This window comes from Zingiber officinale, chromosome 3B (genome assembly GCF_018446385.1).
Source record: "Zingiber officinale cultivar Zhangliang chromosome 3B, Zo_v1.1, whole genome shotgun sequence".
NCBI lineage: Eukaryota > Viridiplantae > Streptophyta > Magnoliopsida > Zingiberales > Zingiberaceae > Zingiber > Zingiber officinale.
Genome location: NC_055991.1, coordinates 23067096 through 23139184, shown reverse-complemented (window position 1 = coordinate 23139184; position 72089 = coordinate 23067096). Strand labels below are relative to the sequence as shown.

The 72089-nt window shown below is 38.7% G+C and overlaps 1 protein-coding gene and 3 long non-coding RNA genes across 5 annotated transcripts; 3 read left to right on the top strand and 1 right to left on the bottom strand.

The window, feature by feature from the left end:
• Positions 1-6680: 6680 nt before the first annotated feature.
• LOC121968140 lies at positions 6681-7274 on the top strand. Its single transcript, XR_006107955.1, has 3 exons — positions 6681-6807; positions 6896-6976; positions 7233-7274. It is a non-coding gene; the product is annotated as an uncharacterized LOC121968140 (long non-coding RNA).
• Positions 7275-15444: 8170 nt separating this feature from the next.
• LOC121968139 lies at positions 15445-15967 on the top strand. The gene is made up of 3 exons (XR_006107954.1): positions 15445-15500; positions 15589-15669; positions 15926-15967. It is a non-coding gene; the product is annotated as an uncharacterized LOC121968139 (long non-coding RNA).
• Positions 15968-28122: 12155 nt separating this feature from the next.
• On the bottom strand, positions 28123-30698 carry LOC121968138. Of its 2 annotated transcripts, none has more exons than XR_006107953.1 (3): positions 29863-30698; positions 29448-29513; positions 28123-28395 (listed from the first exon to the last, which is right to left on the bottom strand). It is a non-coding gene; the product is annotated as an uncharacterized LOC121968138 (long non-coding RNA). The 2 variants fall into 2 exon arrangements; XR_006107952.1 differs by having other exon boundaries at positions 30014-30698.
• A 6085-nt stretch (positions 30699-36783) lies between these two features.
• LOC122056186 (protein DETOXIFICATION 45, chloroplastic-like) lies at positions 36784-56864 on the top strand. Its single transcript, XM_042618020.1, has 15 exons — positions 36784-36905; positions 37577-37925; positions 41742-41884; positions 43736-43861; positions 43967-44145; positions 44347-44482; positions 45986-46082; positions 47187-47287; positions 50363-50526; positions 52777-52848; positions 53033-53149; positions 53219-53314; positions 53391-53512; positions 54516-54573; positions 56157-56864. Exons 2-15 carry the CDS (start codon positions 37597-37599, stop codon positions 56232-56234), a joined length of 1818 nt encoding a protein of 605 aa, XP_042473954.1. The 5' UTR covers positions 36784-36905; positions 37577-37596; the 3' UTR covers positions 56235-56864.
• Positions 56865-72089: the final 15225 nt, after the last annotated feature.

The window sequence follows — 72089 nt, the reverse complement described above, 5'->3', positions numbered from 1 at the left end:
CATGGAAGCTGAGTATGTGGCAACCTCTGAGGCAGCCAAGAAGCTGTATGGATCAGAAACTTTTTGATGGACTTAGATGTGATTCCTGGTTTGCCCAAAATTATCATAATTTATTGTGATAATAGCGGTACAGTAGCAAATTTTAAGGAACCACGAGCCCATAAGTCGAGTAAACACATTGAGCGTAAGTACCACCTGATACGAGACATCGTAAAGCGAGGAGAAGTTGTTGTCGCCAAGATTGCATCAGCAGATAACCTGGCAGATCCTTTCACTAAGGCCCTTCCAGCGAAAGCTATTGATCGGCATGTTGAGGGGATGAGAATTAGATGTATGGCAGCGTTTATGGCAGCATAGTCTTTTAGTATAAGTGGGAGATTGTTAGAGTGTATACTAAATGTCTAGCTTTTTGTATAAACATTTATTTTAAAATAAGAATCACATTAGTCAAATGTCTACATTTATGCTAAGTGTAGTTTTCCATTTAATTTATATTATAGATAACATGGTGTGAGGTGACACATAGAAGATGATGTTATCAGTTCCTTATAAATTATAAATAGTAGCTCACAACCAAGATGGAATGGAACAAACCATTGGAATAGTTGTAGTGTAATTTGGTATTAGTTTATCTTGACTATAAAATTACACTAGTACACTATGAGTGTATTGAGTAGGACCATTTGAGGTAGTTTCTTTTTATACTGACTACATAAAAGAACAAAACCTCTTTTATTATGGAAGTGCAAACACGTATACTTAATACTTATTTCTTTAATTTATCAAAGGATGTGATTTAGTTCGTTAAATCAATAGGCCCGATAAGTTAGGAAATGATATTATTTATATGGTGTGTTGTTGATAATAGAATGAAACTGTGTCCTAATAATCTAGGTTGATGATGTCCCCTTGAGAAGCTCATAAGGATTGTCATGTAAACCCTACAGGTGGACTTAGTCCGACATGACAATAAGGTTGAGTGGTACTACTCTTGGAGCTAGATATTAATTGAGTTGTCAGTAACTCATTGAATTAGTGGGCATTCAATATCTTAAACACAGGGAGACTAAAGCACCCATGATAAGAAGGAGCCTATATTATAATATGAGATTTGTGTAGTAGTGCAATAATAACTCTTTAGTGGTATGAGTTATTATTGATGAACTTGAGTTGGGTGTTCGGGGCGAACATGGGAAGCTCAAGCTCATTGGGAGATCAAAATCAATTCCTCCTCTCGGTCCCTGTTGTAGCCTCTTATTTATAAAGCCTTATATTCACTTAAAGGCAAGCTTCTTACTCATCTTGTTGTGGCCGGCCAAGCCAAGCTTGGAGCCCAAGCTATGGCCGGCCATGCCAAAGATTGGAGCCAAGTTTATGGCCAGCCAAGCTTGGAGCCTAAGCTAGGTTCCTGACCACATTAAAATAAAAGGGTATTTTAAATTTTAAAAATCTTCCCTTTTGTGGAAGTCATGGTTTTAAAAGAGAGTTTTTAAATTTTAAAATTTTTCCTTTTATAGCTTTCTACAAAGGATTAAGAGAGAGGTTTGATATCTTTCCTTATTTGTAGTTAAAAGGAAGATTTTAATTTTTGATAAAACTTTCCTTTTTTGTAACCATCCACATGTTTTAAAAGAGAGATTTTAATTTATAAAATTTTCCTTTTATAACCAACAAGGGATTTAAAAGAGAAATTTTTTATTAAAATTTCTTACCGGAAACAAATAAGGAAGTTTTAATTTTGTGTTTAAAACTTTCCTTGTTTGGATCACAAGTATAGGGCCGACCATGACAAGCTTTAAAGGAAGTTTTAATTTTTTGTTTTAAAACTTTCCTTTTTAGTCATTGGCAAGGAATATAAGGAAGTTTTAATTATATTTAAAACTTTTCTTTTTTTTCCAAGACCAAGGATTATAAAAGAGACGGAGGGGTGCCTCATGAGATAACACATCTTCTATTCTTCTCTTCCAATCCTTGGTGGCCGACCCTCTTCCTTTTCTCTTCTCCTTTTGTTTTCTTCCTTGGAGGTCGGTGGCATCTAGTGTGGTGATCTCTTGGTGGCTGGTTGCTTGAAGGAGAAGAAGAAGAGAAGGAAGCTCTCTTGTCTAACATCCCTGTAGGTTAGTTGGTGGCCGGATCTAGGAAGCAAAGGAAGAAGCTTGGGTGGATTTCATCTTGGAAGATTGTCGCTCACACGACGTCCAAGAGAAGGAGAGGAATACAACAGAAGATCAAGAGGTCTATAAGCTACAAAAGGTATAACTGTTAGGATCGATGATCGCGGCTAGAGAGGGGGGTGTGAATAGCCGCCCCTAATTCTTCGCGTTTCTTCCTACGATTAGGGTTAGCGCAGCGGAAATAAAAACAATAGAAACGAAACGAAGATGATCAAACCTTAGACGCAGCGATGTAACGAGGTTCGGAGATGATACTCCTACTCCTCGGCGTGTCCGTAAGGTGGACGAAGCCTATCAATCCGTCGGTGGATGAGTCCCCGGAGAACCGGCTAATATAAACTCCTTGTGGGTGGAGAAACCTCACCACAATCTTTGCAACAACAATAAGGAGATACAAAGAAGAGCAAGAACAAAATATACAATGAATGTACAAATACTAGCTTGCCTTCTCGTCGACTGAAGTCCCGGATGAAGCACCAACTTCACGGACGAATGCCAACAAGCAACTCAGTCAAAGAGGCTCCCCCGAAGCTTCGGAGCTCAGCAAAGCTCAAGCACAGCTTTCAGAAGAACAGCAGCTCAAGGAGGAAGAAGAAGAAGAAGCTGTACAGGCCCTCGAACTCCTTTTATAACCTACGAAGAAGACACAGCAGAAACTAGCCGTTGCAACGCAACGGCTAGGATGTGGACCGATCAGGCTTCATCCTGATCGGTCCACAAGGGTCCTGATCGGTCACAAGACCGATCAGTGGATCTTCACGATCGGATCAGTGAGGCCGTACACAAGATCTAAGCTTCCTCGCCTCAAGTGGCCTCCTGACCTCCATCACCTCTTTGTCAACGCGATTCAGAGGCTTGGAGGCCAAGACAGTACACATCGTTCCCGTCTCTCGGTCAGTTCAATCATCAAACAATATCTCTTCTTCTTACTCCTCTCAATTCTCAACCCTTGTTGTTTTTCCTCTTAGCACAGAGGCCACTCCTAAGCTTGTGCTTCAGTTGAACGATGTCAGAGGCCTCTCTATATCTCACGGAAAGTCCCCTCTCCGAGCTACGAGCTCCGAGCACGAGCTACCGAGCCCTCTCTGACCTAGTCCGGAGAACGAGCTACCGAGCCCTCTCCGACTCCATCCGGTCCAGAGAACGAGCTACTTAGCCCTCTCTGACCTAGTCCGGAGAACGAGCTACCGAGCCCTCTCCGACTTCGCATGCCAAGCTTCCATACTTGGACTTTTCCCGTGCCAAGCTCCCTGCTTGGACTTTTCCGTGCCAAGTCTCCATACTTGGACTTTTCACCAGATGTCTGGTCAACCTTGACCCATCTGGATTCCCCTTGCCTGGCTTCACTCACCAGAACTTCCAAACTGCCTAGCTTCACTCATTAGGTCTTTCCCCTGCCTGGCTTCACTCACCAGGTCTTTCCCAATTGCCTAGCTTCACTCACCTGGACTTTCTCCAACTGCCTGGCTTCACTCACCAGGACTTTCACTTTCACCTAGCTTCACTCACTAGGGTTTTCACCTGGCTTCACTCACCAGGATTTCCCGTCTGCCTGACTTCACTCACCAGGACTTTCCGAACTGCCTGGTTTCACTCACCAGGACTTTCCGAACTGCCTGGTTTCACTCACTAGGACTTTCCGAACTGCCTAACATCCCAGTTAGGACTTCCCAGTCAAGTATCCGGTCAACCTTGACCTACTTGACTCTTCTTCATCCAACCTGATCAGACCCTGATCAGTATCTCTCCGCATGGACAACTGCACCTGCATTGTCCATGTCTACATATCTTTCTGTATTGTCAAACATCGAAACCATGACCAAGGTTTACGCTTGGTCAACTAGGTCAACCTTGACCTACTGGAAATTGCACCAACAATCTCCCCCTTTTTGATGTTTGACAATACCTTTAAGTTAGGCTAATCCAATAGCCTCAACTCTCTTCATGCCACTAGGTAATGAAGCATAAGTTACAACCTTACATTCTCCTTCTAAGAAGGCAACCTCCTTCTTAGATAATGAAGGCCTAACTTAAACCCTCCATTCTCCCCCTATTGGCACACATCAACAAACTCTCCCCCTGAAGAGTAAGTTATTGTTGTTCACAACTTCACTCGTTGTGATCAACAAACTCTCCCACTAACTCCAATGTTCTTCCTTGAACATTCTCTAGACATTCTTCATTCTCTCCCTTTTTGACACACATCAAAAAGAGTGAATCAAGGCCAAGAGTTTCTTCCTAATGAAAGTCTCATACCTTTCATTAAAACCCTTAATTTCCCCCTTGATACTAAGGTCAACAATCAACTTAGTGATACTCCCATATCACTCAAGTCTTTAGGAGTAAAAACTCCCCCTAAAAGTCAACTCCTCCTTGACTAATAGGTAAAACTCCCCCTAAAGGTCAACTCCCCCTTGACCAATAGGTAAAACTCCCCCTAAAGGTCAACTCCCCCTTGACCATTGCATCAACAATGTCTTGGAGAGTTTCAAACCTTTAGAAATTCAAAACACCAACTCCCAGCTGAAATTTCAGACAATCAGTCGAAATTCAACAGGTTGGCACGCCCTGATCGGTCACCAGACCGATCAGGCTCTCTCTGGATCGGTCACAATGACCGATCCAGGCTCCCCTGGACCGATCAGAAACCCTTCTGATCGGTCCACAAACCTGATAAAGGTCTGATAAGTTCTGATTTCTCTCCACGAAATTCAGAAACCTCTAGAAAATTACAGAAAATTCCAAAAATTGTGAAATTTTGAGGATACATTCCTCATAACATATACTATCATGGAAAAATAGTTTTCTATGAAAATAACTTCCATTTTTCAATCTTGATACAAAGTTCAAAAGTCTTTGAAATAGCTCAAAGTTAACTTATCTTTGTATCAACTTGTTCAATGATGAATGCTATCACTAGAAAGGCTTCATCAAGGTTTTTCAAATCAATTTTGAAATGATTTTAAACCATTTAATTTAGGACCACAATCTTTGGGCTAAATGTACATGACTTGTACATAAGCTTTCCCTATGATCCCCAATTTCGAATTAGGCTCATCTAGGTACAAGAACTATGCACCTTGATCCTAACTCATCATCCTAATATCTCACACACATCTAAGGTGTATCAAAAACACATCCAAGTCAATTTTGATGTGAGATATGGGTTTAGGTTATCTTAGGCTAAGGTCTCATGCATTTTCTAAACATCAATTTGATCTCCATATCAAATTGTGTTTTTAACCTTAAATCAATTTCATTGATTATAAATGCAAGAAATGATGACATGACATAAAATGATATCATACATAATAACATGTGCCAATGTCATGATGTCATGGCATAAAGTATGAAACTTAAATAGAGCATGACATTTAACTAACCTAAGCATTATCATGGCATTTTAAATGATCATAAAATAAATATGATGTCATGACATCGCATATGGCAAACAAGATATGGCAAATAGCACATAAAGGTATAGAAAATACCTAATTCTAGCCTTAGTTGCCATTTTTGATAATTTTGATCATTTTACCATAAATTCTATATTCCTAAGTGTGATAGACCTAAAATCATATGCTAAGGATTTTTAGATCACTATGTGCCAATTAGATTGACCCTAGAAAACTCTTCAATTGTGATTGGCACATCCTAAACACCTTAGGAATACTTTTCCATTTCATTTCCAAGGCTTGATTATACCTTGAAAATTCCTAAAGTACCACCTTTTGCCATGATTAGGTTAACTACCTATGTAAAATACCGAAAATAGGCGAATATTAATAAGGGAATTTTCCGAAATTTTTGGAAATTTTTCGGAGCTCGTATGGACGAGTTTACGGGGATAAAAACGGGGCCCGGAAAAGCCTGTTTAGGCTACCCATTTAAGTGAGGAAAAGTTATTTTTTTTCTTTTCCTTTTTATTTTCTTTTTATTTTCTTTTATTCTTATTTCTCTTTTCTCCGTTTCTTTCTCCCCCCCACGCCTTCTTCTCTCCCGAGTTCCCCCGACACTATGCCCTAACTGCTCTTCCCCAAAATCGACGCCGTCGCCGCCAAGGTTCCTCCTCATCCCCGAGTACAAGCCCCGATCCTCTTCTCTTCTCCCTCGTGCGCACGCCCGCACCTTGTGCTGCCAGCGACGAGAGCCGGTTCCTCTCATCTGGCCGACGCGCTGCCGCCACCCCTGCCGACGCCGTGCCCTAGCCGAGCCACCGGCGCCTGTGCCCTAGCACCGACCGCGACTTCTTCGGCCTGAGCGCCACTCGGGAGTCTCCTTCCAGAACAACGCCGGTGTGGCGTTGTCTTCCCCGTGCCCTAGCGCCGGCAACCATTTTCCCTCTGCTCTAGTTCCGACTCACGGTCGCCGGTGCAAACCTTCGACCAAGGGCCGAGCCGTGCCCTAGATCTGTCCTTGTGTACCACTGCCGACCGCCGGATCGGGCTGTTCCAGCCTCTCCACGCCGAGCCCTAGTTTCTCGGCGCCACTCCGATCGTTCTCTGCCCTAGCACTGGTCTGCCAGCCGTCCAGTGCCAGCCGCCAGCTTGTTATCGACCTGAGTCTCTGGTATTAAGGTTTCCAGCAGCAGCTTCGTCGGGTTCTTGGTCATCGCAGGCGATTAGAGGAAGAGGTAAGGTGCTCAGGTTGTTCTGGGAATTTGGTTGTTGTTTGGATGTCGATTTCTTGAGCTTCATTTTGATCTAGACAGTGCATTGCAGGGCGTTTCTTGATTTCCAATAGCTACCTCTGTTCCGACAGCAAGTTGTCTTTGCTATGGATTTGTTGGGCTGTGGATTAAGGTATGAAGTAGGGAAATTGATTCATGTTGTTGATGAATTAGGTATGTATTGAATTAGGGCTAAATCAAGTAAGATACTATGATTGGTTATTTTATTGCAAGCCCTAATTCGAATGAATTAATTAGAATTGATTGAGGAGTTAAATGATCCAATTAGGGTTTATAATTGGATTTGAAATTATGTTAGTTTCTCGAGGATTTGATTTAGCTAATTAATGGGTATTTAATTAGCTAAATCTGTATACTATGTACTACAGGACTGTGACGCGAGATGAGCAACTCGACGTTGGATTTGGATCGGATACGACCCTTTCTATTGGAGGCGGGTACCTCTTGACTTATCTTTTATGATATTGTCATTGGATATGTATAGTATTTTATAACTACATGCAATGAACATGTTTGCCTTTGGTATGTCACTGTTTGATATCCATAGCATGTTAGGTTTGTCACCTGTGATGTATCCGTGATTATATCTCGTGATTTGTTGCCATGATTATCTTGTTACCATGAGTATCTTAGTTTCTAGAGTGACATACCATGCTTACTGAGGTTAGGACTAGGATTTGGATTGTTGTTTCTGGCCTGTGTATCTAGATTATCTGATACTTAGGTTTTTGTGCCATATCAGATTTGTGTACCTCTATTTGTATATCATATATGATTCGGGTGTTTAGACCCTGATTCTTTGATCTGTGTATATTGTTGGTACATATGCTATGGAAGAGGGATATGATTTGGGTCTAGGTTGTTATACCTTAGAGGACTTGTATACCCTAGATCCGTGGATTTGGCTTACTGATACTGTGGTACCCATATTATGTATATATGGATTTTTCTATGCTGATCAGGATATTCCATACTTATTATGTTCAGGACATAGAGTTTTTGATATTCTATCTGACCTGTGTACTCTAGATCTTGGTATGTGACCATCGCTTTTACAGTACCCATTTTGTATGTATGGATATGGTTATGTTGATCAGTTTTTGCTATGCATAGTGACATGCATCATGATTGCATGCTGTGCGATAGTCGACTCCATTGTTGTTGAGCACATCGCTAGTTACATGGATCTGTACACACCACCACTCATGGGTTAGTGGTCGATTCAGGCAGTGTGTGTTGCAGCAGGGACTTTGTTTGGCTACGTTGGTCCGCTCATGGGTAGTGTGACACAACGTGTTAGCCGGCAGGATTCCATCCACTAGGTCACTCATCAGGAGCAGTGACGACAGAGTGCACGGTTGTCACAGCATCCCGTCCACTCGGTCACTCATCAGGAGCAGTGACGACAGAGTGCACGGTTGTCACAGCCCTACCCACTCGGTCTCACCATTTGTGTGTGAGAGGACTGACTGGCGTCAGGGGTGACCAGGACGCATCATTAGCATCATATGCATTGATGTATTTATATTATTGTGATTGTGTTTACTGCATTTGGTTGCTGCATTTTGGTTGGATGCATTTGTTTGACATGCATACAGGAGACATACTGCGTATCGGTTTGATGACCCTTTTTGTCTGGATAGGAGTTCCTGGTGAGTACAGCTTCCTTAGTTGCCTTTCAGTTTTGCATATCAATTGTACCTGCTGAGTGTTGGACTCACCCCGCCTCCATTGTTGTTATTTTCAGGTTGATGCTGTCAGGAGGGAGTTCCAGTCGCTAGTCCCCACTGCACGTAGTGCTACTCCTCTGCTGGTTTTTGAGTTGTTGTTTCATTCTAGCTTTTCTCTATCAGACTTTGTGTTAGTTTTGTTTTGGACTTACATATGGATATTGTATGGAATCTTTCCGTTGGATGGACTTTTAATATGATTTGGATTTACTCTACTACATGCCTGCCTGGACGGCAGAAGAGGTAAGAAAAATCGGATTTGGGCTTTACGAGTGTAGTTGAGTAGGGTTGATTTCGAGTCAGAGTATTACTATGTTGTTTATTTTTATTAACTGCGTGGTTGTGACAGCCAGAGGCTGAATACATATATAAACTGCGTGGTGATTGATTTTATTTACTATTGTTATTCCAGCCGCCTGTGGCTGAGGTATTTGTGAGATGTAGAAAAGTTTCAGATTGTCCACCGTACAGGGGAGATGCTGCCGAAATTTTCTCGGACAGGGACTCCTCTGGGGCGTGACAATTTAGTGGTATCAGAGCGAGGTTTTACGATCTTTTGTTTCGTATTTTGGATTTTTGAGATTTATCTGATACCAATTTAGTGGTATCAGAGCGAGGTTATGATACCTGCTTTTGGTTTTCTGGAGATTTATCGGATACCGGTTGTTGGTCTTCAGGATATTTGGGTTAGCCAGGTTTGCGAGTCAAACTGGGCATTATCGGATTTTCGATATGGTTATGTTTCGGATTTCCGTTTCGGATTTATTGGATTTCCGGCGATATTCTCGTTCGGAATTTTGAGATCAAATTGGGGACTGGACAGCGACGGAACATCTCCAGACGACAAATAGGTATGTTATTATTTTATGTTTGTTATATTGGTATTGATATCTGTAATTTAATTTAACAGATATGAGACGATCTACTCGTATTGCTGCGAGACGTGGTGCTGGATGACCACGTGCGAGGACCACGGGATCTCTGGATATGCCAGAGATGCCTGTCAGTCAGGGACAGACTCAGGATGCAGCGGGAGCATCGGGCTCTCAAATTCGATAGCTCCTGTAGAGATACCTACTTTGGCCACACCGACAGTATCCACGCCTACCCTATTTACCGTACCATCGGGGTACCATTGGTGTACCCGACATCTGCTCTAGCGCAGCCTACAGCGTATTCAGTACCACCGCCACTTGGATCTACATGTACCCTACAGGTGCTTTGTACCGAGTTCCTGATGCTTGCACCATATCCGTACCATTACCTCAGTACCTCCAGTGCCACCACCTTTGTTCCCAGGCGGTACCACCAACGGCTTATGCTCGATATACTGAACAGGAGTTCCTCCTCCGGTTTATTCCAGGTACCACAGTAGTATCGGCTCCGGTGTTTCCTTCTGCGGTCCGACCATCGATATTGTCATTGCGAGCTAGGATTCCAAAGGCCTTGAGTCGATGAAGACTCGTTTCACTCTTTTCGTGGAGATCTCGATCCGAGTATGGCTCTGTCATGGATAGAGACTATGGGCAGACTTTCTTCTATGGCTTGCTCAGTGGGAGAAAGCAGTGGCCGCTTACCATTTGGATGAAGCTAATGCCGTGGGTTACTCATTCTATTATTGGTGAGCGTCACATGGACCCGAGTTGGAGAGGCTTTTGAGGCCGTTTCTTTCCTTGTCTATCGGATGGCTCGCGACGAGTTTTATGAGTCGAGGTAGAATAATCGCTCGGTGATCGAGTATATCAATTCCTCCGGTTGGCTCGATTTTGTCGAGTTAGTTGCGGAGGCGTAACTCGCATGATGCGATTTATCTGATTGGATGGGTATCTGCATGTACAGCTTGCCGGATTAGGGATTACATCTTACTCTGATGCATTGAATCGAGCTTTGATGATAGAGTTAGCTCGGCAGACAGCATATCCGGACAGGAAAAGAAAGCATACGGGTCAGACATCAGGGCAGGTCCAGCAGACACAGGCGACAGGACAGCATCAAAGTAGTTACAGACGGTCAGGTCAGAGTTCTTCTGGGGTATCTCGTAGGCCTCAGAAGTCAGGGCGGTTTTCTTCAGGACGTTCCCGGTTTTCTCAGCAAAACCGGCAACCACCTCCTAGTGATACTCATTGTTTCAGATGTGGATCCAGAGATCACCTCACCCCAGCTTGCTCTCTGGGACAGTCAGTTTGCTTTTATTGCAAACTGCCGGGGCACCAGAGCCGAGATTGTCAGCTGAAGGCTCAGCACACGGCTTCCGGAGGGTCAGGTCAGAGGGGACAGTCTAGTCGATCGAGGCATATCGAGGAGGCGGCCCAATCTTCACACGAGGCAGCTCCTCCGGCGGCATTTGGCATGCTTGGACAAGAGTACTCCAGTGCTTCCATAGCACCCAGTTTTGCTCCGGGACCTTATTATCCGACTCAAGGGCAGTCGTCGTCGGTCGGCCCACCGACGATCAATCCTCTCAGTCTTATCTGGCACATAGTCCAGCAGCGCCTCAGTGGCAGGCTTCTGCCCAGCCGCAGCAGCCGCTGGCAGTGTTACCACCTCCTCCTCCGCCAAAGACTGGTCGTGTTCATGCGATTACCAGAGAGGATGCTTAGCGGGCCGACGGATCCGTTTTCCGCGGTACGATTTCCATTTATGCATTTACTGCTGATATTTTAATTGATACTGGTAGTTCGCACTCTTTTGTATCCCGTACCTTTATGCGGGAGATTGGTAGATTACCTACTGTTAGACTGCAGCGGTTGGCCGTCTCCCGACCGTCCGGTGATACTTTAGATGTCACCCAGGAGATCAGAGGTTGCCCGTTAGACTTTGGCAACATGATACTTACGGTAGATCTTCTAGTATTGGAGATGGTCGAGTTTGATATCATTCTTGGCATGGATTGGCTGTCAGTATATCATGCTACTGTTGATTGCCAGACGAGGGTGGTCACCTTCCGGCCTCCGAACCAACCCTCGTGGAGTTTCACTGGCATCAGAGATGACGACATCTCGATTATTTCGGCGATTCAGGCGCAGAAGCTGCTGTCTCACGGCTGTCATGGTTTTCTGTTATCTTTGATTAGTACAGACGACAGCAGCAGTTCGCAGCTCTCCGACATTTCTGTAGTCCGAGAGTATCCAGATGTATTCCCTGAGGAGCTTCCTGGTTTGCCTCCTAGAAGGCCAGTGGAGTTCACTATTGAGCTGATTCCGGGAACCTCACCGACATCGAAGGCTCCGTATCGTATGGCACCGAAAGAGTTGAACGAGCTGAAGGTTCAACTCCAGGAGCTTTTGGATAGGGGATTCATTCGCCCTAGTGTTTCACCATGGGGTTCTCCAGTTCTATTTGTCAAGAAGAAAGACGGCACCATGAGGTTATGTATTGATTACAGGCAGCTGAATTCAGTGACCGTTAGAAATAAATATCCATTACCACGGATTGAGGATTTGTTTGATCAGCTCAGAGGTACATTAGTGTATTCTAAGATTGATCTGCAATCCGGATACCATCAGCTGAGAGTCAGAGACTTAGATATTCAAAAGACAGCTTTCCGTACCAGATACGGTCATTATGAGTTTTTGGTAATGCCATTTGGGCTTACCAATGCTCCAGCGGTGTTTATGGACTTGATGAACCGTATTTTTCTTGAGTATCTGGATCAGTTTGTTATCGTTTTCATTGATGACATATTGGTCTACTCGCATTCCGAGGAGGAGCATGCACAGCATCTTCGTATAGTCTTGGAGATTCTTAGACGACATCAGCTGTACGCGAAGTTCAGCAAGTGTGCATTCTGGCTATCTTCAGTCGATTTTCTGGGACACGTGGTCTCTAGCAGAGGTATTTCAGTTGATCCTCAGAAGATCGAGGCTGTCACCGGTTGGGAGCAGCCGAAGTCAGTTCAGGAGATCCGCAGTTTTCTGGGATTGGCCGGATATTACCGACGTTTTGTCGAGGGCTTCTCGCGTATTGCTATGCCGCTGACACGTCTTACCAGGAAAGGCGTGAAGTTCATATGGTCCGAGGATTGCGAGACCAGCTTTCAGGAGCTGAAGCGGAGATTAGTGTCGGCACCGGTTTGGTTTACCTTACGGAGAGGACGGTTTGTACTTTACACCGTCGTCTCTTGAGGTTTGGGCGCTACGATGCGACGGCGAGTAGTCTCTTATGCTTCGTCGGTGAAGGAGCATGAGAAGAATTACCCATTCATGACGGAGTTAGTTGCCATCATCTTTGCTCTGAAGCTATGGCGACATCATTTATATGGTATCACATTTGAGATTCTCACCGATCATAAGAGTCTCAAATATATTTTCACTCGGAAGGAGCTTAATCTTGACGGAGGAGATGGATGGAGTTCTGAAGGACTACGATTGTACCATTAGCTATCACGGGAAAGCTAATGTGGTTGCAGATGCACTCAGCAAGTCCAGAGGACTTTGGCTTGCCACCGGACTTCGATCACGGACTTGATTCAGAGTTTCTGAGTTAGATCTTGAGGAGCAGGGACCGACAAGCAGGTATTCTTGTTACCATGGTTGCTCGATCGTCGATCGTGACGAGGATCAGAGGCACATGCCGATGATCGGCATTTGCGGTTTATTAGCGATCGAGATAGCTTAAGGCGTGAGAGTTTACACGAGACGAGGAGGGTATCATATACTTCGAGCAGATTATGCGTACCTCGGTCTCATCCGGTCTTACAGGAGCTACTTGAGGCACACCGTTCTCAATTTGCGATCCATCCGGGACCCGTATGTATCGAGACTTGAGGCGTTCCTATTGGTGGAACGACATGAAGAAAGACATCGCGATTTCGTAGCTAGGTGTCTTGTTTGTCGCGGTGAAGGTGAGCACCGAGACCTGCAGGTTACTTGAATGATTCCTATTCCTGAGTGGAAGTGGGATCACATTACCATGGACTTTGTGGTAGGGTTGCTGAGGACACGACGAGGCCATGACGCGATTTGGGTAATCGTTGATCGATTAACCAAATCTGCGTATTTCTTAGCGATTCGGAGGACTGATCCCCTGGATCGATTGGCAGATCTGTATTGTCGAGAGATCATCAGACTACATGGTGTTCCGTTGAGTATCATTTCGGATAGAGATCCACGGTTCACGTCTCGTTTCTGGCAGAGTCTACAGCAGGCCTTGGGCACACAGCTCCGTTTCAATACAGCCTTCCATCCACAGATAGATGGACAGTCAGAGCGGACCATTCAGACTTTAGAGGACCTGCTGAGGTCATGTGTTATGGATTTCGGAGGCAGTTGGGAGGACCATCTGCCGTTGGTAGAGTTTGCCTACAACAATAGCTTTCATTCGGCTATCCAGATGGCACCGTTTGAGGCATTGTATGGTAGACCTTGTCGGACACCCGTCCTCTGGGATGAGGTTGGAGAGGCCCAGTTGTTGGGACCTCAGAGAGTTCAGCAAGATGCAGAGTTGGTCCGTACTATCAGACGGAGGATGTCAGAGGCGCAGGACCGCCAGAAGAGTTACGCTGATCGGAGACGCAGACCACTAGAGTTCTCTGTTGGCGACCATGTATTTTTGCGAGTTTCACCCACGAAAGGGGTGAAGAGATTTGGCCTCAGAGGTAAGCTAGCTCCGCGGTATATTGGTCCTTTCGAGATCTTGGAGAGGATCGGAGCAGTAGCTTACCGACTAGCACTACCACCGTCCCTGTCAGGCGTCCATGATGTATTTCACGTATCTATGTTGAGGAGATACGTACCTGACCCGACGCATGTGCTGGCAGATATTCCAGTTCCAGTTCAGCCTGACATTACTTATGAGGAGATTCCGGTACGAATTCTGGACCGGAAGGAGCGTCAGTTGCGGAACAAGACTATCCGGCTGGTTAAAGTCGGATGGCAGCATCATTCGGACGAGGGGGCTACTTGGGAGCTCGAGGATACGATCCGAGCTCGATATCCCCATCTTTTTACTTGAGGTATGTGATTTATTTACCGGTCAGCATTTATACTCTATATCTGTTGTTAGTAATTGTTGATGGTAGATAACGAAATTTGGGGACCAAATTTTTATAAGTAGGGGAGAATGTAAAATACCGAAAATAGGCGAATATTAATAAGGGAATTTTCCGAAATTTTTGGAAATTTTTCGGGAATTTTTCGGAGCTCGTATGGACGAGTTTACGGGGATAAAAACGGGGCCCGGAAAAGCCTGTTTAGGCTACCCATTTAAGTGAGGAAAAGTTATTTTTTTTCTTTTCCTTTTTATTTTCTTTTTATTTTCTTTTATTCTTATTTCTCTTTTCTCCGTTTCTTTCTCCCCCCCACGCCTTCTTCTCTCCCGAGTTCCCCCGACACTATGCCCTAACTGCTCTTCCCCAAAATCGACGCCGTCGCCGCCAAGGTTCCTCCTCATCCCCGAGTACAAGCCCCGATCCTCTTCTCTTCTCCCTCGTGCGCACGCCCGCACCTTATGCTGCCAGCGACGAGAGCCGGTTCCTCTCATCTGGCCGACGCGCTGCCGCCACCCCTGCCGACGCCGTGCCCTAGCCGAGCCACCGGCGCCTGTGCCCTAGCACCGACCGCGACTTCTTCGGCCTGAGCGCCACTCGGGAGTCTCCTTCCAGAACAACGCCGGTGTGGCGTTGTCTTCCCCGTGCCCTAGCGCCGGCAACCATTTTCCCTCTGCTCTAGTTCCGACTCACGGTCGCCGGTGCAAACCTTCGACCAAGGGCCGAGCCGTGCCCTAGATCTGTCCTTGTGTACCACTGCCGACCGCCGGATCGGGCTGTTCCAGCCTCTCCACGCCGAGCCCTAGTTTCTCGGCGCCACTCCGATCGTTCTCTGCCCTAGCACTGGTCTGCCAGCCGTCCAAGGTTTCCAGCAGCAGCTTCGTCGGGTTCTTGGTCATCGCAGGCGATTAGAGGAAGAGGTAAGGTGCTCAGGTTGTTCTGGGAATTTGGTTGTTGTTTGGATGTCGATTTCTTGAGCTTCATTTTGATCTAGACAGTGCATTGCAGGGCGTTTCTTGATTTCCAATAGCTACCTCTGTTCCGACAGCAAGTTGTCTTTGCTATGGATTTGTTGGGCTGTGGATTAAGGTATGAAGTAGGGAAATTGATTCATGTTGTTGATGAATTAGGTATGTATTGAATTAGGGCTAAATCAAGTAAGATACTATGATTGGTTATTTTATTGCAAGCCCTAATTCGAATGAATTAATTAGAATTGATTGAGGAGTTAAATGATCCAATTAGGGTTTATAATTGGATTTGAAATTATGTTAGTTTCTCGAGGATTTGATTTAGCTAATTAATGGGTATTTAATTAGCTAAATCTGTATACTATGTACTACAGGACTGTGACGCGAGATGAGCAACTCGACGTTGGATTTGGATCGGATACGACCCTTTCTATTGGAGGCGGGTACCTCTTGACTTATCTTTTATGATATTGTCATTGGATATGTATAGTATTTTATAACTACATGCAATGAACATGTTTGCCTTTGGTATGTCACTGTTTGATATCCATAGCATGTTAGGTTTGTCACCTGTGATGTATCCGTGATTATATCTCGTGATTTGTTGCCATGATTATCTTGTTACCATGAGTATCTTAGTTTCTAGAGTGACATACCATGCTTACTGAGGTTAGGACTAGGATTTGGATTGTTGTTTCTGGCCTGTGTATCTAGATTATCTGATACTTAGGTTTTTGTGCCATATCAGATTTGTGTACCTCTATTTGTATATCATATATGATTCGGGTGTTTAGACCCTGATTCTTTGATCTGTGTATTTTGTTGGTACATATGCTATGGAAGAGGGATATGATTTGGGTCTAGGTTGTTATACCTTAGAGGACTTGTATACCCTAGATCCGTGGATTTGGCTTACTGATACTGTGGTACCCATATTATGTATATATGGATTTTTCTATGCTGATCAGGATATTCCATACTTATTATGTTCAGGACATAGAGTTTTTGATATTCTATCTGACCTGTGTACTCTAGATCTTGGTATGTGACCATCGCTTTTACAGTACCCATTTTGTATGTATGGATATGGTTATGTTGATCAGTTTTTGCTATGCATAGTGACATGCATCATGATTGCATGCTGTGCGATAGTCGACTCCATTGTTGTTGAGCACATCGCTAGTTACATGGATCTGCACACACCACCACTCATGGGTTAGTGGTCGATTCAGGCAGTGTGTGTTGCAGCAGGGACTTTGTTTGGCTACGTTGGTCCGCTCATGGGTAGTGTGACACAACGTGTTAGCCGGCAGGGATTCCTCCCCGTCATCGTGTACCGGGAGTTGAGAGCATTGAGCTCCCCCATTTATGATTTGGGGTCACAGGACAGGAGTACTCCGACAGCATCCCGTCCACTCGGTCACTCATCAGGAGCAGTGACGACAGAGTGCACGGTTGTCACAGCCCTACCCACTCGGTCTCACCATTTGTGTGTGAGAGGACTGACTGGCGTCAGGGGTGACCAGGACGCATCATTAGCATCATATGCATTGATGTATTTATATTATTGTGATTGTGTTTACTGCATTTGGTTGCTGCATTTTGGTTGGATGCATTTGTTTGACATGCATACAGGAGACATACTGCGTATCGGTTTGATGACCCTTTTTGTCTGGATAGGAGTTCCTGGTGAGTACAGCTTCCTTAGTTGCCTTTCAGTTTTGCATATCAATTGTACCTGCTGAGTGTTGGACTCACCCCGCCTCCATTGTTGTTATTTTCAGGTTGATGCTGTCAGGAGGGAGTTCCAGTCGCTAGTCCCCACTGCACGTAGTGCTACTCCTCTGCTGGTTTTTGAGTTGTTGTTTCATTCTAGCTTTTCTCTATCAGACTTTGTGTTAGTTTTGTTTTGGACTTACATATGGATATTGTATGGAATCTTTCCGTTGGATGGACTTTTAATATGATTTGGATTTACTCTACTACATGCCGGCCTGGACGGCAGAAGAGGTAAGAAAAAATCGGATTTGGGTTTTACGAGTGTAGTTGAGTAGGGTTGATTTCGAGTCAGAGTATTACTATGTTGTTTATTTTTATTAACTGCGTGGTTGTGACAGCCAGAGGCTGAATACATATATAAACTGCGTGGTGATTGATTTTATTTACTATTGTTATTCCAGCCGCCTGTGGCTGAGGTATTTGTGAGATGTAGAAAAGTTTCAGATTGTCCACCGTACAGGGGAGATGCTGCCGAAATTTTCTCGGACAGGGACTCCTCTGGGGCGTGACAACCTATTCAAGTAAGGTTGGCACACCCTAACTAATCTAGCGTGATGAAATCACGCTCCTAGGAACCCAATACCTATTGGAGCTCATTGGGTTCACTAAATATTCACTAGGGATGACTTCCCTAGCAACCCTCCTAATGACCCTCCTAGGCTTTGAAACCTTGGTCATTTGGGACTCATCAAGATCAACTCTAGGGGTGACTCCCCTTGTGACCTTGGTGATGGTCTTCCTAGCCCTAGATTTTGTTCCATAATCGAATGGAACATTGTGATAAGTGGGCTTGACCACTTGGGACTTAAGTTTGTGACCCAAACCTTTCTTGTCCTTGGACTTGGGTTTTTGACCCCTAGACCCTAGAGTCAAGTCCTCAAGAGCCTTTTCTAGAGAGTCAAGTCTTGACCTCAAGACTTGATTTTCTTTCTCTAATACCTCAAGCTTTAATTTATCATTTTTCTTTGAGGTATTCCTAGGCATGTGTCTAGTTGATTTGGGATTTCTACCTAGGTTATCCTGAACCTTAGATGAGTTGATCCTAGGGTTGGCTTTCCTAGTGTTATCCTTATCTAGGCTCACATGTTTGGCACCTAAGCATGTGTATCGATTTTTATTATTAACATGCTTATCATTATTAGCAATTGCAATAAAACTACTAGCATGTGTTCTATTTGAATTGCAAAAATGAGCCTTAGAGATTACCTTAGGGTTTGCCTTAGCTCCCCCTATCGATGTGCTCGTCTTCTTGTCCTTGTGAGGTTGCCTCCCCCTCGGACATTGGCTCTGATAGTGTCCCCTTCGCTTGCATTGGTAGCACACCACGTGCTCCTTGCTCTTGCGTATCGGGACTCCGGCTTCCTTGATCTTTGGCGCCGGTGGAGTCTTCCTAACCCTCTTTGGACATTTACTCTTGTAATGTCCAAATTCCCTACACTCAAAGCACATTATGTGTAATTTGCTAGAAACTAAATGGCTTGAGTTACCTAGAGTTGAGGATGGATGAACGCTCTCTCCTTCATCCCTTCCGGAGGTAGAAGCTTCTTCTTCTTGCTCCGTACTTGAGGAAGAACTCTCCTCCTCTTCTTCCTTAGATGTTGAGTAACCCTCAACTTCTAATTCCACATCTCCATGGTGTGAGCTACTTAGCTCACTTGACTCCTCTTCATGGCTTGAAGTGGAGCTCTCCTCATGGAACTTGGCCAAGTTGTTCCACAATTCCTTGGCATTGTTGTAACCACCTATCTTACACAATATATCGTTAGGTAATGAGAATTCAAATATTTTCATTACCTCGTCGTTGATTGTGGATTGGTGGTTTTGCTCCTTCGTCCACTTCTTCTTCTCAAGAGGTTTTCCTTCTTTATCCATCAGAGGAGTGAAACCTAATAGTACACAACTCCAATTTTCAATGTTAGTCATAAGGAAATACTTCATCCTTACCTTCCAATACGCGAAGTCATCGCGATCGTAGAAGGGTGGAATTGTGATGTCTTCTCCGAGTAGATCCATTCTCTAGCTTGTGCTCCCTCGGGTGTTAATCCGGCGAAGAGCGATCTCGCTCTGATACCACTTGTTAGGATCGATGATCGCGGCTAGAGAGGGGGGTGTGAATAGCCGCCCCTAATTCTTCGCGTTTCTTCCTACGATTAGGGTTAGCGCAGCGGAAATAAAAATAATAGAAATGAAACGAAGATGATCAAACCTTAGACGCAGCGATGTAACGAGGTTCGGAGATGATACTCCTACTCCTCGGCGTGTCCGTAAGGTGGACGAAGCCTATCAATCCGTCGGTGGATGAGTCCCCGGAGAACCGGCTAATATAAACTCCTTGTGGGTGGAGAAACCTCGCCATAATCTTTGCAACAGCAATAAGGAGATACAAAGAAGAGCAAGAACAAAATATACAATGAATGTACAAATACTAGCTTGCCTTCTCGTCGACTGAAGTCCCGGATGAAGCACCAACTTCACGGACGAATGCCAACAAGCAACTCAGTCAAAGAGGCTCCCCCGAAGCTTCGGAGCTCAGCAAAGCTCAAGCACAGCTTTCATAAGAACAGCAGCTCAAGGAGGAAGAAGAAGAAGAAGCTGTACAGGCCCTCGAACTCCTTTTATAACCTGCGAAGAAGACACAGTAGAAACTAGCCGTTGCTACGCAACGGCTAGGATGTGGACCGATCAGGCTTCATCCTGATCGGTCCACAAGGGTCCTGATCGGTCACAAGACCGATCAGGCCCTTCCCTGATCGGTCATGGTGACCGATCAGGTCCTTCCCTGATCGGTCCCATGACCGATCAGGGCCTTTCCCTCCTTCTGATCGTCTCCTTCTGATCGATCACTGATCAGTCTGCTGACCGATCAGATAAGCAACAGAATGCTTCTGTTTGGTTACTGATCGGTCACCAGACCGATCAATAACCCAGCGTATCACTGGATCGGTCACCAGACCGATCCAGGTTTAGAGCTCCCAGCCCTAAACCCTACTTGGTCCTGAGAACGAGCTACCGAGCCCTCTCCGACTTTGTCCGGTCCAGAGAACGAGCTACCGAGCCCTCTCTGACCTAGTCCGGAGAACGAGCTGCCGAGCCCTCTCCGACTTCGTCCGGTCCAGAGAACGAGCTACCGAGCCCTCTCTGACCTAGTCCGAAGAACGAGCTACCGAGCCCTCTCCGACTCCATCCGGTCCAGAGAACGAGCTACCGAGCCCTCTCTGACCTAGTCCGGAGAACGAGCTACCGAGCCCTCTCCGACTTCGCATGCCAAGCTTCCATACTTGGACTTTTCCCGTGCCAAGCTCCCTGCTTGGACTTTTCCGTGCCAAGTCTCCATACTTGGACTTTACCCGTGCCAAGTCTCCATACTTGGACTTTTCACCAGATGTCTGGTCAACCTTGACCCATCTGGATTCCCCTTGCCTGGCTTCACTCACCAGGACTTCCAAACTGCCTAGCTTCACTCACTAGGTCTTTCCCCTGCCTGGCTTCACTCACCAGGTCTTTCCCAATTGCCTAGCTTCACTCACCTGGACTTTCTCCAACTGCCTGGCTTCACTCACCAGGACTTTCACTTTCACCTAGCTTCACTCACTAGGGTTTTCACCTGGCTTCACTCACCAGGATTTCCCGTCTGCCTGACTTCACTCACCAGGACTTTCCGAACTGCATGGTTTCACTCACCAGGACTTTCCGAACTGCCTGGTTTCACTCACTAGGACTTTCCGAACTGCCTAACATCCCAGTTAAGACTTCCCAGTCAAGTATCCGGTCAACCTTGACCTACTTGACTCTTCTTCATCCAACCTGATCAGACCCTGATCAGTATCTCTCCGCATGGACAACTGCACCTGCATTGTCCATGTCTACATATCTTTCTGTATTGTCAAACATCGAAACCATGACCAAGGTTTACGCTTGGTCAACTAGGTCAACCTTGACCTACTGGAAATTGCACCAACAATAACTAGTTATTAGTTTCCACATCATAACTAGTTCATCTTTTGTATTGATCTTGAAAAACCAAACACAAGAGGTTATCAGTTTTAAGTTATCATTTTTGTTATCGATTTTATTGTTCGATTTCATGTTTCGATATTGTGTTTCTATTGAGGTCTCTATAGTTAAACATAGTTTACTGTAAGAAGTTAAATATCTGATTTCTTTGAAAGGCTTTTTCTAGGAAGTGGTGGATGATTTCATACCCAAGAAGGCCTAGTGTCTCACCATGTTTAACCTAGAAGTCGATCTTATAAATAGATATTTGATTAACTTCTGTAATATGGTTTAACTTAGGAAGATCACATCGGTTAAACTTGGAGTAAAAATGTTAAGTATTGTTTCCAATCGAAGTTTACCTTCTGAAGGACAATTTGGATTAATAATGTTAAACATCGTTTGCAATCCAAATTTAACTTCAGTATTGCACAAGGGTAGCTAGGATAGTTCTATGCTTGTACAAATTTTTGTATAGGGGAACTAGGACGGTATTCCGAATAGCAACCAACACACAAGTGGTTTTTACTTGGTTCAGAGTCTTTGACAACTTCTACTCCAAGACCTAGGTCCCACGGACCTATCGACGAAGAATCCACTAAATGCCTTTTCTAGAACCACCGGAAGAAGGGATTGAGTACAAGGAAAAAAATTCAAAACAAGTGTAACATGCTACACTTTTCCTTTTGCAAAATGTCAATACAAAATTTGATTTCATTACCCAACACTTTCAAAGATGATCGACTTAGGCTCAGTGCTGAATGACTCCTCAGTAGTAGTCAAACACAACAACATCGTAGCGGAGCAACAGTAGGAAGCTGGAGCAGTCAGAACTTCAAATGGACACGTATAAACTCATAGAAGAGTTGGTGAAGAGTGTTTGGTCAAGCAACACTTTTATAAGGTGTGGAAGGTGCCTTCCATAGGGATGAAGGCACCTTCCATAGATAAAACTTTATCCCCAAAAGTGTTGATCCTTATAACTGATGAATTTAGATTTTATACGATGCAAGGAGTCTTCCATAGCACCGAAGGCTCCTTCCATGAACAGTACCGAAGGCGTCTTCCAATGGCTTGAAGGCACCTCGGGCACTGTTCATCCGAGGCCTTTTTGTTCCTTTTACCCTGCAATGTAGGTTAGTCCAATACTACAATAACTAATCTACAAAACAATGTTAGTACAATAATAATATCATTAATTTATGACTTAGACCCTGTCCTCCATACTAGGATCTAATCAGAGTCTCAATTTAAGTTTTTAAAATGGACCTAAATTGGACTGACGCCTACTATCCTGTCAATTGAAACGCGTCCTCACTTAGTCACTCTCTTCCAATAACTTACCTTCACTTACCAAGTGTCAAGTTACCTTCTTGACGTCAATCTGACCCACCAGGTCTTCTTGCTGGAATCGCATATCCGAACTTTGCCAACTAGGAATTGAACATCCCGATCTCCTATCAGAATCGCACATCCGGACTTCCTCCTGTAGAATCCCACATCTAGACTTCTCCAATCGGGAATCACACATCCCAACTAGACTTCCTGCCTAGTGTCAAGTCATCTTGACTATCAAGTTAGTCAATCCTACACACTCAATTACAAGGTTAGATCAACATTAAATTTAACTTTAATCCATTTGTCATTCATCAAAACTTAGGTTTGATCATTGGTGGCAAATGTACTAACAATCTCCTCCTTTTTATGCAATGACAACCTGGGTTAAAATTAGAAAAATATGCAATAAAAAGAAATAGAAATAACATGATTAAAGAGAAATAAAATTAACTAGTTTCAATTTTTGTTTTATTCCTTTGATTATTTTAGGGTTAAGAATTTTAAGGTTTAGTTTGTCTTTTTCTTACTTAACTCTTACCCTTCTCCTTTGACATTCATCAAAAATAATGTAGATAAACATAGCAGATTATAAAAATTGTAATAAAATTTTAGTAAATATAAAATGTTCAAAAAAATATACAGATTTGATGGGAGAGAGGAGTTAATATAATTCTTAGAAATTTTTTTAAAATTTTCAAAAGGGTTTCAAAACATTGAAAATTTTTAAAACAAATATTTTCGCAAAGCTTAAATTATGAAGGTAGTTTAGAAATTGTTTTGCAAGATAGTTTTTTAAACACTTTAAAAAAATGTTGCACGAATATTGTAAAACAATTTAAAGTGTTTTTAAATAAATTTTCAAAAGTAAAATAAGTTTGAAAATATTAGAACCCATTTAAATTTTCTAATTTTTCAAAATGTTTTTAACATTTTAAAATTGACTTTGCAAAACACAACATTTTGTACAAATAAATTTTACAATAATTATACAAATAGATTCAAAAATATTTGTTAAAAAGATAGTTTGTTTGAAAAGTACTTTTTAAAATTTTAATTGTTCAAAGCTCCTTTTTGAAAAATTTTGTAAAGAATTTGTTTAAGTAAAACAGTTTTAGAAGTATTTTCAAAAAAAGAATTTTAAAGTGGAAAAACACTTGTTTGAAAAAATAATGAGAATTTTTACAAAGCAAGTATTTGAAAGGTAATTTTGAAAGTATTTTGCAAAAAATTTGAAAGCAATTTTGAAAGTAATATTTGCAACAAGTATTAGGAAAGGAAATAAATTATTTTTAAATATTCTCCCCCTGAACCTGATATATTAAAAAAATATTTATCTAAAAAAGTTGGCATTAAATATCTAACCGTTAGTTACTAATTAACTATTAGAAGATAACAGCGTTCACTTGGTTAGTCAAGTTAAGTAACTGTATCCAGTTAGTATTTGATTAAAATAGATTACTTAACCTGATCACTATCATTTTAATATTTTTCACCCAGACTTGTATTGATACACTAATATAAGCATCTGAAGTCCATGCAATTGGCTTATGCATCTCATGTCGTTCTAATTTTTGAATACATAATCAAGGTAACCTAGTGTGCTTGTGAGATGCTCGATACCTAGATTTATAAGAATATGCTTTCTATGGATTTGATTTAGTCTAAGGCCAAAATTAATATTGAAATACTAAAGAAATGAGAATTTTTAGAAAATATAAGTAATGAATTTTCCTAGAATTTAGAACCATTTGAAAATAATTTTGAAAATAACAGTCCTACTTTATTGTACACATACCTAATTTTCGTCTTAAGTTACTAAATTCGAGTTTTGATAATGGTTTTATAAAAATATCAGCTAAATTTGATTTTGACTCAACATAGTTAAGTTCATATCACCTTTGGCTATATGATCTCTTATAGAATGATGTTTAACTTCTATATGTTTAGTTCTTGAATGATGAACTGGATTTTTGGTCAAATTATTAAACTTATGTTATCAATAAAGATTTTAGTATGTTTATAATTTAAGTTAAAGTCTTGTAATGTGTGCATCATCCATAATAATTGTGCTACACACTCACCCATAGTTATATATTCTGCCTCAGTTGTAGATAAAGCAACACAATATTATTTTCTACTAAACCAACTGATAAGTGATAGTTCAAGTAATTGACATCCACCACTTGTACTTTTTCTATCTAATGTATAGCCAGCATAATCTAAGTCAGAATATCTTACAAGGTTAAAATTAGTTATTCTAGGGTACCATATTCTTATATTTTGTGTGTCTTTAGATATCTAAAAATTCTTTTAATATTTTTCAGATGGGATTCCTTAGCACAAGTTTGATATCTAGTACGCATACTAACTATAAATAGTATGTTAGGTTGGCTTGTAGTTAAGTATATAGACTAGCTATGATACTTCTACTTTAGGTCTACTAGTATTCCATTAGGAGCACTATCTATATTTTCATTTATTTCCATGGGTATTTTTATTTCTTTAAAATTATCCATTCCAAATTTTTTAAATAATTCCTTTGTATATTTTTTTGATAGACATAATTACCTTCATTAGTTTATTTAATTTGTAAGCCTAAGAAGAAAGTTAACTTACCTACTAGACTCATTTCAAATTCTTATTCTATTAGATTTATAAATTCTTATAGAAAGTCAAAGTTTGTAGATCCAAAATTATGTCATCAACGTAAACTTGGGCAATAAAAATATCAAATTTAAAGGTTTTTATAAACAATGTTGAATCAATTCGACCTTATTTGAATTCTTTTGAAATCAGATGAGTGGATAATCGTTCACATCGAGCCCTAGGTGCTTGTTTTAGACTATATAGGGTCTTTTTTAATTTAAAAATATAATCAGGGTGTTCTAGGTTTTCAAATCTAGGTGGTTGATCTATATATATTTTTTTCTTTTATTCTTTTATTAGTCCATTTAAGAAGGTTGATTTTGTTAGAACCCGAGTGGTCGGTAAAAGGGGGTGAATTGCCCTAAAAAATAAGACCAAATCTTTCTCAATCTTATAGCTTGATTAAGACAAACATTTATATAAAAAAAATCAATAAGTCAATTAATTAAGGAAAGAGGCACAAAAATTTACTTGATTTGCAATTAGAAGATTGATAATCTAAAACTATAAAAAGTTCACTATGAAGATCTCCTTCGAGTGGGGTAGCCTCTTACAACATTGACAGCTCACAATTAGAGTAGTAGAACACTAAACAAATTCGTGTACAAGTGAATTGTTGAACTACTGAGACCAAGGCTCTATTTGTTGATGTAGCAGCTTCGGATGCCTGGAAGGGCTTTGGGTGCTTAAGCATGGATAAAGTTTTATCTACGTCGCAACGGTTCTCAATGGCTCGGCAAAGATAGACTTTTCTGGTTCGGGCGCCTGAACTAGATCTGGGTGCCCGGACCGTACTGACACTGCCCCCTTCGAACAACACTCGACGAGGTAGCCTTAGGGGTGCCCAGGGGGTTCGGGCGCTTGGACTTGGTCCAAGCGCTCGGACAGTCAATAACCCGCTGACTATCTGGTTTCTCCCCATTCTAGCTCTATTCGCTTGGGTGATTTTGGCCACTCGGAATAGAGCTCGCCCGAACCCACTTTTTGGCCTTCTCCTCGAGTAAGCTTCCACTCTAGCTTCTCGTCCCTCGGAATGTTGCGCGCTTCCTTCTCATCTACCATCGTACTCTTCCGTAGCACCTCATCCTTTAGAGGCACCAAGCCCGCCGACTCTCTCCCATATCATCCTTCTCACTAGCTACGTCTTTTTATCGACTTCCCGTGCTCCTAAATTCCTGCACACTTAGACACAAGGCATCAAACAAACACAAGATCTAACTTAACTCAGTTGACCATACCAAAACTACCTTGGGGTACTGATAGATTTGACGTCTATTTGATAGAACTTAAACCCTTTATGAGCTGCATAGCTCAGTAGCATTCTAATGGACTCAAGTCTGACTACTGGGGTATAGGTTTCATCATAGTAAAGTCCCTCTACTTGACTAAAACCTTTAGCTACTAGTCTAACTTTATTTTTGACAATCTCCCCCTTTTCATTTAACTTATTCATAAATACTCACTTAGTCTCAATGAATTTTTTATTATTGGGTAGAGGAACTAAGTCTTAGACTTGGTTTCTTTCAAATTTGGCTAGTTCTTCTTGCATGGCAATAACCCAGTCTAGATCAAGAAGGGATTCGTCCATTGTTTTGGGTTCAACTTTAGAAATTAAGGATATTTGACTTAGGTTTTTGAATGATGATCTAGTTTGAACCCTTAGTTCTGAGTTACTATTATTTAGTCAATTGGATGGTCTGAGCTGACTTTTTTTATTCTAGGCTCAGTTTATGTTTGTTCGTTTTCATATGGTTGATTTTGTTTATCTTCGTATTCATTTATTAAGTTTTTAGTTGCTCCCCCTATATCAGTGCTACCTATAACAAAATTAATTGGTTGATATTGAGGTTGAGTTAGATTCTTTAGTAATTTCATTGAATTTTACATTGGTTATTTCCTCATTTCTTAGAGTGGCTTTATTGTAAACTCTATATCTTCTACTATTTAGGAAATACCCTATAAAGATTCTATTTTCTACTTTTGAGGTAAATTTTTACAAGTATTCTTTTGTGTTTAATATGTAAACAAGACATCCAAATACCTTAAACTATTTAATATTTGGTAATTTCTAATAGTAAATTTTAAATAGGGTTTTATTATGTTTCTTATTTATTGTTGTTCTATTTTGTACATAGCAGGCTGTACTAATAACTTCTACCTAGAAATATTTTGGTGGTTGGTATTCATTAAATCCTAGTAGCTTCTTGGAGTGTCCTATTTTTCCTATCAACTATTCCATTTTATTGAGGTGTATTAGGATACAAGAATTTTTTATGATACTCATTTTCTAAGCATAATTTAGTAAACCTATGAATTTAAATTTCTCATCGTTATCACTCCTAATTCTTTTGATTTTAAAATCTTTTTCATTTTTAGTTTGTTTATAAAAATTACTAAATATTTTATTTTTATTTTTTAATAATTTTACCCAAGTAAATCTTGAGAAACCATCAATTATTACTAGACAGTATAAATTTCCATTAATAGATGTAATCCCATATGTGTCATTGGCAAAAGGTGGAACCGCCACCCTAGCAGCCCCCTGGCCCCGGCCCCACAAGATTCCAGAGGGAGTAAATCACGAATCCCATGTGTGGCATGCCCTAGGGTAAGGTTGTCCGACGAAAAATTGAACAGCACCTCCCATGTAGCAATGACAAATGAAACTAGTATACATTACCCCAAGGCTACTCACAAGCCAACAACAACAACCCACACGGCTGGAACATATACAACCACAGGGCTATATACATAGCCCACACAGCTGGAACAAAAAGAACATAACCACGCAATTATATAGTAAGTAGCCCACACAGTTGTAGCAAAACACAACGGAAGACACAAAATAACGAACGCAAAACCATAATACAACTAATTGCGAGCCGGCCCGGCTTGACACAACAACAACAAACCACACTAACACAAATACAGGAAACCACAAAACTAAACTCCATATAAAAGATATATATACACAAACAAGTCCAAAGTTAATAATGCAAACAGAAGCAATAACAGAAAAGTCGCTCGTTGTGACATGGGACGAGCAGATAGGATCTCCAGGCGACTCCATAAATCCTTTACCTGCTACCTGACAAAAAAAACCAATTTATAGGGTGTGAGTGCTGGGACTCAGCGAGTAATAGACAGATAGCACATGAACATAATAAAGAACTAGAGATACAAAGATATACAGTCTCATAGAAAATAATAGCAGATACTATAGTAATATCATAATAAATGTCCATTCCTGAAACCATATCCTAGGCTAGTAATAGAAGGTCAAGGATAGTGAGGAATCTTCTATAGTACTGCTCATAACTACAAGGGTAACATGTAAGGTATATACATACTATTAGCAAGTACGCTAGTGTCTAAGCACATACAATAGGTATATAACTCAACATATGTAAACATATCACATGGATACAGTAAGAGACTGCATAAATAAACAAACAACAGCATAAGCAAGTATAATAAGAAAAGTGTATGCACGAATGGTCACTCTTGCCCACCCCTCTGCACCATGACCCTTGTATGGTCGAGAGGTCGGGTCAGTGACAAACTGTATACCACTCCAGCTACCACTACTCTCGAATGACCGAGGGGATAGTTGCATAGTAACTAACTAGCTACGTAGCGACGAGGGTCCCTGCTGCTCACAACTCCAGTTATCACGACCCATGAGTGAGCGAGTGGGAGCATGACAGGACAAGCGGCATCTGCTCCAACTATCACTACCCATGACTGGCCGAGCATGCGACCCTGGCCAACAACCCTCTCAACCACAAGGGAGATATGGTCGCCGGCATGCATGCAATGATATGATGTGCAAGATGCAACAGACATCATATATATATATATATAAACAGAAATCAGTTATGCTACATGAAGTCAGCATGCTCAATAAGGTATGTAAATAAACAACATTCAAAACAAATAAGGATGATATCTAGTATTTGCTAAATATCATGGATAGCAACGAGAGACTGTATAGATATGGAAACGAGCATCTCAAAGATAGAGTGCATAAGCATCAAGCACAAGAAAAATATCAGTGGAGTCAAGATAAATACAATAACTATCCGAATATATAGCTCATGCACTAAGGTTAAAGTACTAAAGAGACAAAGCAAGAAGTACCCGTCTTTATCTGTCGATCGTGCTAAACCAAATCCCTCGTCGAGACGCTTGTCTCGAATCAACGTCCTACAAATCACATAATGTACAGTTTAACTAATCACATATACAACAACTAGCTAATCCTAATTTGATTAAGTATCCACATTTTAATCTCATTTAATGATCCAACATTTCTTCCACAACTAATCTCCTTATGGGTTATTCAATTAAATCATGGCAACCTTTCATGATCAAACTATACTTAATTCATCAACCTAATAAATTACATAACAAAAATATCCTTAACCCACTGATCACTTCATAGACTTATTCCAGTAATTATCCAAACACACAAGCAATCAAATGTATCAAATCAAAATTCTTCTATCTAATCCTTTTATTGATGTAAGTTCCATCAGAAATAAGATTTTGTTACCCAAACACTGTTCTCCTTCTCCAACCAAAACTTATGGTGGAATGAATCCCTCCTAGGTAATACTCCGAACATCTTCGAGGTTACAGTTCTAGGAAGATATGAACAGAGATATGTCATCACTAAATTAAAATAAACAAATGAAATTCGTTACCCAAATCAACAGATGACCTCCTTCCTCTTTGGTGGTTCACTGCGCCGGAGTAGCACTAATTAGGACTGGCTGTTGGCAGAGCTAGCTACTGGCAGCAGTGGAGAGGAGAAGACGAGATCGGAAGAAACACGAGGCTAAGGCTCGACGGCATTGACAGTGAAATGGTGGCAGCTCGACCTCCCATAACGTCTTGGCTCTCCGATTACAATCCCACCTCAGACGATAGTAACCCCCTTCCATGATAGGAAAAGGGGAGGAGGTAGGCGACATCAGGGTGACGATGACCAATGATCGGGCAGGGGCGGCTTCAAAGGTGCGATGGGCGCCACACGATATGGAGAGAGGGAGTCACACTAGGGAGGCTAACGGCTCTTGCTCATTGCCGAAGAGGAGTCAGTGACGGTGTTCACACCATGGCTGACGATGTCGGCTTGAGAAGTAAGGGACGATGTCGATGCAGCGATGCGAAGCTAGGGTACGACCCGCATTACTTGGGCTGGGCAACGACCATCGACTGTGGTCGGTGGCGAGGCAAGGGTCGCAACGTCAGCGATCAGGGCGACATGGCAAGGTCGTGTGTGGGAGCAATGGAGAGAGAGATGCGAGATAAGATCGGCGATGGATGAGGAGAAGAAAGGATCGGGTGAAGAAAAGAGGCATCGGCATCGGCATCGGCATCGGCGTAGAGGAGAGGAATAAGATTAGGAACTTAGGTTTAGATGATTTTTACCTAGGTTAATTAACACAATCAACTCCCAACTAAATGAGTATTCCAAACCGACTTTCTCTAAACTTAATCGATTCATCCCCTTAAACATGTCAAACAAATTTCATTTAAATCTCGAAAAATTTCTAAAAAGCTAATAAGGTTATTTCTCTAATAACACCTATTATTTAATTACCGGATCTTAAAATGTGAGTCAAATAAATATATGTATAATAATTCTAATGTTAATTAGTTTGAGTTTGATTAGTTGGTTTATGGGTTCATTTGGTCTATTTTTCTTGTTGGCAAGTATTATAAATTGTTGAGTCTAAGTTGAGTAGTTTTAGTAGTCCTCCAAATAAGCCATTTAGTTTGGTGAGGTTTCTAAAATTAGTGTGAGGCATTCTCCTATGTCATAACCAGGCTTCCTCTTTTTTGTCAAGTGATACTTAAGTGAGGAGTTAGCTAGGTTAATTATGTAAATATTATTATTCCTAAGTCCTTTTAATTTTATTGTAGGATCTTTCATATGTTTAATTAAACATTCAGTAAATCTAAACCTAACCTTATACTCTGAATCACATATTGGCTGACACTGAGTAAATTAAATTTGAAATTTTCAATAAGTAGTATTTTATGAATAATGAAATTATATTCTAGTTCAATATTACCTATTCCAATTACCTTTACCTTTAGTTTGTCGTTATTTTCAAGGGCAACTATTCCTAGTCTTTTGAAACTTAATTTTGTGAGCATTGCTTGATCCCCGGTCATGTATCAAGAGCAACTACTGTCCAATATCTATTTAGATTCTAACAAAGAGTAGGAAAAAAAAAGTTTAGCTCAAGTGTGAACTTAAATTTGAGTTTAGTTTAATTTAATTATTTTAAATTTAATTAATTTTAATTTTAATTTTAATTTTAATTTTAATTTTAATTTTAATTAATTAAATTAAATTTCAATTTTAATTAAATTTTGATTTTAATTTAATTAATTAAAATTCAATTAATTTTAATTTTAATTTAATTAATTTGAATTTTAATTTCAATTTGAATTGAATTTTGATTTTAATTTAATTAATTTGAATTTTAATTTAATTAATTTGAATTAAATTTTGAGTTTAATTGAATTAATTTGAATTTACATTTTTTATTTTAGTTTAATTAATTTAAATTTTAATATAATTTAATCCTTATTCATTTCACCCGATCTATATTTTCAATCAAGGAATCTTATAATTTTGTGAGATGAGTTAAATTGAATTTCAGGATTTGGTTTTACTTGTGTTAAATTCAAGTTTAGCTTTCGATTCAACAAACAAGCATTTTTTGAATAAATATCTAAGCTGTGGTGAGTCACTTGGACATCATTAGAGTAACCACGCCTTCAAAAATTTTTAAATAGTTCTATCTACTAAACTTAATACAAAACTTTGGTCTAACCAGCTAGGATTAGTAAGGGGTAGCTTCAGTTAGTTCTACTAAGCCAAATACACCAGGTCGAAGTATATCTTCCTAGACATACATAGGCAAAGCTTCCCTAACCTACTATCATCCAAAACTTTTCTATTGTCATTTATTAAGTTAAACTTGTATCCCTATTTATCCTAGTCCTAATTACCCAGCTGGGTAAATTATTATTTTAGATGTGTCAACTAATTTGGAGCCTCCCCTAAATTATTAAATTTTGAGTTTAAATTTTAAGTTTGTGTCGATTTACTTTATAGTTATAATAGACTTGGTTATAGTTTGAGTTTAGATTAATTTTGTTTTTATTTAATTTAGGTTTAGTTTTTTATTTATTTGATTTGATTTTATTCTTTAGGTTTGAATTAAGTTTTAAAGGTTTAATTTTTAAAATTAAGAGTAAGTTATTTGGTTTATTTTGATTTAAGTAGTGAATTTTATTTTTTGATACATAGTATTGATTGAGTCCTACTTGCGTGGTTAGGCATACTTTCAGAACCTAAGCTTTAGTTAATTTTTTATTTTGAGTTAGAGTTTAAAATGATTTAAATGTTGAGTTAGACTTATATCCAAGTCAGGATTTATTATACACAACTCTTTAAGATCCAAGTATCATGTTTAGATAACTTGGAGCTTGAGGTAAATTTTTTCAACTATTCTTTTAACTCTTTAACTTGACTTTTCTACATAGAACTTTCTTCCTCAAGATTTGTAGCTTGAGTTAAATTTCTATTTTGAACTTGGTCAGTTAAGGAGGTCATGCTCAGTTATTCCTTAAAGGATGTTATTTTCTTTGAGGAGTTTAGCGTGTTCCTTAGTTTTTGTTAATTTTTTATTTAAGCAAGAAATAATTTTTAAAAAAATTATTGTATAATTAAATGTTACCCTAGTTGGTTCATCTGAACCAGATGTGGATCCGTTGCTCGACTCGTATTCGGACTATTCTTCTTGATTTAATTCGCCTCTGGTTGTCATCAGCGTGAGGTAGCTAGTTTGCTTTGGTTTGCCAACTTCCGATTTGGATTCAGTTTCCACTTTGGGTTTAGCTCTCTTCGAAGTATATGTAAGAAATACAATTCCTTTCTCGACCTTTGTGCCATTGGTTTGTTCATGCAGCTCTATTTTACAAAACAATTCATCTAGTTTTAATTTTGAAAGGTTCCTTGAAACTTTATAAGTATCTACGATCGATGCCCATAGTAAGGTTCGAGGGAACGAGTTCAGAGCATACCTAATAATGTCACAATTCTCGAGTTGATGTCCAATCATATGCAGGTCATTGAGGATATCCTTGATCCTTGTGTGTAGTTGGCTTGCGATTTCTCCTTGTATTTTAATATTAAATAATGAATTTAGAAGTAGATCTCGTTTAGTTACCTTGGCATTATTAGTTCCTTCTTGTAATTTGATGAGCTTGTCCATAGCTCCTTTACGTTCTCATGCAGGCCAACTGATTGAGTTCTTCTTTCGTGAGTTCGCATTGGATCATGTTTAATGCTTTTGAGTCGATCTGGGCTTTCTTCTTATCTTCTAAACTCCATCTTTCTGAATCGAGTGGTACTTTGGTTGCTTCATCTATAGGCACGTAGTGCCCTTGTCGGATGGTGACCTCCATTCTCTTCTGTCAATACAAAAAATCGTTTCCATTAAAGAGAGGAGAACGAGCAATGTTGAATCTCTCAAGTTGGGTCATTAATTACTGAAATAGAAAATTAGAAAGAAGTACCAAGACTTGGTCTTAAATTAATAGTTCTTGGAAAAAAAAATATCGGAGCTTGAGTCAGAGCTTCCTTTATCTTTGCGGGCTAGGCTTCCTCAACTTGAATATACTCAAGTGTTTGGACTTATAATCATTCGAAGTTGGTTGAGGGCATTTTCACCAAAGATATAAAAAAATCTTCATCAATCAAGCCGTGCAAGAAAGCGTTGATTTGTACCTCAGGGATAACCAAGGAAGAATCCATGACCACCATATTAAATCGTTGCAAATATTCTATTGGGGGTTCTTTAAGTTTCGGCTTGAGGGTTAACAAATCATGCAACATTTTTTAGTATCTTCGATTGGTTGTGAAGTGTTCCATGAAGATGACTTTAAACTTTTCAAAAGTCCGAATAGAAGAGGCGGGGAGTCGACTAAACCACCTCTGTGCCGAGTCTGAGAGTGTGGTTAAGAAAACTTGACACTTGACGCCATTCGTATACTGATATAACAAAGAAGTGTTTTCAAATTTACGTATATGATCTTCGAGATATATAGTACCATTATATTCCTCGATCTGCAACACCTGAAAGTGCCTTGACAATTCATTTTGTAGGATGTCCCTTGAGAATGGAGGGCCTAAGGGGCTCTCGTTCTACTAGATTAAGAGTCTTTCTCCTTTGGAGAGTCACAATGAGGGGTTCTACCATAAGATTCTACAAAAAGTTCTCTCGCTATAGACTTACCAATCAATATGAGGGAAGCAATTTGTGGCGTTCCCGTGGGCCAAGGCACCTTCTAGTGTGCTGATGTCGTTTCAACCGACCGAGGCGGTGGCTTGGTTGAAGGATTGATCACTGGTAGAGGATGCGAGAATTGCTCCTTTAATACCGCTTGTACTGTCGTCGCTACTCAATGTCGACTTAAGGCATAGGCTATTAAGGTCTATGCCTAGGGCTCTAATAATGGGGTCTCTAATTTTTTATATTTTAGTATATATATATATATATATTCACCCTTAAATTTAGATCAATTTAAAAATTATTAATTTTTAATTATAAATTATTCTAATTTTATTTATTTGCGATTTTTTTAATTGTATATGTTTTTAAAAAAACCTAATTGATTCTTTCTTTTTCACATTGATATCTAAATAATACAGATTTTAATAAAAATTAAAAAAAATTATATAGAATAAATTAATAATATAAAAAATATTAAAAATTTGCCTATGGCCTCAAAACCTGTTGAGACGGGCCTGCTGCTACTAATTTGTCAAAAATCTTTGTTGCTATTGCGATGACGTTAGGTCTTTCTCTATCATTCATCTTAATGTCTCCATTTAGGTTTTTAATTTAGTGTTCCCACAAACGGTATCAATTTGATCTTACCTACACACGTCGATGAGTGAATCACTGGTGAGTTGGCTTCAATGCTAACCTAATCGTCAAATCGCTAAATGACAACGCGGATGATAATGTGATTCTATGAACCTGGACAAAGGTAGACAATAAAAAGAGGGTTAGAATGATATCTTTGGCGTAGCCACTTCGATGCTCAAGTTAGAGAACAAAGAAGAAGAAGAGTAATATTAGGGTTTAGATATATATCTATGCATATACCTTGGATAACAAAAAGGGTTATCTTTTATAGAGAGATAACTTACTTTTTCCTTATGTTCCTTTTCTTGTTATTATTATTTAATTTCTTAAATAATCCAAGACTTATTCATGTCATTGTCTTTTTTTTCCAAACGTGATGATTATCCTTCTATTGAAATAATTCAAGATTTGCACAATGGTTATATTTTTCTTGAAATAATCTGAGATTTTATACAAGTATCAAGATAAGCGCTTAAAAAGATGAAGTGTCGAGGAGTTGGGGCACCTAAAAAGTCAAGGTGTTAGGCAGTCGGGATGCCTAAGAAGTCGAGGGTGCCCAATAAGTCAGGGACCAAAGAAACAAGGTCGACTCGATTTTCTTTTTGTTAGAATTACCATCTTAACAGGGTCACCAATCTTCATTATCTTTGTGGCACTCTCTAATTACCTTCCGGATCAATGATAGTGCATCAATGGCAGTGATGTATATTGCGATTGTTTTGTGGTTATATTTTGTCTTTGATTATGTTGGAGAGTAATGTGGGTTGATGTCCTATGCTTATACCAACCCTTTGATAGTGCTATGAGTACTCTCTTTGATCTAGCAGATGTCCAGACGTGACGAGTGGGGAGCGACATAATTGCATTCTACGCAGAATTGATAGGAGTGGTCTTCTTATATTTCATATGGTTAATCAAGGTTTTAAATTAGAACGAAAAAGAGCTGAAAAAAAAAAAAGTATGGAATTTAGGGGTCTCAATTCGGATGGGTCGGATTGAATTTTTTTTTTTAACTCAATCCGAATTCGACCCGAACCCGAATTCAATTCAAAACATCTAAACCCAAACCTGAACCCGACCAACCCGATCAACCCGAACCCGACCCATATAACTCGAAAATCTGATTCAAAATGATTTTTTTGGACTATTTTCCCTATAATTCTTCACTTTTATCTCAATACTCCATCATTATCATAAATATTCATATACATAAAAACACCTAATTTTTTAAAATAAAATTTGATTTAACCCCTAAAAAAATCCACAAAATCCTATATTTAAGTCAACCCGGGTCAACCCGAACCTGACCCGACCCAACATGAAATTTTTTAACTCTTCAACCCTCCAACCTGAACCCAACCCGAATCCGAAAATGCTCAACCCAAATCTGATTTTTTTTCCGATCGATTCAGGTTGGGTTGTCAGATCGAGTTCATTTTTGATACCCTATTGGAATTGAAAAGCTTATTTGCAAATAGAACCCTTTGTTAAAAAGGAAAGATACGATGGACTAATATGAATATACCTACAAATATATCACCCTTTCTCAAGGGATGAACGCTGCTTCTGGGTTTCGTCGTTCCACTTCGGAATCCCTGCGAGCCGCGAGCGAAGGTGATGAGCCTGGCGGCAGATTAAGGTAAGTCTAAATTGAGGATGTTATTCGATGGGCTCTTCGTGAACCCTCGTTTTTGGAGTTACTGGGAACTCGCTGTTTCGTGTTGGTGGTTTTGTTATTTTCGCTGTCTGCGTCTTCTTCTTAGGGCGGAAGGAAATCTTGTGGACCTGTTTCGTGGGTTTTGATCGTGATTATCAATTCGAGTGTGTTGTGAGGTTTCCAAATTATGGTTTCCTACGAATTTGATGCTTGTCTTTAAGCTCGTTCTGGGTATTCTCGCTCTGTCTATTTAATTATTTTTTTATGTGCTGTTAATTCCTATGCGTACGGATTCCTCCGTTCAATGAATTATTTTTTCGTGTCTCTGGTTTGCACTTTAAATTTACCTTTGATACTGAACAACTATGGCTTCTTATGGGACCTGTGGCCATTATCTATCTGCACTCGTTGAGTGATGACCACCTTGTGCTCATGCGAATTGTGGAACGAGAACTCTTCATATTACATTTTGCTTACCTACTTGAAGGAGTGATTTGCGTATTACTTAGTATTTTGTAATTTGACGTTGTATTAGTCATACCTCGAACCACCACTCGATTATTTCATCCTTGAAGATTTTGAGTGATGTTGTTTAAAGGAGAACTCATTTTCTTCATGTATGAATGGTAGATGATTTTGTTGTTTTTCTACAGACATATAGGTAATTTTCAAAATGAAGAGCACGCAACTACGGGGACTTCGTCCATCATTTTCATCTCCATATGAACGAAAAGGATATATGGAAATCAAGTGTTCCTCTATGTCTACTTGTTCAATGGGTACTCATGCTCTCAGGATAGCAAGTCGCCACAGGATAAATGATTCTCTGCTGGTCCTCAATCGAGCTAAGTTGATGCCTTTGGTGACCGAATGTAGAAGACGAGTTTACACTTTTGTCCAATGCCAGTCTTCTTCATCTGATAGCCTGAATGGAAACGGATCACCTGAAATTTTCACTCGGAAGACTGAGCAACCTTTAGATCAAATGAAGGACAGGCTCATGTAAGCTCTATATTGTTCTTATCATAATATTTTTACCTATTTTGAATGGGGAAATTCACAACAAATTGTAGTCATGATAAATTGTAGTCACTAATAAGAAGGGGGAAGGGTATTTTTTCTCACAGAATTCTGTTAATGTTTCATCAATCAGATATAGGACTTCTCCCTATTTCATTGAATAATAACTTAATATGAGTCTCTTAGATTATGAATAAGAAAACCTAGCCAATTCAATCTTCTACAGCTATGTTGGATAAATATTATTCATCTGAGGTTTCATTGCACTTCTAACATTGTAGACAATTAAAGAGTGGTAGTCCTAGGCCGCTTGAAATGGAAAGGGTTTGTCTGTCAACAAGACAATTTATTAGTCGCTAGTTAATTGGGAAAGGAGAAGTGTATTATTATTCAAGAATATCCTGTTAATCTTTCACTAATATTGTACTATGAAATCCAAGTTTCCTCTATTTCATAAAATAACATCTGGTGATCATAATAAATTCCTCTGATTCACTTAGATAGTTATATTATGAACAAAAGGAAAATAACTAGCAAACACAATCTTTCAACTATGTTTGATAAATGCTTTTCATCTGAGGTTCATTTGCGCTTCTGACTTGTAGATAAATTAGAGAGCAACACTAGTCTGCTTAAAGTGAAAGGGCTTGTCTGTCAAGAAAATTTTGCAAATATTTCAATCCTGTGTTAACCTTTCCAAGCTTCCATCATTTCCCATGATAACATCAAGCCATGATAACTTCCAGAAGGATTCTTTCTGAATAGAGAACAAAATATTGGGTACTTCTAGTAAGCCAGTCAAGTCCATAGACTCCATCTAAGGGATTTATTGAACTCATTGGGGTTCTTCTGTTTCTAACAGATCTAATTTGGTTCTTTAATGTTGATTGAATTGAGGTGTTGCTAACAAAAATCCAAATCCAAAGGTTTTGTCTTTATGAACTCTAAGATCTGAAGTTGAAGGTTCCTTTTATATCTATGTAAATTTTTTATCTTAAATATTTTCATTTTTTTTGTTCTATAGACAAAAGGTTTGGTCAAACGGAATTATTTTGCTCAAAACTGAAAAGATGATTCAAACTTATGGGGTCTTAGATTGGTGTAAGATTTATAAGCTTTTAATTTTTATGTTGCCTATGAGATAACATGGGTACTAGGGACATGCTAATTTGGTAATGTTTAGGCTTCTTCCAATGGTACTAAGGGTGTGGTAATAGTTGTTAAAATTGATATCGGAGTCAAGATTGAATAGTATCAGTAGGATCAAATTGGTAGGATTGATGAAATTGATATCCATTTTATGTTTATATATGCCATATAATACAGATGCCTTGAGTTTTATGTTTATATATCCATTTTAACTTTTTATTGCTAAAGCCAGAAATGGAACTATTGCTGCATTACACCATAAACTTCTGAATTTGCTTGTATCATGCAACATTCTTCTGGCAAATATTACATGGCAATCTTAACCTTTTTCATAGTTTTCATGTGCTTCAATAAATGATTTGTTGCATAGTTTGGTTATGACTTGTGAATCTTAGGAATACTGCAACATCACATCTCAGATAAACAAATGTTTCTCCTTTTCAGCCTATTTGACAAGTAGTTGACAGTTATTCATTTGAAACTTTTTCCTAATTTTCATTTTTCAATCTATTCTGTTGCTCATGGCATTCAACAGATATACATACATTATGCATCATACCGAATTTCTATATACTGCTTCTCTAGTTTGACGAGTATCTAGCATTTGTACTGTTTGTTGTTTGTTGAGACTTTGAGAGAGCAACACCCAATTGCTTATGATAACTAGTATGTTTCAGGATTGTTAATCATATTACTATCATTTTGCTGTGATGTGTAGGCTGTAACTTAGTATATAATGTATTGTAGGATTGATGTGATTATTCATTTTTTAGTTATTCCGATTCTCTTGTTGGTCAACATCTTTATCTATTTATTTTTAATGTCTGCACTTGAAGATGAAACCAATGTTTAAATGTCAACCCGTGCTGGTTGGTACAGGCAGAATTTACCATTGTTCCCATCAAATGGCACACGAAATCGCTTTGATACTATGACTTATAACAAGTGCAAAGGTCAATTGAGGGTTTTTGCGGCATTGGTGAGGTCGTGTGAGAGGTTTGCAATGTTAGCAAGATTTCTTCTTCATGTTCCAATTTTCATGATGTCAAGAGAGACTGAGAGACTATGCAAGCAAGGGAGATAGTGTCTAGGGTCGAAGAACACAAAGTGCAATGGCAAGGAGCAAGAGAACTTGAGAAACAAAGTGCATGATTAATTAGGAATGTGCTTAATGCCCTAATCATATAACTTAGAATAATATAAATTAGTAAGGTTCGAAATCTTGACATAAATTAGTAAGGTTCAAAATCTTGAGTTGTGTCAATGATTCGGTGTTTGACTGGAACACAATATATGGAGACAAATTACAGAAAAAAGAACATTAAGCCAATTTTGGCATAACAAGGAGTATCGAGTGTTGACATGATTAACATAAAGGAGAGACATTGTCTTGATGTGTAGTTTCAAGTTTCAATAATTTATCGGAACGATATGTTTCAACTTTTGCCCGACACTATATAAGATTTCAAACCATGAATTAGTTATATAACTAACTTCACAGAGATAGAATAGATTTTATTATAAATTAGTTATATTACTTATATAATTATAATTAAATATAACCATTGAAACCATACTAGCACTATATGATACCTAAATCTTATCAATATGGTTTTGGTATTGTATTGAGTATCAAAATCATGTAGTTTTAGACTCTATTGTTACGGTGTCGTGATCGTTGTTATGGTGCCAAGATCGTATCAATTGTGTTGTGAATGTATCAATACTATGCTGAGATCGTATCAATATGGTGCCATGAACATATCTATATAGTGTCGAGACTATATTGATATGGTGTCATGAATGTATCGATACAATGTTATGAGTATATCGATACAACGTCAATATCTCGATACAGTGCTAAGACCTCGACACGGTGCTGAGACTGTATTGCCATAGTGTCGAGACTGTATCACCATGATGTCGAGAGCGTATCACCACAGTGCTGAGATCGTATCGCCACAATGCCGAGACAGCATCAAACCATCTTGACACGGTGCCGAGAATGTATCGATATAGTGACAAATGCCATAAGATATTGTTATGGCATCGAGTGTTGATGTCGTATTGATACGGTGGCGCGAATGTATCGATATGATACGGCATTAATATGGTGCCAACACCACATCGATATGGTGTTGAGACCGTAGTAGGTAAGGTATCGAGACTGTATTAGGTAAGGTATTGAGACTGTATCAATATGGTACCAAAACTGTATCGATATGGTGTCAAAAGTGTGTCAATGCGCTATTGCAAACGTATCTTTCCAAGTCAGAAATTGAAACTCTACTAAGCTTGAGATTTAAATTTTGGATAAAACAAAGATGCGGCTTGAGATTTAAATCTTGGATAAAACAAACATTCACAGTCATGATTGCATTATGACAACATGTACTTTTATTGATTCATCTTAACTTTTGGTTTAGTTCAGCATTCTAATCTGTCATCATTTTGTAAAGAAATAATGTCATTTCTCTTTTGGTATTTTTATCATATGAATGATAACTTCCACATTTGCTTCCATGATGATGCATTCAGAAAGAAATGCATTTGATGTCCTACACTGATTTCAAAGTTGCTTTGTCCCATTATTTTACTCCTTTATTGGAGCCATCTCTCATAACTGATTGATTTTTTTTTTTCTTCCAGCAAATCAATTGGAGATCCTAACAATGGATCCCATCCTAGTAGTGTCAGAAGTGAACTTGTACGTCTTGCTTTACCAGCTATTGTTGGCCAGGCTATTGATCCATTGGCACAGTTGATGGAGACAGCATATATTGGTAGATTAGGTATTCCATCTTTGTGTCATTGGTTTGTTTTCCAGCATGGATTTGCAGAAAATCTTAATAAAGTAGTTTGGTGTTTCTCTTTTTATTCTAATAAAAATCTTTAGTCCTAACATCTTTTCTATATTCAATTAATTCAGTTCATTACTTTTGTGGTTGGGTGCTCTTCTTTGATCCTAGAAATTAAGGATCCTGTGATTGTCCAACATTTATCAATCAGCAATATTTTTATTTATCAGCGCTGTTTATTTATTTATTTACTGTGAGGGAAGCAATTGAGGCCAGATCCCACTTCGTAATGGGCTAAATGAAACAGAAATTGGCCGTGTTAATTGCAGCACACTGATTGCAATATGAGCAGTTAGTAACCAAAAGTGAATAACTGATGGTCCCTGAGGTCCTAGTCCTAATGTTTAAACAACACACAAAACCTCCTGAATAGATTCCATATGTCCTCAGTTGTGATTTGAAGTTTGAACAATGTGAAAATTTTTGTTTGTACTTGTGCCACAAAAACCATGTCAAAATCATAGTTTGACTAACCTTTTTCATCATTGGCTTTTTGTCCTGAAATTTGGTTAAATACAATTGTGTTATCACCTGAAATTCATTTGGTGTAGGAGTCAATTTCACCAGATTTGTGCCGCCATGGTACAATCTAGCAAATGCGTTGTCTAAACTCGCCTTGTTATTCTCAATAGGCAGGTGTAATTGGGAATACATTATTGCAGAAGGTTGGGTGCTGACATTTTGTTGAGGCAGAGGAGCTAATAAAGAATTAGATCATCAGCAAACTTCTCCATGGTGATTCAGCCCATTGATGCACAATTACCCTGTTTGTGATTTCCAGATCATCAATTAGGACCACACTAGATGTTGTAAGGAGGATGATAGAGGCTCTAGAAAGTGATGACTCCAAGTTTAAGCTGCTATTTTGTCCACCGTTCTCACTGTAGAGAGCTGTGCAAATTTTTCCAACAGGAGGGTTCAGGAAAGAGCACTGCCATGGAGGTTAACACAAGCTTCCTTCCAGGAGCTTATTGATTTCCAGAAGATTCTTTCCTAAATATAAGATAACTTGCTGGCCACTATCTCCTCGTTCCATTTTTATTTGCAGAAGTGAGAGTCTTGGATAAGGGTTGTCCATGTATTAATGAGTGGCAGTTGAGGCATTTAGTGAGAAAGATCTGTGATCATGCAAAGGAGAGTGGGCTGGAGGAGCAAGAATCCCTTGTCTAATATAAAAAAACAAGCAGCCCGGTGCACGAAGCTCCTGCCATGCGGGGTCATGAGGAAGGATCCATTGTACACAGTCTTACCCTGCTTTTTGTAAGAGGTTGTTTTCAGGATTTTGGTCATAAAGCAACAACTTTGCTAAATCCCCTGTCTAATATGTATTTGTTAAAAGGTATATTATATATCGACACTATATAGTAACCCACTCGAATAATTCAATTTGATTTTAGCTCCCATTCACCTCAAATTGAATCTAGATTGAGCTTACACAATCCTATTTCCACAAATTAGGGATCTAATTAGGTTTTAGTTGAAGCCAATTAGGCCCAAATTTAATCCTAAATTCATTCATTTGTGGTAATGCTTGTTGGATGGAACGTACATTAATTGGTTAATCTGGCTGGCTAATCCTATTTCCAGCACCCTTTAAAGTACTCGTATAACTTATATTTCTTTTTCTTTGATTATAACCATGCTTATGAATATCTTGTTCTCAACTAGTCTGTGACAAATATGGTGACCTTTTTATGCTGCATCTGTTCTGAATATGTAATGAATAATCAACCAATTTACATGTTCAAATTGGAGACAATTTTCTTTTCTGAATTTTTTTTGCAGGTCCTGTGGAGTTGGCTTCTGCTGGAGTATCAATGTCAATTTTCAACATCATATCAAAACTTTTTAATATACCGCTCTTGAGCATTACTACTTCATTTGTAGCTGAAGACATCTCAAAAACAACTAGTAAGCAATTCATTTTGTATATTATATGAAAAAGAACAATAGTAATTGTCTTGATATCTGCAAAGATTTCTTCTCATAGCTGACCTAGCTTTGGTGGCTTGGTAGGGAATGATTTGGAAGATGATAAGTTAATGGATAAACATGTTTCTTTTGCTAAGGCTGAGAAATTGAGACTGCCCTCTGTCTCTAGTGCCTTACTTTTAGCTGCAGCAATTGGTATAATCGAAGCTCTTGCTTTATTCTTTGGGGCTACCTTATTTCTCAGTTTGATGGGAATATCACCTGTAAGTTCATAGATTTTTTTTTTGGGTATGATCCTCTTGGTTTGGAGGAGCTGCAAGTGTACGGGTATATATCTGAATTGCCTGTTTTGCTTTATTTTTCTGCTATCACAAGTGACTGTACAAGAGCTTGTGTCTCAAATTCAGCTAGTCTTTTATGTTCAACATTTTCTTAATGCCTTGTTAAGTTCATTTCATCAACAGGCTTCACCTATGCATCAACCATCCCAGATATTTCTTTCTTTAAGAGCACTAGGTGCTCCTGCTGTTGTGGTTGCTCTAGCGGTGCAAGGTGTCTTTCGTGGTTTTAAGGATACCAAAACACCCCTCTTTTGTGTAGGTTAGTTAACAACCTAATTAAATATAATTTTGTTTATATCTGCAGAATTTATTACTGACATATTCCGTATGTGCATCCTGATTGGAGTACCAATTAAAACTTCACTTGTATCTCTCACTTTCTGATACAACATTTTTTATGTTGTATCCAACTGTCAGAATTAACAGACAATTATTTGATTTTTGCACATTACTCACATAAGGGTATGATGTATGTATGATCTCTTTGCCTTACTACCTCAATCATCTCAGATACAATCAATGTACTGTGTTACCAATTGTTTCTTACTAGTCAGATGTCATGGCGATCAATTCACATTCTCAATCTTTAACTTACATGCATGACAGATATCATAATAGTGTCGACATGTCTCTTGTCATTTGTTTTGAGTACCACTACTTAAACACTCTTATTGTATCAACTATCGAGTAGTTTGTGCCAGATGCAACTTTGTGGTGGCTTTGGCATGTCACACTCAATGTTATTAGGTGGCACCGATGATTATTCTTTTTTGTCACCATTTAGTGTAAAATATACAGTCGTTTCAATCTTTATGCATGTTTAACTTTTTATTTGTTCCATTAATGGTTCTGTTAGTAGGCACCACACTTCTGTATGTTTATTGATTTTGATCAGGATGAGTACTCTTGAGTGAACTTCCTCAGTGGGTTGTATAGTCAAAAATAAAACTTTTTTAGTACAAGGACATTTATTTGTTGGGCACCACTGACTTGGCTTGCTTGATATTGATGTTATTGATCTTAAGTTTTTTTTAGTAGGAATCAGGAGACTGTTTGGATAATTTTATTGCTTTAGTTTTGTTACAATCTTAGCATCTTGTGTTTGTTTGTTAATTAACTTTCGTGTACCTGTTGCAATTGTATACTAAAATAGTTCTGAACATTCTCAATTTTTTAAACCTAGCTCAGTTCTAACTTCTAAGAAAAAGATATATCTCCTTTTGTTTTTTTGTTGGCTTATCCTTTAATAAATAAAATGAGAAATGCCATAGTAGGGGTGTTTTTAATACTTCAATCTTTTAGTATTCTTAAAAAAAATGGTTGCACATATATTTTAATATTTTATGTAGCAGAAATGGACTAATGCGATTACATAATTGGATGTGGTGACCCAATTAGAATTAGAGTAAGAGTGTTGGTTACTGGTGTTCCATGCAATCTAGTGACTTGGATCTTATTGAAATCTAATTTATACTCCCAAACCAGAAAGTTAGTATGTGGCCTGAATGCAAGTTGTTTTTTGCATCTGAGAAAGGGGAGAGAGATATGTTGTGTACAAAATTGTATCCGCCATAACATCTGTAGCTTTCAGGTGGATCAGTTGTCTCTATATTAAATTCAGAGAAACCTTTGCTTCCAAAATGTTCATTGAGTTCTTATTTCTTCTATTTATTTCTTTACTCCAAACAGTTTTAGAAATCTAAATGTAATTATTTTTTCAATTCATTACTATTTTCTAATTAATCTTTCGGTATAAATGCAGGGTTGGGCAATCTTTCTGCTGTGCTTTTATTACCAGTATTTGTGTTTTATTTCCACCTTGGCATTGTTGGAGCTGCTGTGGCCACTATTGCATCCCAGTAAGTTTTAATTTTGGTGTTGGTAATTCTGTTTGAATCTGTTTATCAACTACTTGGATCTTTATTGTACCCCAGTAAGTTTCAACTTTGGCATTGGTTCTTTTTGAATCCATTGGTTAATTGGACCTAATGATGACAGAATATTTCAGGCTGTAATGATATTATTTACTTAGGTTACTGATGTTTAAATTGTTGGATCTTTTTCTTCTCCTGCATTTGCATTGGAGTACTGGTAGTCTTGCACTTTTTGCATTTAATCCTTTGTACAAATATATTCTATTAGGAGATATTTTAGAAGTTGTTAAGTTGATAAATTGCTATGCATCAAATTGGTTGGTTGAATCCATATGAAACATATGTTGAAATTGACTATAAACTACAAAAACCCTCTGAAGTTGTAATTGTTAAATTTTCTGCAAAAAAAGGTCATATGCTGACCCAGACGCTCCCACACGACTGGCCCACCATATGTAGAGAGGTAAACCAAGAAACCAAACAAGCCACCACATGGGAGGGTATTTTTCCCCGGCTTTATCGGGAATTGACCCTTGTCCATTTCTACAAATATACCATGTGTAACCAACTCAGTCATGCCTTGGGGTAGTAATTGTTAAATTTTGTCAATATAAGAGGATGCAGACAGGAATTAGTCATAAGTAGTTACATGATCGAAAATAAATATTTATTTCTCATATATATATAAAAGAATAAACCACTACTTCTTTCTCAATACTATTTAATGAAAGCATTTGCTGTAGGGATCCATTTATGTACTTGGATATCTTATCAATTGAAAATGTGAACACCCCTAGGGAGATCCTAGTGCCATACTCTTCTTCTTGATTCCTTTACCAATTTGACGATACAATAGAGGATTGGCCTTGAAGTCATTATATGGTTGCTCCTTTGCAACGTAGGTGTCAGCCCAGTGGTGAGACTGTGTACCATGTCCGTGAAATCCTAAGAGCCTATTTCAGTAGTTGGTGCAATTAGGTTCCTGGAAATATGAATGTTCTGCATGTATATCTAATGGTTCAGTTATTACTGATACATTTCTGAATTTTAGTTTATTTTTTGTTGATGCTAAAATTTCAAAGTTGTCAGGTACATTACTACTTTTTTACTGATTTGGACTCTTAGTAAAAGAGCTGTCTTGTTACCCCCAAAGATTGAAGATTTGGAGTTTGGAGGTTATGTGAAATCGGGTGAGTTTTCTTTTCTTTTTTGAATAAACATCTAGAACAATCCATGTGCAATATCCATGGTAGCATGTTTCATGAAAGTATCTGCAAATGACAAAATTATTTTTAGTTAAAACTTAAAAGAAGGTGGATACCCTGTCTAATGAGTGTTACATATCAACAAGTAACAAATACATTAGAACCAAAGTCATCGTGAATATTGCAGGCCAATGGGTTCTCGCTAGCCTCTATTGCCATTCATCTAATTAGCTACATGATTTTTATTATGGTACAAGTTACAATTTCCACAAAGTGAATGATTTATAGTAGAAATTACTAGTAACATGTTTTTTTTTTTACATTGATTTTCATGTTCTTTGTTTTATTTCACTCAATTGCTATTCAGACTTAAAACTAAATTTTTTTTGCATTTAAAGCAACCACTGCAAAATTGAGCCATACATCGTAGTCCCTATATAGACCAAGCAAGCATTGATCGTGATTTATGTAAATCCATGTTAAAAAAATAAGGATAATTCATACCCTCTATGCATGCCATGTTGAATTAAGCAATCAATCTATGGTGTGTTGTTGAAGGCAAAACATGTGTTGGTCTTGGCTATTGCCATCACCTGGACACTGCAATTTTCTTACAAGTGAATGATTAGGCAGACTAAGCAATTTCATGGAATCTGGATTGTAACATCGTAAGTTTTAGCTAAACAAATAACTTAGCCAAAGAGTCATCCAATAAAAGGTATGGACAAAAGATGATGGATGAGGGGATTTTATCATACAATCCTATTGATATCAAATTAGATATTAAGCCTAAATTCAAACTTAGTATCCCTGAAACATTTAAAGGGCAGCCTGGTGCACGAAGCTCTCTCCATGCGAGGACCCAGGGAAGGATCCATTGTACGCAGCCTTACCCTGCTTTTTGCAAGAGGCTGCTTTGAGGATTCGAACCCATGACCTTTTTGGTCACAAAACAACAACTTTACCACTGCGCCAAGGCTCCCCTTCTAAAAGGCGACTGCGCTCCATTTACCTCGGCTATACCGAGATTTGAATCCCAAACCTCAAATTGACATCACCTTATGTGCTAGTCACTAGACCGTCCCGAGATAACAGTATCCCTGAAACATTTATTTATTGAAATTTGTTTGTGTATTTATTTTAGTATTGAAGGCATTCAAAGTTCTATTTTGATTTGAATTCTAGATTCAAATAGTTGGTTTGTGTTAAACTAATATTATATGTTACTAGACCAAGTCTATGTAATAGTTCTTGTGGTACTTTCTACCTTGTATATCAAGAGAATCTACTCATCTATGTTATTATTTTCTTTCTTTCAAATTGGTAAGAGGACAAAATCCTTAAGAGGAGAAACATCAATGTTGCATAACTACAGTTGCCTACACTGCTATAACACATACATTAACCACACATGTCAGTAGCCAAAACTCTTGTGCCTGTAGCCCCGTACTTACTCCTTTTCTCTGTCACGACTTCCATCCCTTCTTTATCTTCTTAAGCATTCCTTTCCCACCATCTTATCATTTTCTCTACTTGAATGGAATAAGTGACGGAACTTGATCGCTTCCTCTCTATTCTAGAAATGGTGAGACGTATCAATGACATCTTCTATTAAGAACTTTGAGTCTTGTAGGGCCATTAGTTTCTATATCAAATTTGATGGTACAGTTATCTTTCTTTAGTCTCAAGCTTCTGTTTGTTATGGGTTCTCATTTTCTTGTGGAAACTCACTGATCATGATGCAAATCCACCACTGGATATGGTTGATATGATCAAACAATCAAAGTGGAAAGATTCGGATGCTGTTCTTGGTGACCGAACAGTCTTGTCAAGTCAATTGCTTCTACCATGATGTTTCATGAATCATCAAAGTGCATGTGGGCTGTTTCATCATTCTACATGTGAGATGATGTGGTGAAAACCTTGAGGGATTAGTTCTAGAAAAAATCTTCAAAACCTATGTTTATTCAGTGATAATAAAGTAACAATTTGTATTGCTACTAATCTCATTTTCATGAGTGCTCGAAGCATATATAGGTGTATTGCTACTTCATTCATGATGCAATTCTTACAAAGAAGATTGTGATGCTTGACTTGTCTAAGAACAACTTGCTTATACTTTCACGGTTTCACCCATGGTTTAAAATTTCAAGCCATGCCGAAGTTTCAGTTCCAGACCAGAATGATACAGTTCGATACCATATCATAGTGTGTCTTTGGTATTTTTTAAATATAAAATATATTAACTAAAAATTTAAAATTTAATCTAAATATTTAAAAATAAAAAATATTTTTTTAATATATATATATATATATATATATATATATATATATATATATATATATATATATATATAATGGGATAATTTTATTAGGTTTTAATTAAGTCTTTTTAAATTATCTCAATAATAGCTAGGAGTTGATTAAATTTATTAACTTACGTGTTTAATTAAACTAATTCCTATTCATGTTCCGCGACGACCACGGGCTGGTGTGCGTGGATCGTGCTATGCCTCTGGACGCGTTACTGTGCCCATGTGACGCCTCCGGACGCGTCGCGGCATGCCGCCACCATGTGTTGATGCCAATCTGCTGGCGGAACGAGATGATTCGCCCATATTAACGGCTCAAGATTTTAATTCATGTTTTCACCATCTTTGGGTGCTTCTGGTTTTATTATGCTATATGACAGAATGCACGTGAATTAATATTTATGCTTCAATCTGAGGGGCTGTTAAACTAACTTATTATGTTTGCCATACTAAGTCTAAGTTGGTTTTTTGATACTCTGTCCCTTTCCTCTTCTATATATTGAGAGAGGTTTACAAATAACGTGAGCTAATTGCTTTCTTTCTTAGTACTGTTTGATTGCTTTGGGTAGCTGAAAACCTTTGGTCAGTTAGTTGCTCTTTTTAGTACTTGCATCTGTGGCAAATGTCTCTTGTTGGCAACTTCAAGGCTAGTGGTTACAAGTACATACTTTGTTGATCACATGTTCACATACATTTTGTGGGTCTTCGAAGCAATATGAAACTCCAATTTGGAAATTATACTACTCAGGTGGTTTGCTGCTTGGACGAACACTTTCAGTCCTGATTACAATGACTCTTGGCACATCAATGGCTGCTAGGCAAGGGCCTTTGGCCATGGCTGCTCATCAAATATGTTTGCAAGTATGGTTGGCTGTATCTTTACTTTCAGATGCATTAGCTGTTTCAGCTCAGGTACGCTGTTGAATCCATTGTCAGAAAACTCAATTGCTTTGTGATCGTTTCAACTTTCAGTTGTATATAAAACTTGTTACTAGTGTGTGAACCTTGATATTCGAACTTGTGTTCATGGATGTAGCAAAGATAACTTCATATTTGACATCTTAGTAAGTTATTTATTTTATTTACAACTAGGCATCTAGTGGTTCAAGCCCTTAATGTTGTGCATTGATGATTCACCCTTTTTGTACAGTAGCATGACCATTTGACCTAAACGTAATGAAAAGTTAGACAAGTATGATCTATGCTGATCCATATCAACTCATTTTGTCAAGACACATATCAGCACTATAACCATACCATTCTCGTTGGGGATTGGGACCTTGATTTATACCTCCATGATGTATATATTAAAATGCATTCTCATTAATATATCATATTCCTGGTGGCAAGGCTTCCAAGTCCCCTAAGAAAGAAGTATGATAGATTGGACTATTTGTCAACCTACAGACTGTCAATCTTTGCATGATTACTTTTGCATATTCAATGACAATGTAATTTAACCTAAAACCATGAACAAGGTAGTTAGGACCAGGAATTCAACCATAGTTAGATGATCATTTTAAAATAGATGCTAACTTTTTTACTTAGGTGGATTTTGAAAGACAATTTAAGTATTTCATTACTTGGTGAAAGTAATTAGCTAAGTTTAAGCATCAGAAGGAAGAAAAATATTTAGATTTTTTTTTATGTCGTGGACTGATTAGTATTTGGAGATGGCAATAGAAATGTCTGCTGAACTTTTTGATCAACAAAAGCAGACAATTGCCTATATGTTGGCAAACAGATAGCTAAAGTAAGAACAGCACAACATGCTAACCAGAACCAAGGTAAGTGTGTCCATTAATGACACAATAAAAGTTTAGTCAAAAGTTACTTAGGGTCTAGCTGCATGAAGCTGATATTCAATGGATGGGTAATGTAAACCATTTGAGCTCTGACTAGCGGGTCTATACCTGCCTAGTGAAGTAATAAAAAACAAACATGACAACACAATAAGTATATCATATGTATAAGGAAAGTAATAAAAACTGTAAGTTCACAAAGAGAAATACTAGGATGACCGTCATTAGCATGTTTTCTCCTTTTCTATCATTGCAGTACAATAATAAATACCTTAACTATGAAAGATCAGTGTAATTCGAAATTTGCTTGACATGAGTTAGATGTAACTTCTAAAATGAGATTGTGTTATGGAGCTCTGCTATCTGATTGCTTGAAAATTGCTTAGAATTTAGGGACTTGGAATTTGACACATTTTTAGTGTTATTAGTTTTCCGTTTATTTCGTACCACTATGGCTGTTGCGAGATCCTTGAAAGAGCCCAAATCAGCATGCTACTGGAAATCCAGGATAGTGTGTATCAACAGGTCAATATTTCCACTTGATAGATTCTAACGAGCCCAAACAAAGGAGACCTGTTGACTGGTAGTTAGTGTACCTAGTACTGGAGCACCCTCACTACATTAGACATGCTTGTATCGGATGCATTATTGACATACATATCTGCTATTTTAAGACTGTATAACAACTGTAGGCTAGCCCAGGGAACAATGTAGGCTTAAACTTGATAAAACAAAACTTTGATCTATAATGCTGAAAGAAAAACAAAACAAGAAGTTTTGTCTAACCTCAGCTTGATTTATGCTTAACTGATGGATTAAGCTTCTATTTCTAAGCTTTATTCTTCTATTGGAGTCGTCAAATAAGTATCATCTTCGCTTCGATTCCAAGTCTCTATTGTATTATGTAGATATGACAATATTATGCTTTTTTGCCTCAAGTGTTCTTAGTGTTTGCTTTCTTCACATCCATGAAATTTTGGTATTTTTAACTGCATATTGGATTTCAAAGCTTGCAAATAATTTTGCTTTTCCCCTCCCAAACAGAAAAAGATACATGCTGTGAAGATATTTATTTATTTATTTGAGTTCTGCAGCCTGGGAAGTGTGTTAAATTCGAGGTTTGGTTTATAAGTTTCACAACTCACAAACCTTGTATTTTATGCCTCACAAACACCAACTGATAAACTGGATACTAGTATATATAGAAGACTAACATATTTTGCTGTGTTTTTCATTTTGTAGGTGAACTGTCTGTGATTCTCTAACTTTTATTTGAGATATACCTGCGCATATCCTATGCTTTTCCCCTCGAAAACATAATTTTCCTTAATTTTCTTTGGTTTTCTTCTTCATTTCTTAGGCACTGATTGCTAGCTCTTATGCAAAATGTGACTATGACTGTGTGAAACAAATCACATTCTTCGTCTTGAAGGTAATTACTTTTTTCTCATCAGGCTCTTCTTTAGATTTGATATCCAATTCAAGTTATTCCATGTCTTGTTAGTAGTTGAATTCATGATTTTAGAACAGGATACTAACCACGCTTTCTCTTTGAACATTGAGTTACTCAACATTTTCTTTAAATAAACTTCTCTGTACTTATATTTGTCAACCAGGCAGGGTTATTTATTGGCATAGCGTTAGCTGTAGTCCTAGGTGCATCATTTGCTAATCTTGCGGAATTGTTCACAAAAGATACTGGAGTTCTACAAATTGTTAAAACTGGTGTGCTGGTATGAACTGTGACAGAAAATTCTTACAATTTTGTTTGTCTCCTGAAAATAACTTTTGATTCATTTCAGTTTGTTGGTGCCACTCAACCTATAAATGCTTTAGCATTTATCTTTGATGGTCTCCATTATGGTGTTTCTGACTTTGCCTACTCAGCATGGTCTATGGTATGATGCATTTGAGTGGCTGGCATCAAAATATTATAGAAAGATATCATCCTTGACAATTTTGGTTTTATTGCAGATGACGGTTGGAGCAATTTCTTCTGCTTTTCTCTTCTATGCCCCATCTATATTTGGACTTTCTGGCGTTTGGTCTGGCTTAACCCTTTTCATGAGCTTGCGGATGGTTGCAGGTTTTTTGAGGTAAAAAAATAGTGGATATGGATTTGGCTGTGATATTCCTTGCTGCATAGTCATGATTTATTTCAAATCTGTTTGCTAGATCAGGTTAAGACATTAGTTATTCCTTCCCTTGCGATGCAAGGAGCTTGAGCATCACTGCCTACCAAGATATTACATCTTAGACTAGCTCAATTTTATACGTAATGTTATATTACTCATAAAATACTGGTGTGAATCTCAGGTATTTTGTAGCGGTAACTTTGTTTGTATATCTAGACCCTTAACTATCCTTGCAATTATGTGTCCCCTCTTGGAGTTTTGGGTTATTTGATGTTTCCCTTTTCAATTCCAGAGCCTCCCAGTTTAGTCCCTAATTTAAAATACGTGACACTAGAGCAAAAGTGGATGCATAAAAATTTCAAAATTCAAATGGTAGTGTCCTTTCTCGATCAACTCACCTGTTTTCCTATAGGTTTGCCCTTGATTTAAAAATCAACCTTTAGTTGCTGTTGTGTTGACCAAACAAGGGTTAAGGGTGAAGTTAATATATAAACTATAGTGGACATTTTGAAGTCTTATACCTCTCTTTTGGTGAAGTTTCCCAAAAGCCCTGTAGTCATCGCTAGCAACAGTTAGTACTTAGTAGACACTAGTCAAAGTTTATATTTGTGCAAAATTTGCATGCCTTTTTTTGTTTTATCAATGTTTTTGAACTCAGACTAGTGAGCACCGCTTCAGTGGTTTATCTGTTAAACCAGATTTGATAAACTATCTAGAATAAAAATTGAAAGAATTCAGGCCAACCAGTTTGTTCCACATGGCGGGACCAGTTTGCACAATCCTCCATTATGTTGTTCTTTAACTTCCATTTGGTGTTGCCCAAAATTTGAATTTGATTATGATTCTTGATTAGATCAGTTGATTCAATTCTGGTTTACTAACATTATTATTACTTTTGCCACGTAAAATATATATGTATATGTTCACTAAAACCAACTGAAGCTTACTGCCCTTCAACTTGCAGATTAAATTGGAGTACAGGTCCATGGCGATTCCTACATCAGGAAATTCCTAAGCTTAAGGTAGGTGATGGTGGTAGTGGCTTTCAATTTTTACAAAAAACATGCATTTGAAGCAGATATTGATTCTACATTTTGATATTATTTTAGTTGATTCTTTTAATCAAAAGGATTAATGATCCCATGCTGGGCTTGTTTTGAAATTCATAAGATGACTAATTACAAACTATGCTAATAGTTAAATCTACATAGCCGTAGATCTGATTCATTATATGAACAGGTGATAGCTAGTTAATTTTGTCACCCCATTATATATCAAACTAATGTAACTTCCATCTTGTCGCTACAGATTTAAATTGGCATCCAATTGTAAGAAAGTCTTTTTTATACCACAACATTTGTTGCATCAGACACATGACCTTAGTTTGTCATTATTTTCATTTTATTCTACTCTGCAATCTCTTGACTATGATTACTCATTTGTCTACCTTTTTCGAGGGAAGGCAAATTGCCGATTGATTTTAATTAAATGTAATTATTTGCAAATTGTGGCATTGATGTGCTATTTGCAGTATAATTTCTATCGATGTGTTACTCTATCTTTTTGTGTATCTTTAATTCATTCTCTTCCAAACTTCCTAATTGGCTACCTACTGCGCATACTGGCCACCTTCACCTAAAACCATGGTATTTAAGTGGATCATTCAACAGGTAGGTCTTTATGAAACCTAGTTTAGGCTTTAACTTTAGCATTGGGTTCTTTACCTTGGGGTTTTCCGTGCAATCCAGCAACACAAAAGTCAAAAAGTGATGTCATCTTGAAACTAGAGGGTCTGTCAGCATGCACAATACTATGAATCCCATCAATTATTTATTGGCTTTCTCTACCATCATCATTGTCATCGTGATTTTGACAAGCAATGTGATATACGAGGAAAATGGAAAGTTCTGTTTTTTCCACCGGTGAGCATGAAGCTCTTTATATAGCCTACCATTTCCTAACAAGATAGGGATGAAACAATTGATACCGAGGTAATGTTAATGTTTGCATACTATATACTACTATGCCAACTTCGTCACCACGGGAAAGTGAAATGCATATTCTCAAGGAAAGTTCTTCGAGAAATTATTGAATCTATCTTGTTTGATATTATATCTATTTACCATGGGATTAGAATCAATGCTCTTGGTTCTTTTTTTTTTTCTCTTTTTGCAAGGAAAAACTGAAGGCGAGCTTATGTTATTTATCATGAATGCTTTCTTCTTTGACTGTTTTTTTTTGGTTGATAATTACAAGTGGTCTGATTTCTAATTCCTTTTTTTTTAGCCAAGCCTTTTACCCTTGCAAACTCTTAAGAAAAATTCTTTTTCTATTGGAACTATGTTGAAGATAAGCTTAGATCAACGCAAATGACTGCACTTCAGCATCTCAAATTGTTGGAATGCAATTTTCTTTTGAAATATATTAACACCTTGTTGTTAGGTTCTCCACGATGCTTGGTTTATCCATGTAAAATTGTTAAAATTTGTATGCTGAGATTCCTTAAACCTTGATCACTTGTCCAGTATTCAATAATTCTCTGCTCATAATTTAGTACTCACAGAAATGCAGTGATAATTTTCATGTGTTGTCATCCTCTTTTCAGGTACCATATGGCTCGGGTTCTCCCTTGTCACTTGAAGAAGATGAGGTTGAGTATGACTATGCATCTACTACTGAATGAAGAGAAGAAAGACAGTCTCACATTATGTTGTCTCGCAATCATTCACCTTCACTAACCATTTTTAGACTTCTAGGAAATCACAATTATTAATCATTATGGCTTACCTCACACTTCACACATTTCATTATAGTTCATTCAGTTCATCTGATTCGACCAAGAGAAAGATTTAGAGAAACAACTAATGGGGTTCCTTGTCTAATCCGAAACCATTATTCAAGTGTTCCTTCATTTTTGCTCTTTAGGAATATAGGGTGGAGATTAGTGAGATTCATCTTTGGTTTTCCATAATGTTGATCGCCAAGCCGGAGAAGATGAGCAAGTAGTGGCTATAAGTGAGACTGAAATCAAGCAAAACAACAGGGACGTGGGGCGTGCACTCATTCAATATTCCTAATTTATGCTTGTGGCAAACAGATAAAATGTTATCTCGAATATACTCTTTATGTGTTCATGAAAGTTCAACATCAATTGTTCTAGATTTGATTGTGTTTCTTCATAATAAGTTCATCATCAAGGGCTTGTTTCCCTTGGTGAGCTTTACAGGATTAAAGTCTACCAGCCGTGCTGTAAGTAATAGATTTTCAAGCATATGGAGTTACCCCTCTTCATACTAATTTTTATCTTTTCCAATTACGTGTCTAGTTCCATTATTTCTTTTGTTGTGATAAAAAAAATCAAGTTTATATATGGTGATGAAAGTCGTTTAGCCCAAGTAAGGTATTAAATTGTTTTGTGACAGGTAAATAGAGTTTCAAGTAGAAGGTTAATGATTCTTATGCTATCATATTACAGCCAGTACCGGGCAAGAAACTGCAGGGGCTGCAAAAGCCATAGAATATGTTCAATCCCCTATCTGAGCTTCACTTTCCTCTCCTTTTGAGCTTGGTGATGCCCGTCACTAGTGTCTCCTTTTGATCTCGATGTGCTTGTCCGGCCGTGAGGAATCTGAGGAAAGGAGCGGCACTGAACTCGTCGAGGATTTTCATCAAATTAACACCATGTTGCATTATCCATCCACCAAACCTGCAGTGGAGAGCGTATGGAGATGCAAGATCTAAACTCAATGGCATAAGCCAACATTTACGAACCTTCTAGTCGCACCTTCTAGTCGCGTCTTAATTTACAATTTGATCTTCTTGTTTATCCACTTGCAACTTAGGAATGTGGAAGCCGTAGTGGTCAATATGCAAACAAAATTACAAGTTAAATTGTTTTTTTTTTTAAAAAAAAATTCAAATTATCTCAACTACCATTCTACCAAACAAAGAGGCTCAGTGTCAAACAAGCACAACAAATATTAAGCCTAAAACTTCCTTGAGTATCGTGGTAATTGTGATATATATATATATAGAGAGAGAGAGAGGCACCTCCGTGCGTGAGAGGTGTCCACGTGCGTCACCCAGCCAGCACATCAAAATGGTATATATATATATATATATACAAAAGTGTTATACTGCGCGACTTCGTTTCCGCACTTGTGCGCGACTTCTGTGCTAGTACGTGACGTGGCCTCTCTTCCCTTCTGCGTTGTTTTTTTTTTCTATTTCTCACCTAACGTTTTGACTTTTGCTCCTTTTTTTTGCTTTTTCGTTTTTTTTGCTTTTTCGTTTTTTCCACATAGCACGTCTTTCATCATCGCCTCCAAAGCTGATCAGCTCTGCAAAAGTGAAAACTAGGGCAACCCTCTTTCGCTACCGCGGCGTCGTCCTCACCGTGCGCCCTTGTTCCTTGCGCGACAAACCTTCGACGAGAAGCTAGGGCATTGGTATTTTGCCTTCGTCGCCACTGTCCTTGCCCTATTTTGCCGTCTCGACGCCGTACTTGCCGCTCTAGTGTTCCTCGATCTCAGATCCTCGTGCGGCCACAAAGCTTCCAGATCGTGCGCCTCAGTACCGCCCCATTGTTCTTGCTGTCGACTTCTCGCCGCAACCCCTCTCTGTGAGACTCCTTGTTCACAGTTTTGCTTCCTCTTCTACTTCCCATTCTTCAATTTTGAAATTAACAACTGCTGGACAATATTATACTACAACTGTTGGATCTTGTGTGTGAGTTTCTTCGTTTAAATGTTTAGGACAGCATGTATCAAAATCATATTGGTTATGGTTATTCTTATTTCTATTTCCATGAGTCTTTAGTGGAAGCATTCTTCTTGTTTGTTTCACATGATAATACTATGTTAGATTACTGCAACATTCTTTTTTTTTTATGTATATTTGATTTAGAATGTTTTTTCTGGCTATATGATGATGATATGCAGAGTCTCATTTCATCTGAATTTGAAATTTTCTAGCAATGGATGAAAATTACGGTGAAGATCAGTTATACATTCCACAAGTTGTAGATGCCCGAAAGCCAAAATATGGGATGGAATTCTCATCAATAGATGAGGCATTTTCATTCTATAACCAATATGCACGTGAATCTGGATTTAGTGGCAGGATAAATAGTAGCAAGAAAAATAAGATGACAAATGAAGTTGTGTGGAAAACATTTGTTTGCTTTAAAGAAGGACACACGGATGATCAGCGGAAAAAACAAGCAAAAGGTGATCAACGGACAAGCGAAAGAGCATGTGGCGAAGTTAGAACTGGTTGTAAGTCAAAGATTTCAATTGTCAAGAAACAAACTGGGCATTCATGGGTTGTCACTAACTTTATAGAAGGTCATAATCATCCACTCTCAACACCTTCAAAGGTCCATTTACTACGCTCACATCGCAATGTTTCAGAAGCAAAAAAAACATTGACTCAATGATTTTCAGAGGTCAATATGTCAACTTGTCAACAAATGCAATTATTAGAGATAGAGTATGGAGGTCCCGAGCAAGTAGGCTGCACAGAAAGAGATATTAGAAACTTTGAAAAAGAGCTAAGGGATCAACAAAAGGGTATCGATGCCGAAACACTAATCGAGCTATTTGCATCTAAGAAAGAGAAAAATTCAGTTTTTTTCTTTGAATATGAGACTGATTCAGATAATAGATTCAGTAGGTGTTCTTGGGCTGATCATGTATCAAGAACGACATATAGTGTATTTGGTGATGTAGTTGTATTTGATACAACATATAACACCAACAAATATGGGTTGATTTTTGCACCATTTGTAGGAGTTAATCATCATCAACAGATAATTATTTTTGGTTGTGGCTTTATAAGTGATGAGAAAACTGAATCTTTTGTTTGGCTGTTCAACAAGTTTATATAAGACATGCCTAAAGGTGCACCAAATGTGATCATCACTGATCAGGATCCTGCTATGACCAAAGTCATTGCCCAAGTTTTCCCTCAGACAGTGCATCGATATTGTTTGTGGCATATACTGAACAAATTTCTAAAAAAATTACATCCTTTGACTTTTCGTGACTACTATCAAAGTATAAATAATGTAATTAGAAATTCTACAACACTTGATGAATTTGAGAATTCATGGGAAGAGGTTATCAAGTGTGCTAACTTGGAGAAAAATGATTGGTTGTCTTTGATGTATGAATTGCGACATAAGTGGGTGCCGGCTTATTTTAGCCATGTTTTTTGTGCTGGAATGTCAAGTAGTCAGAGATCTGAAGGCTCACATGCATTTTTCAAGAGATATGTCTCAAATAAAAATTCATTGATGGACTTTATCACCTGTTTCAATAGGGCACTGAGACATCAAAGACACAATGAGTTAGTTGCAGATCATATTGATTTGAATGAGCATCCCAGGGTTAAGACAAACTGGCCAATGGAAACTCAGATGGTTAAGCTATACACAAAAAAAAATGGATGGAGTTTCAAAGTGAAATGAGTGAGAGTCATGGTTATTATATGCAACAAGTATCTATGGAAGTTGACTCAGTAGTTTATCATGTGATGAATTTTCAAAGTTGTTCTTCCACCAAACCAAGGATGCTTATGCATGACAAACAGAGGGACAACATATTCTGTAGCTGTAGGAAATTTGAGTTTGATGACATTCCATGGAGGCATATGTTAGTTTTTTTCCGTATCACCCAAGTATTTCATTTGCCTGATAAGTATATACTCAAATGATGGACACGAGATGCAAAGGTTGGATCAATATATTCTTTGGGGGTACAAAATTTCATTGATGATCCAGATAGGATTTTGATGTCAAGGCACTCAAGGTTATCCTTTAAAGCTTCAGTATTAATTGATGATGCATCTTTGACTGATGAGGGGACAAACATCTTAGATGAACAATTGGATTGTATCTACAGTAAAATTCAAGAGATGAAGATTAGTAGAACATGTGACAATAGAGGTCAAAGGAAGAAATCTATGGATGAGTCCCCTAATATTATGGATCCTTCTTTAGTAAGAACAAAGGGATGTGGGAAGAGGTTGAAATCATCAAAGGAGAAGTCAACCTCAAAGTCTCGGTTATGTCATGGATGTGGGCATCGAGGTGTGTCACATGATAAGCGTAATTGTCCAAATTTACAAGGGTATGTGTCAATTAATTCTCTATTTGTATGATAATTTTATTTACAAATTAATTACCTTTATTAAATTGTATAAATATGACAATGTGTTGATTGACAGATCAACTTTGGATAATCATTATAACAACGATGATGGCACATACGAAGAAGAATTGGCATCAATAGCAGGCAAGGACTATCCAAGTTTAATTTAAAATTGTTGGTTGATTGATTGAAATATTAAAAATAATATTTGTCTTTATTATTGTAGGTTCTAACAATATGCGCTAGCAATTGACAGATCAACTTTGAAGGTTTCTTTTTTACTTTTGTTAATTATGTCTATTTAGTTCCATAGAAGATGCCTGTACAATTTATTTTTAATTTGTTGGCTATTACACTTATGTTAGCTTTAGTTGTGCGTATAGATGTTCATGGAGGAGTTGCATAGACAAACACCTGAATCTGAAGCTGCTGCATCTAACGGTGGAGAAGACGATGAAGTCCCAGACCTAGTGCGTGGAGAGACATTGAACCAACTTGATACTTTTCACATTTGAGCAGACTGTTATGACCTCTTTAATTATTTCTGTATCTGTTTAAACAATCTTCATGTGTTTCACATTTGTGTATCTGTTGTGAACTCTCATTTTGTATCTGTTGTGAACGCCGAGATTGATTCGGCTAGGGTCCAAACCACCAATCTACTTAGTTTTAAAGTATGTTGAGTGATTGAGACTGGATTTAAGCTGAAATTATGGCACTACTAGATTCTCTCCGATGGAATTATGACAGTTGCAGATTTTCTCTTGGAGGGGTTTTGTATTTGTCCTGGGATGTTTATTTGCACTTGGATCCATGTAATTATGCACTTAATCCTTTTTAGAGGTAAAATGTTGCATGGTTGAAAATATGAGATTAATGGGCCATGCATTAACAATTTATATCGGTGTTTATGTCATAAATACTGTAGTGCAGTAATTATTTATGTTTTTAAAGGTTTTACTACCTCTGATGTTAATCTTTGCAGGATGCATGCTAATTAAAGCATCTCTCGTTTTATTTACAGAAACTTGGTCTCAGCCCCTCTGTACCTGTTCATGCTGTTCTACATGATTGGGTAAGGCACACAGATGAGAAACTAAGCTTCCTAGGATGTGTTAAGCTCTTGCATGGTGTCTCTAGTCGATCAGCCCAATCCCTTGCGAAGGCTCGATATATGTATGTATTCCTCTTCCTTTTCCTTTTGATTAATTGGTTTGCCATTAGCTGGGATTGTATGTATGGCTATGGCTAGCTATTGTTCCAGAGCAAGCTTCTTTGGACTTAAAGATGGAGCATCCAAATTATGATAATTGAAGTGTTTTGTGGTTCAATTTTCAGATCACAGACAAATGCACATCTTAAAGTCTTGTCTATCGATGTCATCCAATTCCATAGTTGTGAAGTGATCAGAAAGTCTTGCTTGTTGATGTCGTCCAATTCCAAAGTTGTGAAGTGATGGAACCAGTCCATTTCTAATGTCTATTTGTTTAATTTTCCACAGTTGGGAGGTAAATTTGCCTCCTTGCTGATGTAATTTGTAATGGATTGCAGTTAGATGGTTAATAGCTAAAGATTTAGGTTGCAATTGTATGAATCTCAATTAACATTGAGTTATCCCATGTGTATAAAGAAGTAGAAAAAAATGTAAAAAAAAGTCCAACTGCCACCTCTATTGCTAATTGTATCCTGTTAATCTCAAATTGAAGGAAAGGTGTTTGATTGTGTGACATTCCATAGACAATGTTTATTTTTATTTAATTCTCCATTTATTTCTTGAACATACATTGCAATAAGTGATTGCTACTTGATCTTGGACCATTCTGTCTCCTATCAACATCATCATGGAGACTTTTATAGGCCAAGTAATTGATGGCTTATGGCCTTCAACCAATCAATAAGCAAAACAACGAATCACTAGAAATAAATAACTAATAACAAAAGAAGATCATGATGATAATATGGGAAGAAAATATTGAACTCAAGTGCAAAAAGACAGTAGGCAGCCCATGTCTACCTTTCCAATTATCAAGTATATGAATAAGACTTCGTAGGCAGGCAAGCATAAGCTGCTAAATGAAAATGATTAGATCAAGCAATAAAGACAGCATCTCGTGCAATATTTTGTCGATGTAGGGACATCCCATGAAGCAGTTGTAATACGTTTTTGAAGCACATCCCATGAAACAAATCCACAACTTAATCACATTACTTATAACAACGTAGATAAAGCAATTTAGATTAAATCATCGTTTTAATTTCGATACAACACTTGTAACAACTCAAACTAAAATCAGTGTTTGAACTTTAAGTCATATAACGACCTCAAACAACATGCCTAATCATCATCACTGATCATAAGAGAATCTAACTGATGCTCTATCTCTTTTAATGCATCTTTCAACTTAATAATTTTTTCAGTTTTTGAAAGTTTTCTCTCCAAATCTGAACTTGACCTTGAACTTGAAGTTGCAAATGATATTTTATTTGGACTAGATGCAAAGGAAGTTGGTGCAGATCTTTTTTCAAAGTATTCCTCATAAGCTTCTTGTGCCTCCTCTCTAGTTTTGAAAGATTTGTGTATAGCGCCCTTAAAGTCATTAACATGATCAAAAGCTTCTACCCACGTTTCATAAATTCCCGGTTTACGTCCAACAAATACAACATATGTTTTCCCCTGCATTTTAAAAAACATTCAGAATCTTATATAAACAAAATATTAGAACTTAAATCAAATGATTTACCATAGATTGTCAGTCGAAGTTTTGCAAGTTTCCTCTAAATTGTAGAACCAAAAGAATATAAGTTATCGCTAGTTTCTTATACCAGGAATATTTCAACTGTTTGAGATTATAAAAAATTCTCTAATTTTCAATATGGTAGTAAATAACTAAAATGAATTATATTATTCAAACATCTTAAATTTTCAAGCATTGTGAGGCCAGTGGAACATAAAACCTTAGCCTATAAATTAAGGCATCTGCTGAATAGGTCAAATGATAACTACTCTGTAAGGGTTCAAATAATGCTAGACGAGACAACAACTGTCCTCAATTTATAATGGATGCTGTCTCTTCTAGCATAATTTAAACCTTCCCAGATTAAATAACAACTACTCTGAAAAGTCCCAATACAAGCTACTTTTTCGAAGTTTGCAGCAGCTAGCAAGAGTCAAACATGATAATCCAAAATTCAGCACTGCACTGCTCAATCAAGTAACACAGAAGATCACCATACTCACCTTAGAATCTGACCAATCTAACTTATTTGCTAGTCGTAACTCCAAATAAAGAAGGCCATAAATTGTTTGAAGGCTTGCATTTGTATGTAGCCAGTATGAAAAAAACTATAAATAGTACAAATGGCATAAGATGGGCAGCAACCCTACAGGAACGTGCAAGAGGAATTCATCATAACCAATGTGATTAAATTAGACAATACTTTAAGTCCTAAGATGGAAAGAGAGGAAAACTATGAACAAGCATTCTCACAGAGAGGGGTTGCGGCGAGAGGTCGACAGCGAGAACAAAGGCTTCATGGCGTGAGGCCGGCAGCGAGAACAATAGCGCAGAGAGATGGCGAAGGGTGCGAGTGTAACGCCCGAAAATTCTCAAAACTATTTTAGAAATATTCTATGATTTTTCTGGAATTTTAGGATATTTTTACAGAATTTTTAGAGTAGCGGAGGTAGCAAAAACAAATAGAAAACGAAAACGGCCTAAGCGGGAATTGAACCCGAGACCTATGGTTTACGGATAATTTTAGTAACTAGTTGAACCCAGCAGGGCCATGCTGAAAGGAAAGGGAGGAAATTAAATTTATGTTAGAGTTGGGCGAATTAATCCTTTAATATAAATAGGGAGGAATTAAGTGAAGAGTTATTTTGGATCGTAGCTTTTCTCTCCTCAAACCCTCACCGCCGACTTCCCTTCTCCTCTCCTTCTCTCGGCGCCAACCACAAGAAGGCCTAGGGTTCCTCTCCTAGGGCTTCAAGGACACCTTCCGGCGACATCTCCGACACGAGGACGTTCCTCTCCGCGAGAAGAACGCATAGACGCGAGAAGATCGTCGAAAGGATCGTCTCCTTCGGAAATCTAGCGATTAGAATCGTAAGAAAATCCGAACAGGAGGTAAGAAACCCCTCACCTGCAGTATAAGTAGCTTCTGTGTGAATTCCATGTTTTAGTTTAGTAACATGTAGACTTTCGGCACAAGGATGCAAATTAGTGCATACTAAGTGTTCGATTAAATTATTTAGCACAGAAAAATGCAACTTAGGCATTTTAATAGCTCAGTAAATGCAATAGAAGCATTTAAATAGTTTAGTTAGCCTTGCTACAGCATATATGGAACTACGGTCCAATGGGTGGGCACCCATAGTCGCCTTTAGGTTCAGATGACCTAGTAAAAGCAAGGTAAATTAGTTAGCTATGATTCAGTATTTTATTTCCAGTAGGGGCACTGTACGGGATTAGATATCCATTGGGCTGGGCTCCCATAGTCGGTCCCTAGGTTTAGATAACCTAGTAAACCTTACTAAATTCGGGATTTACAACCCCGGGTCTAGTTAAGGATGCGCGCATAGCATGTACAGTTGCCGGGCCCACTAGTAGTATGATTATGTACTTTAATCTATTACATTATTAGTTTTTCAAAACTCACAAAGATTAGTTATGTTAGTTGAGTTTGAATTCAGCTCCAGTCTAGCTTAGCTTATGTTCAGTTCAGTTCTTCTTTATTGATACACTTGATAGTTATGGTTAGCTTTGTATGCCATGCTTTGGTGTTCATGTTCAGTTTTGTTACACATGTTAGATGATAGTATGCCATGACTAACTTTTGATTTCTATGTATGATAGCATGTCATGTTTTAGTTCAATCAGTACATGTTTTAAATAGCATGTTTTCAAAGCATGATTTGCATCGATTGCATGTTTTGTGAGGTAGATGGTTTCTTACTAAGCGAAAGCTTACAGATACTTTTTCCTTATATTACAGATAAAGGTAAAAGAAAGATGGACTAGCGGAGGCTGGGGGGCAATGCGATGAAGATGTGTGTGGATGGAACTTGGAATAAAGATCTTAGGGAATTTCAGCAAGCTTGTTTAAGTACTAGAACCTTTTAGTATTTTGTTATTTTGCACCGTAGCATGTTAAATGTTATGAATTAGTTAATCATGCATCCTATCATGTTAGAATACCATTTTTGTGATGTTAGAATGTTTGGCATTTAGTTTAGAAATGTTATAAGTAGTTTTGGCACGAACTAGTGCTGAAATCAGACCATTGGCACGAAATCAGAAACTCGAATCGATCAGCTGATCGATTCGAGGGTTTCCAATCGATCAAAGGATCGACTGGCAATTCGTCTCGCGAATAGTAGGCCTCTGGATCGATCAGCCGATCGATCCAGACGCTCTCTGTCGCGAACAGAAGGCCCTGGGATCGATCACTGGATCGATTGACCAGTCTGGATCGATCAGCTGATCGATCTAGAATATCGGCCGAGCACAGTAGCCTTCTGAATCGATCACTGGATCGATTCGACTATTCCAATCGATCCGTGGATCGATTGGGAGGCCTGATATTAGCTAGAAGCCCTCAGTTAAGTTTCTTGACCATAAGGGGAGGTAATAATAACACGATTAGCCCAGATTACACCCCTCATCTCCTGTAGAATGTTTAAAGGTAATAGTTTAGCGAAAGTTTTAATTAGTACAGCTTCCGCACCTAGATTTAGTGATGGTCAGGGAGTAGTTAGCACAACATAATGTGACGATCGACCTTACAGCCTAGTTAGTAGAAGGTGGGTCGTTACAGTGAGGATCTGCCTAGTTTCGACGGAACAACAGCGCAGGGGCAAGGACAGCTTCGGCGGAACCACAGCGCAGATCCAGCGTCGCGACAGCGAGGGGCAAGGACGAGGAACACCGGAGCGGCAAGTACGGCAAAATAGGGCAAGGACGGCGTCGCGACGGCGCGCGATCTGGAAGCTTTGTGGCCGCACGAGGATCTGAGATCGAGGAACACTGGAGCGGCAAGTACGGCGTTGCGACGGTAAAATAGGGCAAGGACAGTGGCGACGACGGCAAAATACCAATGCCCTTGCTTCTCGTCGAAGGTTTGTCGCGCGAGGAACAAGGGCGCACGGCGAGGACGACGCCGCGACAGCGAAAGAGGGTTGCCCTAGTTTTCGCTTTTGCTGAGCCGATCGGCTTTGGAGGCAATGATGAAAGACGTGCTCTGTGGAAAAAATGAAAAAGCAAAAAAAATGAGCAAAAGTCAAAACGTTAGGTGAGAAATAGAAAAGAAAACAACGCAGAAGGGAAGAGAGGCCACGTCACATGCCAGTGCAGAAGTCGCGCAGTATAACACTTTTGTATATATATATATAAATAATACCCTGCACATCTTTATATGAGCAACGGTGGGCAACATTCGACGTGGCCAATCTGATGCAGTTAAAATTTAAATTTTTTTAATTTTTCTCTCATCTGCATGCAACAACTCTCCTCTCCTTTAATTGATATATATATATATATATATATATACACACACACCAAGTTGCTCTGCTACAAACCTTTCGTCGTGCACCAAGGTGGATGGTGTTGATTTCTACAAACTAGTACCAAGGTGGATGGTGTTAATTTATGGAAATCAGTACCAAGGTAGTGTTGGTTTGTAGAAACCAGCACCACTTTTGTGTTGGTTTCTACAAACCAGCACTATCTTGCATGTAATCAAATGAGAGAGAAGAGAGTTGTTGCATGCAGATGAGAGAAAGATTAAAAAATTTAGATTTTGGATGTGTCAGATTTCCCACATCGGATGCCGCCCATCGCTGCTCACATAAAGGTGTGCAATATATCATTCTTGTGTATGTGTGTGTGTGTATAGAGAGAAAGAGCAGTTATATGCTACATGACTCTCACTACGTGATTTTCACTGTAGCAGATTTTTTTTTACTATTTTTCTACTGTAGCATTGACGAATGTTAAATCTATGTTGTAGCAGTTACGAGTCTCTATCTGCTACAACATTAAGTCTGTGTTGTAGTAGCTATGAATTCATAGCTACTACTACATGCTCATGATTTTGTGTAATCATGCTGTAGCGGCTACGAGTCTGTAGCTACTACAACATTAAGTCTATGTTGTAGAAGCTATGGAACCATAGCTGCTACAACGTGATCATGATTTGTTCAATCACATTCTAGTAGCTACGAGTCCGTAACTGTTATAACGTTAAGTCTGTATTGTAGCAGCTACGAAACCGTAGTTGCTACAACATAGTTGTGATTTCTTCAAACACGTTGTAGTAGTTACAAGTATGTAGTTGTTGTTGGTCCCTTGGAGGTCGGCAAGAGGGGAGGGGTGAATTGCCCTGAACAAAATCAAAAGCAAACCCTTCTCGGACTTCTTAAAGAAACACTTGCATAAATTATAAAAGTGATAAATTAAAAAGAAGAGGCACAAGAATTTATTTGGTTACAACCGGGGAGGTTATTAATCCAAGGAGAATGAAGCACAATAGATATCTCCTTTCGGGCGGAGAAGCCTCTTACAGCATTCAAGCACAAAGAAAATAAGAAGCTAAACTAACAATGAAAGCATACAAGTGTTGTAATCAGAATTGCTTGTATTGTTGAGTTTCTTGGACCAAGGCTATATTTATAGCCTTGGTCGAGGCACCTGGAAGGGTTACAGGTGCCTAGGAGGGGATAAACTTGATCCCTTTTCGCATAGATCGCTTTTGACCGCAATCGGGATAATATCCAGGTCCGGACACCCGAAGGGTTCCGGGCGCCCGAAATGGTTCCGGGTGCTCGGACCAAGAAAGTCAATAGAGTTGACTTTTTCAGTCCGGGCCCTCTGCTCCGATTCAATTCGTCTCGGACCGGGTCTTCCGCTCCGGATCCACTTGCTTGGGTGATCTCAGCCATCTGGAATATGGCTCATCCAAACCCAACTTTCGGCCTTCTCCTCGAGCAGTCTTCCTTCCCATTTTTTCATCCCTCAGAATCATCGCATGCTTCCTTCTCGCCCACCAACATACTAATCCGCAGCTCTTCATCCCTCGGACGCACCAAGCCCGTCGGCTCTCTCCCGTGCCGACCTTCTCGCTAGTTGCGTCTCTTGCTCTCCGAGCAATCTTCCGCTCTGGCTTCTCGTCCCTCGGAAACTCCGCACGCTTCCTTCTCGTCCGCCGGTGTACTCTTCCGCGGCACCTCGTCCGTCGGAGGCACCGAGCCTGTCGGCTCTCTCCCCGTGTCGTCCTTCTCGCTAGCCGCGTCTTCCGCTCGACTTCCTGTGCTCCTAATCTCCTGTACACCTAGACATAAGGGTTAAAACACCACAAAACCTAACTTAACTTATTTGATTACATCAAAACAACCTGAGGTTCCAACAATCTCCCCCTTTTTGATGTGAGCAACCCAAGTTAACCTAGGGTAAATCAACATAAATTAAAGGTAACAAATTTTGCATGAAAGTGCAAAAAGATAGAAATTTGTAAAGTTGCCTCCCCCTAGACTTAATATTCCCTTCTCCCCTTTGATCACATAAAAAATAGGGTTCCTTAAAATGTCTAAGGGTACATTTTAAAGACAAATAAGAGAATTTAAACTCTGAATTTATCAAGTTAAAATGTCTTGAAAAAATTGTTAATAAAAAAAATGATGGTGAAAGCCTCAAGTCAATTCTTGAAATCTTGAAATATTTTCTGAGAAATAAAACATGCATTTTTACATAAGAAAATAAATTTTCAAGATTTAAGCAAATTGTATAGAGATAAGCCTTTAAAGCAATTAAATAAACTCAAACGAAATTTTTTGTAGTAGAAAAAAAATTGTGAAAGGAATAACGCTAACATACTCTTGAGAACAAGAAAATTTTAAGTTATTGTCAATTCTTTTCATTACGATACTTAAATTTCCATTTTAGTCTATTATAATTTCTCAAATTTAAAGCAGAGAATTTTGAATATACAGAAAATTTTAAACTCTTTATTTGTTCCTCTAACATGTCATTTTTTAGTTTGTCGAAATACGTTAATCACCAAACTGTTGCTTGGGTTTCTTTTAACTCACTATTCTTTGTTAAAAGATTTTTAGGTTTTAATTTGCAAAAAAATTTCAAAAATATGATTTCTAATTTGTAAAAATCTTTCGACAATATAATTTCTAATTCGAAAAAATCTTTTGATAATATAACTTCTACTTCGTAAAAATCTTTCGACAATATAATTTCTAATTCGGAAAAAAAATTCGACAATCTAACTTTTCCTTCACAAAAATCTTTCGACAATGTTTTGATTGAATTAGTCAATTGATCAGGAGGTGGAGGTCATACCTAACTTACCTTGTCGGTTGTTGATTCTCCCCCTGTTGAGTTGTTTTCTTCCGAATACTCTCCCCCTTCATCGATGCTCATCTAGGATGAGCTTTCTGTGTCCTTGGGATGGAATTCGGTTGTTAGGGTTGTTCCGAGAATTTCCTCGATCTCAGGCTCTTCTGACCGTGACTTGGGGTCCATCATAGAGTTGGATTCGATTTCAACTGGTTCGTAGTAGAACTTCAAGAACTTTTCCCAAAGTTCTTTCGCACTCTTGTATTTTCTGATTCTGTCAAGATCCTTGGCAAGTAGTACGCTCAAAAGACTGGACTCAGCCTTACCATTTGCCATAACATCATTACGTTGCTCGTCGGTCCATTGATGCTCCTCAAGTTCTTCTCCTTCTTTGCTTTTGGGCACTTTAAAACCATATTTCATTGTTAGTAACATATTAAAATCAGTTTTAAAATAAACCTGTGTTTGTCACTTCCAAAAAGAGAACTCCCCCTTGAACGTTGGTGGGTAGATGTTCGTTTCGGCCATCTCATTGCTTCAGTCGGCGGTTAGTCCTCCTGAGGCATCCTTGCTCTGATACCACTTGTCGGTCCCTTAGAGGCCGGCAAGAGGGGAGGGGTGAATTGCCCTGAACAAAATCAAAAGCAAACCCTTCTCGGACTTCTTAAAGAAACACTTGCATAAATTATAAAAGCAATAAATTATAAAGAAGAGGCACGGGAGTTTACTTGGTTACAACCGAGGAGGTTATTAATCCAAGGAGAATGAAGCGCAATAGATATCTCCTTTCAGGTGGAAAAGCCTCTTAAAGCATTCAAGCATAGAGAAAATAAGAAGCTAAACTAATAATGAAAACATATAAGTGTTGTAATCAGAATTGCTTGTATTGTTGAGCTTCTTGGACCAAGGCTATATTTATAGCCTTGGTCGGGACGCCTAGAAGGGTTCCAGGCGCCTGGGAGGGGATAAAACTTTATCCCTTCTTGCATAGATCGTGTTCGACCGTGATCTGGATAATATCCAGATCCGGGCGCCCAGAAGGGTTCCGGGCTCCCGAAATGGTTCCGGGCGCAGGGACCAAGAAAGTCAATAGAGTTGACTTTTTCAATCCGGGCCCTCTACTCCGGTTCAGTTCACCTCGGTCCGGGTCTTCCGCTCCGGCTCCGCTTGCTTGGGTGATCTTGGCCATCCGGAATAGGGTTCACCCGAACCCAACTTCCGGCATTCTTCTCGAGCAGCCTTCCTTCCCGGTTTTTCATCCATCAGAATCGTCGCATGCTTCCTTCTCATCCGCAAGCGTACTCATCCGCAGCTCTTCATCCCTAGGACACACCGAACCCATCGGCTCTCACCAGTCCCGACCTTCTCACTAGCTGCGACTCTTGCTCCTCGAGCAATCTTCCGCTCTGGCTTCTCGTCCCTCGGAAACTCTACACGCTTCCTTCTCGTCCTCCGGTGTACTCTTCCGTGGCACCTCGTCCCTCGGACGCACCGAGCCCGTCGGCTCTCTCCCCATACCATCCTTCTCGCTAGCCGCGTCTTCCGCTCAACTTCCTGTGCTCCTAAGCTCCTGCACACTTAGACACAAGGGTTAAAACACCACATGACCTAACTTAACTTGTTTGATTATATTAAAACAACCTGGGGTTCGAACAATTGCTACAACGTTAAGTCTGCTGGGATATGGTCGATATGGTGTGTGCTAAAACACGTTTCGTAAACATGCGTGATGACTGGTCAAATTGGTGTTATATTTTGATTCGAATTGATGAACTTTTGGGTTTATTTGGTTTAAGTAATTGACTTTGGAGTTAGATTTTGCTATTCAAGGTATATTTTGAGCTAATTCAATTAGATACTTCTTATTCATGATTTGTGCTTCACATATTTTTTGTTAATCTTAGTTTTAGGTGAAGATTTGGGCTCATTGATCACACTCGGATGCATTTAAGTTAGTTAGCTTGAATATGGTTTCGACCCGCGCCAATGCACTATGAACTTGGTGGATCAAATCAGCTGCTGCTGCACCTGAACCAGACAAGG

What these genes read in the sequence shown, in the direction of transcription:
- LOC122056186 (XM_042618020.1), top strand. Translation starts at nt 37,597, where the DNA reads ATGAAGAGCACGCAACTACGGGGACTTCGTCCATCATTTTCATCTCCA. An exon ending in GTTTGATGGGAATATCACCT is followed by an intron (nt 44,146 to 44,346) that starts GTAAGTTCATAG and finishes TTTCATCAACAG; the next exon opens with GCTTCACCTATGCATCAACC. An exon ending in CCTACTCAGCATGGTCTATG is followed by an intron (nt 53,315 to 53,390) that starts GTATGATGCATT and finishes GTTTTATTGCAG; the next exon opens with ATGACGGTTGGAGCAATTTC.